This window comes from Chiloscyllium plagiosum, unplaced genomic scaffold (assembly GCF_037043375.1).
Source record: "Chiloscyllium plagiosum isolate Xiang-an unplaced genomic scaffold, Cpla_swu_hap1 HiC_scaffold_24, whole genome shotgun sequence".
NCBI lineage: Eukaryota > Metazoa > Chordata > Chondrichthyes > Orectolobiformes > Hemiscylliidae > Chiloscyllium > Chiloscyllium plagiosum.
In genome coordinates, this window is record NW_028270162.1 from 59,196,758 (window position 1) to 59,256,820 (window position 60,063).

General features: G+C 53.9%; 1 pseudogene across 1 annotated transcript; it reads right to left on the reverse strand.

Annotated features, from left to right (window-relative positions):
- Positions 1 to 14,817: 14,817 nt before the first annotated feature.
- Positions 14,818 to 31,698, reverse strand: LOC148145763 (glutathione S-transferase theta-1-like; annotated as a pseudogene). Its single transcript, XR_015761288.1, has 5 exons — positions 31,490 to 31,698; positions 30,149 to 30,236; positions 23,094 to 23,244; positions 20,418 to 20,590; positions 14,818 to 15,167 (listed from the first exon to the last, which is right to left on the reverse strand). The product of XR_015761288.1 is annotated as a glutathione S-transferase theta-1-like (transcript).
- Between the last annotated feature and the right edge of the window lie 28,365 nt (positions 31,699 to 60,063).

Genomic DNA, 60,063 nt, shown 5'->3' on the forward strand with positions numbered 1-60,063 from the left:
AACACAGCCCTGAAACACTCCCTTCAGAATCTAACACAGCACCGAAACACTCCCTTCAGAATCTAACACAACACTGAAACACTCCCTTCAGAATCTAACAGCACTGAATCACTCCCTTCTGAATCTAATACAGCAGAGAAACACTCCCTTCAGAATCTAACACAGCCCAGAAACACTCCCTTCAGAATCTAACACAGCCCTGAAACACTCCCTTCAGAATCTAACACAGCACTGAAACACTCCCTTCAGAATCTAACACAGCACTGAAACACTCCCTTCAGAATCTAACAGCACTGAATCACTCCCTTCAGAATCTAATACAGCAGAGAAACACTCCCTTCAGAATCTAACACAGCCCAGAAACACTCCCTTCAGAATCTAACACAGCACTGAAACACTCCCTTCAGAATCTAACACAGCACTGAAACACTCCCTTCACAATCTAACACAGCCCTGAAACACTCCCTTCAGAATCTAACACAGCACTGAAACAATCACTTCAGAATCTAATACAGCAGAGAAACACTCCCTTCAGAATCTAACACAACACTGAAACACTCCCTTCAGAATCTAACACAGCCCTGAAACACTCCCTTCAGAATCTAACACAGCACTGAAACACTCCCTTCAGAATCTAACACAGCACTGAAACACTCCCTTCAGAATCTAACAGCACTGAATCACTCCCTTCAAAATCTAATACAGCAGAGAAACACTCCCTTCAGAATCTAACACAGCCCAGAAACACTCCCTTCAGAATCCAACACAGCACTGAAACACTCCCTTCACAATCTAACACAGCCCTGAAACACTCCCTTCAGAATCTAACACAGCACTGAAACACTCCCTTCAGAATCTAACACAGCACTGAAACACTCCCTTCAGAATCTAACACAGCACTGAAACAATCACTTCAGAATCTAACACAGCACAGACACACTCCCTTCAGAATCTAACACACTCCCTTCAGAATCTAACACATCACTAAAACACTCCCTTCAGAATCTAACACAGCACTGAAACACTCCCTTCAGAATCTAACACAGCACTGAAACACTCCCTTCAGAATCTAACACAGCCCTGAAACACTCCCTTCAGAATCTAACACAGCACTGAAACACTCCCTTCAGAATCTAACACTGCACTGAAACACTCCCTTCAGAATCTAACACAGCCCTGAAACACTCCCTTCAGAATCTAACACAGCACTGAAACAATCACTTCAGAATCTAACACAGCACTGAAACAATCACTTCAAAATCTAACACAGCACTGAAACAATCACTTCAGAATCTAACACAGCACTGAAACAATCACTTCAGAATCTAACACAGCACTGAAACAATCACTTCAGAATCTAACACAGCACTGAAACAATCACTTCAGAATCTAACACAGCACTGAAACAATCACTTCAGAATCTAACACAGCACTGAAACACTCCCTTCAGAATCTAACACAGCACTGAAACAATCACTTCAGAATCTAACACAGCACTGAAACACTCCCTTCACAATATAACACAGCACTGAAACACTCCCTTCAGAATCTAACACAGTCCTGAAACACTCCCTTCAGAATCTAACACAGCACTGAAACACTCCCTTCAGAATCTAACACACTGCCTTCAGAATCTAACGCAGCACTGAAACACTCCCTTCAGAATCTAACACACTCCCTTCAGAATCTAACACAGCACTGAAACACTCCCTTCACAATCTAACACAGCACTGAAACACTCCCTTCAGAATCTAACACAGCACTGAAACAATCACTTCAGAATCTAACACAGCACTGAAACACTCCCTTCACAATCTAACACAGCACTGAAACACTCCCTTCAGAATCTAACACAGTCCTGAAACACTCCCTTCAGAATCTAACACAGCACTGAAACACTCCCTTCAGAATCTAACACACTGCCTTCAGAATCTAACGCAGCACTGAAACACTCCCTTCAGAATCTAACACACTCCCTTCAGAATCTAACACAGCACTGAAACACTCCCTTCACAATCTAACGCAGCACTGAAACACTCCCTTCAGAATCTAACACACTCCCTTCAGAATCTAACACAGCACTGAAACACTCCCTTCACAATCTAACACAGCACTGAAACACTCCCTTCAGAATCTAACACAGTACTGAAACACTCCCTTCAGAATCTAACACAGCACTGAAACACTCCCTTCAGAATCTAACACAGCACTGAAACACTCCCTTCAGAATCTAACACAGCACTGAAACACTCCCTTCAGAATCTAAAACAGCACTGAAACACTCCCTTCAGAATCTAACACAGCACTGAAACACTCCCTTCAGAATCTAACACAGCACTGAAACACTCCCTTCAGAATCTAACACAGCACTGAAACACTCCCTTCAGAATCTAACACAGCCTTGAAACACTCCCTTCAGAATCTAACACAGCACTGAAACACTCCCTTCATAATCTAACACAGCACTGAAACAATCACTTCAGAATCTAACACAGCACTGAAACACTCCCTTCAGAATCTAACACAGCACTGAAACACTCCCTTCAGAATCTAACACAGCCCAGAAACAATCCCTTTAAAATCTAACACAGCACTGAAACACTCCCTTCAGAATCTAAGAGGCCAGAAACATTCCCTTCAGAATCTAACACAGCACTGAAACAATCACTTCAGAATCTAACACAGCACTGAAACACTCCCTTCAGAATCTAACACAGCACTGAAACAATCACTTCAGAATCTAACACAGCACTGAAACACTCCCTTCAGAATCTAACACAGCACTGAAACAATCACTTCAGAATCTAACACAGCCCTGAAACACTCCCTTCAGAATCTAACACAGCCCAGAAACACTCCCTTCAGAATCTAACAGCACTGAAACACTCCCTTCAGAATCTAACACAGCACTGAAACACTCCCTTCAGAATCTAAAACAGCACTGAAACACTCCCTTCAGAATCTAACAGCACTGAAACACTCCCTTCAGAATCTAACACAGCCCAGAAACACTCCCTTCAGAATCTAACAGCACTGAAACACTCCCTTCAGAATCTAACACAGCACTGAAACACTCCCTTCACAATCTAACACAGCACTGAAACACTCCCTTCAGAATCTAACACAGCCCAGAAACACTCCCTTCAGAATCTAACACAGCCCAGAAACACTCCCTTCAGAATCTAACACAGCACTGAAACAATCACTTCAGAATCTAACACAGCACTGAAACACTCCCTTCAGAATCTAACACAGCACTGAAACAATCACTTCAGAATCTAACACAGCACTGAAACACTCCCTTCAGAATCTAACACAGCTCTGAAACACTCCCTTCAGAATCTAACACAGCACTGACACACTCCCTTCAGAATCTAACACAGCACTGAAACACTCCCTTCAGAATCTAACACAGCACTGAAACAATCACTTCAGAATCTAACACAGCACTGAAACACTCCCTTCAGAATCTAACACAGCACTGAAACACTCCCTTCACAATCTAACACAGCCCTGAAACACTCCCTTCAGAATCTAACACAGCACTGAAACAATCACTTCAGAATCTAACAGCACTGAATCACTCCCTTCTGAATCTAATACAGCAGAGAAACACTCCCTTCAGAATCTAACACAGCCCAGAAACACTCCCTTCAGAATCTAACACAGCCCTGAAACACTCCCTTCAGAATCTAACACAGCACTGAAACACTCCCTTCAGAATCTAACACAGCCCAGAAACACTCCCTTCAGAATCTAACACAGCCCAGAAACACTCCCTTCAGAATCTAACACAGCCCTGAAACACTCCCTTCAGAATCTAACATAGCACTGAAACACTCCCTTCACAATCTAACACAGCAATGAAACACTCCCTTCAGAATCTAACACAGCCCTGAAACACTCCCTTCAGAATCTAACAGAGCACAGACACACTCCCTTCAGAATCTAACAAAGCACTGAAACACTCCCTTCAGAACCTAACACAGCACTGAAACACTCCCTTCAGAATCTAACACAGCACTGAAACACTCCCTTCACAATCTAACACAGCACTGAAACAATCACTTCAGAATCTAACAGAGCACAGACACACTCCCTTCAGAATCTAACAAAGCACTGAAACACTCCCTTCAGAACCTAACACAGCACTGAAACACTCCCTTCAGAATCTAACACAGCACTGAAACACTCCCTTCACAATCTAACACAGCACTGAAACAATCACTTCAGAATCTAACAGAGCACAGACACACTCCCTTCAGAATCTAACACAGCACTGAAACACTCCCTTCAGAATCTAACACAGCCCTGAAACACTCCCTTCAGAATCTAACACAGCACCGAAACACTCCCTTCAGAATCTAACACAGCACTGAAACACTCCCTTCAGAATCTAACAGCACTGAATCACTCCCTTCTGAATCTAATACAGCAGAGAAACACTCCCTCCAGAATCTAACACAGCGCAGAAACACTCCCTTCAGAATCTAACACAGCACTGAAACACTCCCTTCAGAATCTAACAGAGCACTGAAACACTCCCTTCAGAATCTAACACAGCACTGAAACACTCCCTTCACAATCTAACACAGCACTGAAACACTCCCTTCAGAATCTAACACAGCACTGAAACAATCACTTCCGAATCTAACACAGCACTGAAACACTCCCTTCAGAATCTAACACACTACCTTCAGAATCTAACACAGCCCTGAAACACTCCCTTCACAATCTAACACAGCACTGACACACTCCCTTCAGAATCTTACACAGCACTGAAACACTTCCTTCAGAATCTAACACAGCCCTGAAACACTTCCTTTAGAATCTAACACAGCACTGAAACACTCCCTTCAGAATCTAACACAGCACTGAAACACTCCCTTCACAATCTAACACAGCACTGAAACACTCCCTTCAGAATCTAACACAGCACTGAAACACTCCCTTCAGAATCTAACACAGCACTGAAACACTCCCTTCAGAATCTAACACAGCACTGAAACAATCACTTCAGAATCTAACACAGTACTGAAACACTCCCTTCAGAATCTAACACAGCACTGAAACAATCCCTTCAGAATCTAACACAGCACTGAAACACTCCCTTCAGAATCTAACACAGCACGGAAACAATCCCTTCAGAATCTAACACAGCACTGAAACACTCCCTTCAGAATCTAACACAGCACTGACACAATCACTTCAGAATCTAACACAGCACTGAAACACTCCCTTCACAATCTAACACAGCACTGAAACAATCACTTCAGAATCTAACACAGCACTGAAACACTCCCTTCAGAATCTACCACAGCACTGAAACAATCACTTCAGAATCTAACACAGCACTGAAACGCTCCCTTCAGAATCTAACACAGCTCTGAAACACTCCCTTCAGAATCTAACACAGCACTGAAACACTCCCTTCAGAATCTAACACAGCACTGAAACAATCACTTCAGAATCTAACACAGCACTGAAACACTCTCTTCAGAATCTAACACAGCACTGAAACAATCACTTCAGAATCTAACACAGCACTGAAACACTCCCTTCAGAATCTAACACAGCACTGAAACACTCCCTTCAGAATCTAACACAGCACTGAAACACTCCCTTCAGAATCTAACACAGCACTGAAACAATCACTTCAGAATCTGACACAGGCCTGAAACACTCCCTTCAGAATCTAACACAGCACTGAAACCCTCCCTCCAGAATCTAACACAGCACTGAAACACTCCCTTCAGAATCTAACACAGCACTGAAACTCATCCCTTCACAATCTAACACAGCACTGAAACACTCCCTTCAGAATCTAACACAGCACTGAAACAATCACTTCAGAATCTAACACAGCACTGAAAAATCACTTCAGAATCTAACACAGCACTGAAACACTCCCTTCAGAATCTAACACAGCACTGAAACACTCCCTTCAGAATCTAACACAGCACTGAAACACTCCCTTCAGAATCTAACATAGCACTGAAACAATCACTTCAGAATCTAACACAGTACTGAAACACTCCCTTCAGAATCTAACACAGCACTGAAACAATCCCTTCAGAATCTAACACAGCACTGAAACACTCCCTTCAGAATCTAACACAGCACGGAAACACTCCCTTCAGAATCTAACACAGCACTGACACAATCACTTCAGAATCTAACACAGCACTGAAACACTCCCTTCACAATCTAACACAGCAGTGAAACACTCCCTTCAGAATCTAACACAGCACTGACACAATCACTTCAGAATCTAACACAGCACTGACACAATCACTTCAGAATCTAACACAGCACTGAAACACTCCCTTCAGAATCTAACACAGCACTGAAACACTCCCTTCAGAATCTAACACAGCACTGAAACACTCCCTTCACAATCTAACACAGCAGTGAAACACTCCCTTCAGAATCTAACACAGCACTGAAACAATCACTTCAGAATCTAACACAGCACTGAAACACTCCCTTCAGAATCTAACACAGCACTGAAACACTCCCTTCAGAATCTAACACAGCACAGAAACACTCCCTTCAGAATCTAACACAGCACTGAAACAATCACTTCACAATCTAACACAGCACTGAAACACTTTTTCAGAATCTAACACACTCCCTTCAGAATCTAACACTGCCCAGAAACACTCCCTTCAGAAACTAACACAGCACTGAAACACTCCCTTCAGAATCTAACACAGCACTGAAACACTCTCTTCAGAATCTAACACAGCACTGAAACACTCCCTTCAGAATCTAACACAGCACTGAAACACTCCCTTCAGAATCTAACACAGCCCGGAAACACTCCCTTCAGAATCTAACACAGCACTGAAACACTCCCTTCAGAATCTAACACAGCACTGAAACACTCCCTTCACAATCTAACACAGCAGTGAAACACTCCCTTCAGAATCTAACACAGCACTGACACAATCACTTCAGAATCTAACACAGCACTGACACAATCACTTCAGAATCTAACACAGCACTGAAACACTCCCTTCAGAATCTAACACAGCACTGAAACACTCCCTTCAGAATCTAACACAGCACTGAAACAATCACTTCAGAATCTAACACAGCACTGAAACAATCACTTCAGAATCTAACACAGCACTGAAACACTCCCTTCAGAATCTAACACAGCACTGAAACACTCCCTTCAGAATCTAACACAGCACAGAAACACTCCCTTCAGAATCTAACACAGCACTGAAACAATCACTTCAGAATCTAACACAGCACTGAAACACTCCCTTCAGAATCTAACACACTCCCTTCAGAATCTAACACAGCACTGAAACACTCCCTTCAGAAACTAACACAGCACTGAAACACTCCCTTCAGAATCTAACACAGCACTGAAACACTCTCTTCAGAATCTAACACAGCACTGAAACACTCCCTTCAGAATCTAACACAGCACTGAAACACTCCCTTCAGAATCTAACACAGCCCGGAAACACTCCCTTCAGAATCTAACACAGCCCTGAAACACTCCCTTCAGAATCTAACACAGCACTGAAACACTCCCTTCACAATCTAACACAGCACTGAAACACTCCCTTCAGAATCTAACACAGCACTGAAACAATCACTTCAGAATCTAACACAGCACTGAAACAATCACTTCAGAATCTAACACAGCACTGAAACACTCCCTTCAGAATCTAACACAGCACTGAAACACTCCCTTCAGAATCTAACACAGCACAGAAACACTCCCTTCAGAATCTAACACAGCACTGAAACAATCACTTCAGAATCTAACACAGCACTGAAACACTCCCTTCAGAATCTAACACACTCCCTTCAGAATCTAACACAGCACTGAAACACTCCCTTCAGAATCTAACAGAGCACTGAAACACTCCCTTCAGAATCTAACACAGCACTGAAACACTCCCTTCACAATCTAACAGCACTGAATCACTCCCTTCTGAATTTAATTCAGCAGAGAAACACTCCCTTCAGAATCTAACACAGCACTGAAACACTCCCTTCAGAATCTAACACAGCACTGAAACACTCCCTTTACAATCTAACACAGCCCTGAAACACTCCATTCAGAATCTAACACAGCACTGAAACACTCCCTTCAGAATCTAACACAGCACTGAAACAATCACTTCAGAATCTAACACAGCACTGAAACACTCCCTTCAGAATCTAACACACTCCCTTCAGAATCTAACACAGCACTGAAACACTCCCTTCAGAAACTAACACAGCACTGAAACACTCCCTTCAGAATCTAACACAGCACTGAAACACTCTCTTCAGAATCTAACACAGCACTGAAACACTCCCTTCAGAATCTAACACAGCACTGAAACACTCCCTTCAGAATCTAACACAGCCCGGAAACACTCCCTTCAGAATCTAACACAGCCCTGAAACACTCCCTTCAGAATCTAACACAGCACTGAAACACTCCCTTCACAATCTAACACAGCACTGAAACACTCCCTTCAGAATCTAACACAGCACTGAAACAATCACTTCAGAATCTAACACAGCACTGAAACAATCACTTCAGAATCTAACACAGCACTGAAACACTCCCTTCAGAATCTAACACAGCACTGAAACACTCCCTTCAGAATCTAACACAGCACAGAAACACTCCCTTCAGAATCTAACACAGCACTGAAACAATCACTTCAGAATCTAACACAGCACTGAAACACTCCCTTCAGAATCTAACACACTCCCTTCAGAATCTAACACAGCACTGAAACACTCCCTTCAGAATCTAACAGAGCACTGAAACACTCCCTTCAGAATCTAACACAGCACTGAAACACTCCCTTCACAATCTAACAGCACTGAATCACTCCCTTCTGAATTTAATTCAGCAGAGAAACACTCCCTTCAGAATCTAACACAGCACTGAAACACTCCCTTCAGAATCTAACACAGCACTGAAACACTCCCTTTACAATCTAACACAGCCCTGAAACACTCCATTCAGAATCTAACACAGCACTGAAACACTCCCTTCAGAATCTAACACAGCACTGAAACACTCCCTTCAGAACCTAACACAGCACTGAAACACTCCCTTCAGAATCTAACAGCACTGAAACACTCCCTTCACAATCTAACACAGCACTGAAACAATCACTTCAGAATCTAACAGAGCACAGACACACTCCCTTCAGAATCTAACACAGCACTGAAACACTCCCTTCAGAATCTAACACAGCCCTGAAACACTCCCTTCAGAATCTAACACAGCACCGAAACACACCCTTCAGAATCTAACACAGCACTGAAACACTCCCTTCAGAATCTAACAGCACTGAATCACTCCCTTCTGAATCTAATACAGCAGAGAAACACTCCCTTCAGAATCTAACACAGCGCAGAAACACTCCCTTCAGAATCTAACACAGCACTGAAACACTCCCTTCAGAATCTAACAGAGCACTGAAACACTCCCTTCAGAATCTAACACAGCACTGAAACACTCCCTTCACAATCTAACACAGCACTGAAACAATCACTTCCGAATCTAACACAGCACTGAAACACTCCCTTCACAATCTAACACAGCACTGAAACACTCCCTTCACAATCTAACACAGCCCTGAAACACTCCCTTCACAATCTAACACAGCACTGAAACAATCACTTCAGAATCTAACACAGCACTGAAACAATCACTTCAGAATCTAACACAGCACTGAAACACTCCCTTCAGAATCTAACACAGCCCTGAAACACTCCCTTCAGAATCTAACACACTCCCTGCAGAATCTAACACAGCACTGAAACACTCCCTTCAGAATCTAACACACTCCCTTCAGAATCTAAAACAGCCCTGAAACACTCCCTTCACAATCTAACACAGCACTGAAACACTCCCTTCAGAATCTTACACAGCACTGAAACACTCCCTTGAGAATCTAACACAGCCCTGAAACACTCCCTTTAGAATCTAACACAGCACTGAAACACTCCCTTCAGAATCTAACACAGCACTGAAACACTCCCTTCACAATCTAACACAGCACTGAAACACTCCCTTCACAATCTAACACAGCACTGAAACACTCCCTTCAGAATCTAACACAGCACTGAAACACTCCCTTCAGAATCTAACACAGCACTGAAACAATCACTTCAGAATCTAACACAGCACTGAAACACTCCCTTCTGAATCTAACACAGCACTGAAACACTCCCTTCAGAATCTAACACAGCACTGAAACAATCACTTCAGAATCTAACACAGTACTGAAACACTCCCTTCAGAATCTAACACAGCACTGAAACAATCCCTTCAGAATCTAACACAGCACTGAAACACTCCCTTCAGAATCTAACACAGCACGGAAACAATCCCTTCAGAATCTAACACAGCACTGAAACACTCCCTTCAGAATCTAACACAGCACTGACACAATCACTTCAGAATCTAACACAGCACTGAAACACTCCCTTCACAATCTAACACAGCACTGAAACAATCACTTCAGAATCTAACACAGCACTGAAACACTCCCTTCAGAATCTAACACAGCACTGAAACACTCCCTTCAGAATCTAACACAGCACTGAAACACTCCCTTCAGAATCTAACACAGCACTGAAACAATCACTTCAGAATCTAACACAGCACTGAAACACTCCCTTCAGAATCTAACACAGCACTGAAACACTCCCTTCAGAATCTAACACAGCACTGAAACAATCACTTCAGAATCTAACACAGCACTGAAACACTCCCTTCAGAATCTAACACAGCACTGAAACACTCCCTTCAGAATCTAACACAGCACTGAAACACTCCCTTCAGAATCTAACACAGCACTGAAACACTCCCTTCAGAATCTAACACAGCACTGAAACAATCACTTCAGAATCTGACACAGGCCTGAAACACTCCCTTCAGAATCTAACACAGCACTGAAACACTCCCTCCAGAATCTAACACAGCTCTGAAACACTCCCTTCAGAATCTAACACAGCACTGAAACACATCCCTTCACAATCTAACACAGCACTGAAACACTCCCTTCAGAATCTAACACAGCACTGACACAATCACTTCAGAATCTAACACAGCACTGAAAAATCACTTCAGAATCTAACACAGCACTGAAACACTCCCTTCAGAATCTAACACAGCACTGAAACACTCCCTTCAGAATCTAACACAGCACTGAAACACTCCCTTCAGAATCTAACACAGCACTGAAACACTCCCTTCAGAATCTAACACAGTCCTGAAACACTCCCGTCAGAATCTAACACAGCACTGAAACAATCCCTTCAGAATCTAACACAGCACTGAAACACTCCCTTCAGAATCTAACACAGCACGGAAACACTCCCTTCAGAATCTAACACAGCACTGAAACACTCCCTTCAGAATCTAACACAGCACTGACACAATCACTTCAGAATCTAACACAGCACTGAAACACTCCCTTCACAATCTAACACAGCACTGACACAATCACTTCAGAATCTAACACAGCACTGACACAATCACTTCAGAATCTAACACAGCACTGACACAATCACTTCAGAATCTAACACAGCACTGAAACACTCCCTTCAGAATCTAACACAGCACTGAAACACTCCCTTCAGAATCTAACACAGCACTGAAACACTCCCTTCACAATCTAACACAGCAGTGAAACACTCCCTTCAGAATCTAACACAGCACTGAAACACTCCCTTCAGAATCTAACACAGCACTGAAACACTCCCTTCAGAATCTAACACAGCACTGAAACAATCACTTCAGAATCTAACATAGCCCTGAAACACTCCCTTCAGAATCTAACACAGCACTGAAACAATCACTTCAGAATCTGACACAGGCCTGAAACACTCCCTTCAGAATCTAACACAGCACTGAAACAATCACTTCAGAATCTGACACAGGCCTGAAACACTCCCTTCAGAATCTAACACAGCACTGAAACACTCCCTCCAGAATCTAACACAGCTCTGAAACACTCCCTTCAGAATCTAACACAGCACTGAAACAATCACTTCAGAATCTAACACAGTACTGAAGCACTCCCTTCAGAATCTAACACAGCACTGAAACAATCCCTTCAGAATCTAACACAGCACTGAAACACTCCCTTCAGAATCTAACACAGCACGGAAACACTCCCTTCAGAATCTAACACAGCACTGAAACACTCCCTTCAGAATCTAACACAGCACTGACACAATCACTTCAGAATCTAACACAGCACTGAAACACTCCCTTCGGAATCTAACACAGCACTGAAACAATCACTTCAGAATCTAACACAGCACTGAAACACTCCCTTCAGAATCTAACACAGCACTGAAACAATCACTTCAGAATCTAACACAGCACTGAAACACTCCCTTCAGAATCTAACACAGCACTGAAACACTCCCTTCAGAATCTAACACAGCACTGAAACAATCACTTCAGAATCTAACACAGCACTGAAACACTCCCTTCAGAATCTAACACAGCTCTGAAACACTCCCTTCAGAATCTAACACAGCACTGAAACACTCCCTTCAGAATCTAACACAGCACTGAAACACTCCCTTCAGAATCTAACACAGCACTGAAACAATCACTTCAGAATCTAACACAGCACTGAAACACTCCCTTCAGAATCTAACACAGCTCTGAAACACTCCCTTCAGAATCTAACACAGCACTGAAACACTCCCTTCAGAATCTAACACAGCACTGAAACACTCCCTTCAGAATCTAACACAGCACTGAAACACTCCCTTCAGAATCTAACACAGCACTGAAACACTCCCTTCAGAATCTAACACAGCACTGAAACAATCACTTCAGAATCTAACACAGCACTGAAACACTCCCTTCAGAATCTAACACAGCACTGAAACAATCACTTCAGAATCTAACACAGCACTGAAACACTCCCTTCAGAATCTAACACAGCACTGAAACACTCCCTTCAGAATCTAACACAGCACTGAAACACTCCCTTCAGAATCTAACACAGCACTGAAACACTCCCTTCAGAATCTAACACAGCACAGAGACATTCCCTTCAGAATCTAACACAGCACAGAGACATTCCCTTCAGAATCTAATGGACCTCTAGAACCACCTCCACAATCACAAAATGTGATGAAAGCAAAATTGAGTTCAGGTCTGCAAAGTCCGGTGTCTGGTACTTTGCCTGATGCCAGAGTGGAGACCTTTGTGGTACTCTGCTCGTTACAGCAGAATAATGCACAAGGGCAAATATTGGCATCGAAGCAGCCTGTGAGACTGGTCAATAGCACTGCCCAGTGTGAAAGCTCCTGCAACACACTCACACTGGTACCCCCGTGGCTCACCATTCGCAATCCAGTCCCTGTTTTATTGTCAGCAGCTTGGTTTCCACAGCATCATCCTGAAGCTGTAATTCTGAGCCAGTATTTCAGTCTCGCCCAGCAACCTCTAACTTCAAATTGCGATCTTCTTCCCTCATGGGAATGTGCACTTTGCATGGAAATGCTCTTAGTTTTGGAAAGTATCTCACTGCTAGTGTCCAACTTCATTTCCTGATCTGAGATTCCAAAGCTCGCTGAGCTGGAAGGTTCATTTCCAGATGTTTCATCACCCTACGAGGTAACATCTTCAGTGGGCCTCAGGTGAAGCAATGCTTTCTGTTCATATGTTTGGGTTTCTTTGGGTTGATGATGTCATATCCAAACATATAAATAGAAAGCAGGAATTTTCAGCATTGCTTCGCCTGAGGCCCATTGAAGATGTTACCTAGTATGGTGACGAAACGTCTGGAAATGAACCTTCCAGCTCAGCGAGCAAACCTACATCCAAAACCTCAACCTGAGTTACAAATCTTCTCAAACCCAGCTAATTTCAAAGCTCCCTGAAACCATCCCTCCCCCCATTGCGTTATTTCACTCCTGACTGCACTCCTGACCATTGGGCAGGGTCTGGTGGGTAACACATTTTCTGCACCAGTCACATTTGATGGAAGCTGTAATTGGATGGAGACAGGGGGATTCTGTCCCTTGATCAGATGGAAGATCCACCTCAATCCAGCCAATCACAGCTCTGTCGTCCCAGCAATGAACAACGATCTGGGGACTACACACAGTCCCCAGATTCTAGATCCTGGCGTCCAAGATAAAGTCGGTGCAGGGTACGTGATAGAGAGGCGGTGCTGAGGAAATTGGGGTTTTGACAGAGAGCCTGGTGGCATCAGACTAATCTACAGGGGGAGGGTTTTCGTGGGAAGGGGCTGCCTAATTTGGCAGGAGGGTCCTTCAGGGCAGTATCCCCTCACCCACCTGAAGCTTTGAACAGGGTGACCATCCCCAACTCCACCCAGCCACCTCAAAATTACCGCCAACTGAGAGATGGACACTTAGGGGTGTCAACCAGAGGGAAGGATGGGCAGTCTGTCCTCAACCCTGCCTGTACAATCAGGGCCGGACAGGAAGGTGGCCTTGGGAACTTTACAGGAAGCCCACCTGGAAACGTGGCACTGGGTTTGGTAAAGGCTTGTCCCATGACGACTGGAACATTAATATTCTGATCGCTCTTCCCCAAACGCTCCCATCACACACCTCCCCCTTTCCGAAACGGGACACTACTTCCCTTGGTCTGTTTAATTCCCAAGAGCCTGATTCGATACTGCTTCCTGGGTCATGACCTGGGAACCCAATGTTCCATTGACACACTGGAGGAAACCTTTCCCTTCAACCTTTTCCCTGCTGTTCCCCTCGTTTATATCGCGGGGCATAACATTCTCCGTGACTGAAGTCGGAAGAAGTCAGTGAGGAACCATGTGATGACCAGGTTTAGTTGGATCTTTATTCTCTATTATCCATAGGATGAGAGCAGATTGATGTGGCTGTTCAGGATGTAGGTGGAAGCAGTCGTTTTACTGCACTGTGAGGGGGAGAGTTGGGGTCTGTGTTGTGAACTCTTTGCCATTTTACTTGAAGTACTTCATGAAGTTGGTTTTTAAAGCTGCCAGGGTTTCAGGCTGGCTCTGGGACAGAGACTTGAGCGTATCCAGGGCTGTGAGGACTCCTTCGTGGGTCTTGTCGAATAAATCTCTGCCGACTGCCGTCTTCACCCGATCACGCCAAGCGGTGAGCGCGGGCGAACCTTCCAATGGGTCATAGCCAACACCGAGGGGCTGCAGGGACAGGAAGGGGAGTCAGTGAGCATGGGATAGACACCACCATGGGGCAGTAAGACACAGAAACAAAGCAGACCATCTTTCACCCACTTCCCACGGGGCATCGGATCACACAGAGCCCAGCATCCATGTTTATCCAGAGACAGAGACACTCACACTCACACAGAGCCCAGCATCCATGTTTATCCAGAGACAGAGACACTCCCACTCACACAGAGCCCAGCATCCATGTTTATCCAGAGACAGAGACACTCCCACTCACACAGAGCCCAGCATCCATGTTTATCCAGAGACAGAGACACTCCCACTCACACAGAGCCCAGCATCCATGTTTATCCAGAGAAAGAGACACTCACACTCACACAGAGCCCAGCATCCATGTTTATCCAGAGACAGAGACACTCACACTCATACAGAGCCCAGCATCCATGTTTATCCAGAGACAGAGACACTCACACTCACACAGAGCCCAGCATCCATGTTTATCCAGAGACAGAGACACTCACACACACACAGAGCCCAGCATCCATGTTTATCCAGAGACAGAGACACTCTCACTCACACAGAGCCCAGCATCCATGTTTATCCAGAGACAGAGACACTCACACACACACAGAGCCCAGCATCCATGTTTATCCAGAGACAGAGACACTCACACAGAGCCCAGCATCCATGTTTATCCAGAGACAGAGACACTCTCACTCACACAGAGCCCAGCATCCATGTTTATCCAGAGACAGAGACACTCCCACTCACACAGAGCCCAGCATCCATGTTTATCCAGAGACAGAGACACTCACACACACAGAGCCCAGCATCCATGTTTATCCAGAGACAGAGACACTCACACTCACACAGAGCCCAGCATCCATGTTTATCCAGAGACAGAGACACTCCCACTCACACAGAGCCCAGCATCCATGTTTATCCAGAGACAGAGACACTCACACTCACACAGAGCCCAGCATCCATGTTTATCCAGAGACAGAGACACTCCCACTCACACAGAGCCCAGCATCCATGTTTATCCAGAGACACTCACACACACACAGAGCCCAGCATCCATGTTTATCCAGAGAAAGAGACACTCACACTCACACAGAGCCCAGCATCCATGTTTATCCAGAGACAGAGACACTCACACTCACACAGAGCCCAGCATCCATGTTTATCCAGAGACAGAGACACTCACACTCACACAGAGCCCAGCATCCATGTTTATCCAGGGACAGAGACACTCACACTCACACAGAGCCCAGCATCCATGTTTATCCAGAGAAAGAGACACTCACACTCACACAGAGCCCAGCATCCATGTTTATCCAGAGACAGAGACACTCACACACACACAGAGCCCAGCATCCATGTTTATCCAGAGACAGTGACACTCACACTCACACAGAGCCCAGCATCCATGTTTATCCAGAGACAGAGACACTCACACAGAGCCCAGCATCCATGTTTATCCAGAGACAGAGACTCTCCCACTCACACAGAGCCCAGCATCCATGTTTATCCAGAGACAGTGACACTCCCACTCACACAGAGCCCAGCATCCATGTTTATCCAGAGACAGAGACACTCACACACACACAGAGCCCAGCATCCATGTTTATCCAGGGACAGAGACACTCACACACACAGAGCCCAGCATCCATGTTTATCCAGAGACAGAGACACTCACACTCACACAGAGCCCAGCATCCATGTTTATCCAGAGACAGAGACACTCACACTCACACAGAGCCCAGCATCCATGTTTATCCAGAGACAGAGACACTCACACTCACACAGAGCCCAGCATCCATGTTTATCCAGAGACACTCACACACACACAGAGCCCAGCATCCATGTTTATCCAGAGACAGAGACACTCTCACTCACACAGAGCCCAGCATCCATGTTTATCCAGAGACAGAGACACTCACACTCACACAGAGCCCAGCATCCATGTTTATCCAGAGACAGAGACACTCACACTCACACAGAGCCCAGCATCCATGTTTATCCAGAGACAGAGACACTCACACTCACACAGAGCCCAGCATCCATGTTTATCCAGAGACAGAGACACTCACACACACACAGAGCCCAGCATCCATGTTTATCCAGAGACAGAGACACTCACACTCACACAGAGCCCAGCATCCATGTTTATCCAGAGACAGAGACACTCACACTCACACAGAGCCCAGCATCCATGTTTATCCAGAGACAGAGACACTCACACACACACAGAGCCCAGCATCCATGTTTATCCAGAGACAGAGACACTCACACTCACACAGAGCCCAGCATCCATGTTTATCCAGAGAAAGAGACACACACACTCACACAGAGCCCAGCATCCATGTTTATCCAGAGACAGAGACACTCACACTCACACAGAGCCCAGCATCCATGTTTATCCAGAGACAGAGACACTCACACACACAGAGACACTCACACACAGACACTCACACACACAGAGACACCGACACAGAGACTCACACACACGCAGACAGAGAGACTCACACACAGACACACCGACACAGACACTCACACACAGAGACAGAGACACACATGCAGACAGAGACACACACACACACAGAGACAGAGACGTTCACACACACTGACACACACACATACAGACAGAGACACTCACACACAGACAAACCGACACAGACACACACACACCGACACAGACACACACACACCGACACAGACACTCACACAGAGACACAGACACTCACACACATACAGACAGAGACACTCACACACACAGAGACACACACACAGACACACACACATACAGACAGAGACACTCACACACACAGACACACACACACACACTGACACACACAGAGACACACACACACAGAGACAGAGACACTCACACACAGACAAACCGACACAGACACACACACACCGACACAGACACTCACACAGAGACACAGACACTCACACAGAGACACACACGTAGACAGAGAGACACACACACAGACACACACACATAGAGACACTCACACAGTGACACACACACCTATACACACAGAGACACTCACACTCACACAGACATTCACTCACACAGATACACACACACAGACATTCACACACTCACACAGACACACACAATCTCACAGCCAGACACACACACTCAGTCTCTCAGACAGACACACTCACACACATAATCTCACAGACACAGACAGACACACACACACAGACACACATATAATCTCACAGACAGACACACACACACACAATCTCTCAACAGACAGACACACACAGACACACTCACATAGACACACATAATCTCACAGACAGACAGACACACACACTCTCTCACAGACAGACACACTCACACAGACACACACAATCTCACAGACAGACAGACACACACACAATCTCTCAACAGACAGACACACACAGACACACTCACACAGACAGAGGCACACTCACACATACTCACACAGACACACTCACAGACACACTCACAGACACACTCACAGACACACTCACAGACACACTCACAGACACACTCACAGACAGACACAATCTTGCAGACAGACACACTCACACAGACACACACATCATCTCGCAGACAGACATACACACACACTCACAGACAGACACACACTCACAGACAGACACACTCACACAGACACACAGACACACAGACCCCACACACACAGACCCCACACACACAGACACAGAGACAGGCACACACACACAGACAGACACACATACACAGACACACACTCACAGACACACACTCACAGACACACACACTCACACAGAGACACAGACACAGAGACACACAGAGACACAGACCCCACACACACAGACCCCACACACACAGACCCCACACACACAGACCCCACACACACAGACCCCACACACACAGACCCCACACACACAGACACACTCACACAGACCCACTCACACAGACCCACTCACACTCACACAGAGTTTGAACCAAAACTGAAAGAATTGTGGATGCTGTAAATCAGAAACTAAACCAGAAACTGCAGGGAAAGCTCAGCAGGTCTGGCAGCATCTGGGGAGAAAAGTCCGAGTGAATGTTTCAGGTCCGAAGTCGGTTTGAATGTGTGCGCAGTGCTCCACCTCATGGTCACGTGGCCCACTAACTCAGCGTGGAACTGGGACAGTACTGAACATTTATCTGGTATTGTCCTGTACAGGAGAAAGTGAGGCCAAGGAGGAGAATCAACGTTTTGGGCATAAGCCCTTCTTCAGGAATCAGGAAGCCTTCCTGATGAAGGGTTTTTGCCTGAAACGTCGATTCTCCTGCTCCTCGGATGCTGCCTGACCTGCTGCGCTTTTCCAGCACCACACTCTCGACTCGGATCGCCAACATCTGCAGGCCTCAGTTTCTCCTCAGAATTTGGGGTTGTCCATTTAAGACCGAGATGACGAGGAATTTCTTCACTCAGAGGGGAGTGAATCAGTGAAGGTCTTTCCTGTAGAGTGCTGTTGAGACTGGGCCGTGGAGTATGTTCAGGGATGGGAGAGACAGATTTTAATCAATATGGGAGTCGGTGGTGATGGGGCAAGTCAGGAAAGTTGGCAATGGTAGGATTATCCGATTACCCATGATCCCACTGAATGGTGGAGCAGATTCGATGGGCTGAATGGCCCATTCCTGCTCCGATATCTAATCATCCCAAGGAAGCCCTTCAATGGGAGCGGTTTGATCTCTGGATCCTTCTCGGATCTCCAGCGATCCAGTCGTTCTGAAATGGTTACAATCTCGAGCTCAGTGACCCCCCCCTCCCCCCGCTTTGTGGTGGTGCGTTATACAGGTATCGCCCACTTTTCAAACGGTCACTCTGTGTCACTTTGCTTTAATCACAGACCCACATGCCGACCTGGGTTTGCTCACCGGAAGAAATCCAAAGAGGAATTTTGCTTTTCCAACAAAAGGCGAGAGATTTCCCTGATAAAATAATGCTGCTTCACTTTACTCCATTTCATAGGAACGCTGTAGTTTGGGATAGCAGGAGATACCTGGATAACATGGACACTTCACCACAAAGTGGGAGTGAGGGGGGGGGGGAGGGGGTCACTGAGCTCGAGACTGTAACCATTTCCGAACGACTGGATCACTGGAGATCTGAGAAGGATCCAGAGATCAAACAGCTCCCATTGAAGGGCTCGCACAAATGGGTGAAAAGGCCTCCTCCTCCTCATGCCAGAATATTTGTCACTACCTCCCCCCACCCCCCTGACTCTGTCAGGGACACTCACCTGCATGAGTTCAACAATGGCGACCAGGTCAGCTAGGGAGATCTCCGAGCCAGCAATGTACGGCCTCTCCTGAAGGAACTTCTCTTGGAAACTCTTCAGGGCTTGGGCCAGTTCATCCCCTCCGCCATCTTGTCTTCAGGACATGGTGTCCCCATCATGACTGGGAATAAACCCTGCAGACCCAAGAACCAGACAGAAAACCAGAAATCACGGCCCAGAATCAGAGACTGGCACTTCAGACCAGGCCTGAAGAGTAGGCCCAGGGCGTAGTCAGCCCTACAGCCTGCCAATGACTGACCGTTCAGACACACAGGCTGCGTTTGTGTGTGTGTGTCGGTGTGTGGATGTTTTGCTGTTAATGAACGGTAGCACTATTCCTGCAACTGAGTTCTCCTGTTGCTGACACCCCCTCGGCCAGCACCCAGTCCTGCTCCATACAGGCAGCATGGGAGGCCTCATACACAGGGCCCCGGGCTGTGGAGAGAGAGTGTGTGTGCGTGTGTGTGTGTGTGTGTGTGTGTGAGCGAGTGTGTGTGTGTGTGTGTGTGTGTGTGTGTGTGTGTGTGTGTGTGTGTGTGTGTGTGTGTGTGTGTGTGTGAGCGAGTGTGTGTGTGTGTGTGTGTCTTTGTGTGTGAGCGAGTGTGAGCGCGAGTGTGTGTGTGTGAGCGCGAGTGTGTGTGTGTGTGAGCGAGTGCGTGTGTGTGTGTGAGCGAGTGAGTGTGTGTGAGCGAGTGTGTGTGTGTGTGTGCGTGTGTGTGTGTGTGTGAGAGCGAGTGTGTGTGTGTGTGTGCGAGCGAGAGTGTGTGTGTGTGTGCGAGCGAGAGTGTGTGTGTGTGCGAGCGAGAGTGTGTGTGTGTGTGCGAGCGAGTGTGTGAGCGTGCGAGTGTGTGTGCGAGTGTGCGAGTGAGTGAGTGTGTGTGTGTGTGAGAGAGCATCTGCGTGTGTGTGTGTGTGAGCATCTGCGTGTGTGTGTGTGTGTGTGAGCATCTGCGTGTGTGTGTGAGCATCTGCGTGTGTGTTTGCGTGTGTGAGCGAGTGCGTGTGTGTGTGAGTTTGCGTGTGGATGTTTTGCTGTTAGTGAACGGTCGCACTATTCCTGTAACTGGAGATCTTTGTAACAGAAACGACTCCCAGGAGGTTTTCTCATTTCTCCTGAGCAACAAGAAACAGGCACGTTTTCTCCAGGGAGACCGCCCCGGGCTCTGGGAGCAATGAGAGATTCGAACCGCTCTGGGGGCAGAGAGTGAGAGAGTGGGAATGTGACCAAGAGATAACGAGAGAGTGAGAGAGACCTGTGGAACCAGTTATTGTGATGCTTCAGTCAAAGGTGTGTGAGCAATCTCTTATTCACCTCAGTCATCACTCACCACTCACCAAGCATTATCCCAGGACTGAGGAGGGATACTAACCCTCAGTCACACACACAACCCACTGAAGGTACACTGTCCCAGCACTCAGAGATGGTCCCAAGCTGTCTCCATCTCTCTCCTCCCCCTCCCTCTCTCCCACCCTCCCTCCCCCCACCCACTCTCTCTCTCTCTCTCTCTGTCTATCTCTCTCCAACCACCCCCCTCTCTCTCGGTCTCCCTCTCTCTCTCCAACCATCCCCCCCCCCCACCCCCCCCCCCCCGCCTCTCCCCACCCCTCTCTCTCTTTTCTCTCTCTCTCTCCCCCTCCCTCTCCCTCTCTCCCACTCCCCCTCTCCCTCCCACCCCACCCCCCTCTCCCCCTCTCTCTTTTCTCTCCCTCTCTCCCCCTCCCTCCCTCCCCCTCCCCCTCTCTCCCTCTCCCTCCCCCTTCTCCTCCCTCCCCCTCCCTCCCCTCCCTCCCCTCCCTCTCCCTCTCCCTCCCCTCCCCCTCCCTCTCCCTCTCTCCCACTCCCCCTCTCCCTCCCACCCCACCCCCCTCTCCCCCTCTCTCTTTTCTCTCCCTCTCTCCCCCTCCCTCCCTCCCCCTCCCCCTCTCTCCCTCTCCCTCCCCCTTCTCCTCCCTCCCCTCCCTCCCCCTCCCTCCCCCTCCCTCTCCCTCTCCCTCCCCCTCCCTCTCCCTCCCTCTCCCTCCCCCTTCTCCTCCCTCCCCCTCCCTCCCCCTCCCTCCCCCTCCCTCCCCCTCTCCCTCCCCCTCCCTCCCCCTCCCTCCCTCCCCCTCCCTTCCCCCTCCCTCTCTTTCTCCTCCCCCTCCCTCCCTCGGGCTGAGCCTGTACCTTGCTGAAAGGATGATCCGGAATGGTTTCCTCTTGCCCTGCCTGTTGTCAGGACTAACACAAGAATGCCACATTGGAAACAGGCAAACATTTCATACTCCACGGAGGTGGGCAAGTCAACTCTGATTGGCTAAGGTTTTCCATGGAGGGAGTTATTAACACAAAGGTTAATTATTCAAAGAAAAAGCCTCAGCGATATTCTAAAGATGATAAAGAGACCAAATACCCGAGTGGCTTGCAGAGTATGGGAGTTTGTGTTGAAATACATGTGGGTTCCTATGAAGTATATAACCCCAGTCCATTAGAAGCTGGGCTCATTCTCTCTGTTTGGTCGTGAGTTATTAACCCCCTCCACATTGAACAGCAAGTCCTGCCCTAAGGTGGCATCACACCTAACAGGGGATATTTCATCTCAGCTTTCACAAGCAGCACTCGTTGCTTGATACAAAAACAGAATATTGGGAATCTCTCACCTTCAGCATGAAGATTTTCCCAGCTAATGGTCTCAGAGCTGTGTGCTGCCAGGCCAGATACTCATCCACTCGGGCACGCCTCTGGAGCCCCGCTGGGTACCAGTGGTCAGGGGTCTTGTATTTACACGCCAGGTATTTGAGAATCGCCACACTGTGAGAGACAGAAGGAAGGGAGACAGTCATCCTTCCCCAACATCTCCCTCTGGTCCCTCACACAAACTCCCTGGGGCTGAAATCCCCAATGTATTTCCCAGTATCTGGGAGTCCCTGTGTTCAGCTTCTCTCAGGTCACACACACACACACAGTTTGTACCCTGTCCCTCCCTCCCATTCACATCCTGACGGCATTGTTCCCTAATCTGTCTTCCACCACACTCAGGAAGTTTGGAAAGCTCCAATCTGGGACTTTGGGACATATGATGCCAAAGGAATCTTTGTCAAATCAGTCAACCACCGAAACGAGTTTGAGGAAGGTCCGACTTGTCCTTTTGGGGGAAGCACTTTGTTAATGGAATTGTCCTGATGACAGTGAAGCAGCTCCAGGGGCTGTGAGAATACACCTTCCAGTCTGGGGGCTTTAATGGGAAGAGTTTACTCATCGGGGCAGATTTAACAACACGCACCAACTTCACCTCATACCCCTCGCCTTCTCAATCACATTTCTCTCTCTAACCCCCCCCCCCCTCCCCCGGTCTCTCTCTCCCTCCCCTCTTCCCCCCCACCCCCCCCGCCCCGGTCTCTCTCTCTCCCCCCCCGGTCTCTCTCTCCCCCCCCGGTCTCTCTCCCCCCCCCGGTCTCTCTCTCCCCCCCCGGTCTCTCTCTCCCCCCCCGGTCTCTCTCTCCCCCCCCCCGGTCTCACTCCCAATACACTCTCTCCCCTCGCCACATCACTCTCTGTGTGAAGCAGCACCAATCACTCCTCCACAGCACAAATCATAGATCTGGGATAATCATACAGTCGGTCAGTGCTGAGGGAGTGCCACACTGTCAGAGGGTCAGTGCTGAGGGAGTGCCACACTGTCAGAGGGTCAGTGCTGAGGGAGTGCCACACTGTCAGAGGGTCAGTGCTGAGGGAGTGCCACACTGTCAGAGGGTCAGTGCTGAGGGAGTGCCACACTGTCAGAGGGTCAGCGCTGAGGGAGCCCTGCACTGTCAGAGGGTCAGCGCTGAGGGAGCCCCGCACTGTCAGAGGGTCAGCGCTGAGGGAGCCCCGCACTGTCAGAGGGTCAGTGCTGAGGGAGTGCCACACTGTCAGAGGGTCAGTGCTGAGGGAGTGCCACACTGTCAGAGGGTCAGTGCTGAGGGAGTGCCGCACTGTCAGAGGGTCAGTGCTGAGGGAGTGCCGCACTGTCAGAGGGTCAGTGCTGAGGGAGTGCCACACTGTCAGAGGGTCAGTGCTGAGGGAGTGCCACACTGTCAGAGGGTCAGTGCTGAGGGAGTGCCGCACTGTCAGAGGGTCAGTGCTGAGGGAGTGCCGCACTGTCAGATGGTCAGTGCTGAGGGAGCCCGGCACTGTCAGAGGGTCAGTGCTGAGGGAGTGCCACACTGTCAGATGGTCAGTGCTGAGGGAGTGCCACACTGTCAGATGGTCAGTGCTGAGGGAGTGCCGCACTGTCAGAGGGTCAGTGCTGAGGGAGTGCCACACTGTCAGAGGGTCAGTGCTGAGGGAGTGCCGCACTGTCAGAGGGTCAGTGCTGAGGGAGTGCCGCACTGTCAGATGGTCAGTGCTGAGGGAGCCCGGCACTGTCAGAGGGTCAGTGCTGAGGGAGTGCCACACTGTCAGATGGTCAGTGCTGAGGGAGTGCCACACTGTCAGATGGTCAGTGCTGAGGGAGTGCCGCACTGTCAGAGGGTCAGTGCTGAGGGAGTGCCGCACTGTCAGAGGGTCAGTGCTGAGGGAGTGCCACACTGTCAGAGGGTCAGTGCTGAGGGAGTGCCACACTGTCAGAGGGTCAGTGCTGAGGGAGACCCGCACTGTCAGAGGGTCAGTGTTGAGGGAGCCCTGCACTGTCAGAGGGTCAGTGCTGAGGGAGCGCCGCACTGTCAGAGGGTCAGTGCTGAGGGAGCCCCGCACTGTCAGAGGGTCAGTGCTGAGGGAGCGCCACACTGTCAGAGGGTCAGTGCTGAGGGAGCCCCGCACTGTCAGAGGGTCAGTGCTGAGGGAGCCCCGCACTGTCAGAGGGTCAGTGCTGAGGGAGCCCCGCACTGTCAGAGGGTCAGTGCTGAGGGAGCCCCGCACTGTCAGAGGGTCAGTGCTGAGGGAGCCCCGCACTGTCAGAGGGTCAGTGCTGAGGGTGCCCCGCACTGTCAGAGGGTCAGTGCTGAGGGAGCCCCGCACTGTCAGAGGGTCAGTGCTGAGGGAGCCCCGCACTGTCAGAGGGTCAGTGCTGAGGGAGCCCCGCACTGTCAGAGGGTCAGTGCTGAGGGAGCCCCGCACTGTCAGAGGGTCAGTGCTGAGGGAGCCCCGCACTGTCAGAGGGTCAGTGCTGAGGGAGCCCCGCACTGTCAGAGGGTCAGTGCTGAGGGAGCCCCGCACTGTCAGAGGGTCAGTGCTGAGGGAGCCCCGCACTGTCAGAGGGTCAGTGCTGAGGGAGCCCCGCACTGTCAGAGGGTCAGTGCTGAGGGAGCCCCGCACTGTCAGAGGGTCAGTGCTGAGGGAGCCCCGCACTGTCAGAGGGTCAGTGCTGAGGGAGCCCCGCACTGTCAGAGGGTCAGTGCTGAGGGAGCCCCGCACTGTCAGAGGGTCAGTGCTGAGGGAGCCCCGCACTGTCAGAGGGTCAGGGCTGAGGGAGCCCCGCACTGTCAGAGGGTCAGTGCTGAGGGAGCCCCGCACTGTCAGAGGGTCAGTGCTGAGGGAGCCCCGCACTGTCAGAGAGTCAGTGCTGAGGGAGCCCCGCACTGTCAGAGGGTCAGTGCTGAGGGAGCCCCGCACTGTCAGAGGGTCAGTGCTGAGGGAGCCCGGCACTGTCAGAGGGTCAGTGCTGAGGGAGTGCCACACTGTCAGATGGTCAGTGCTGAGGGAGTGCCACACTGTCAGATGGTCAGTGCTGAGGGAGTGCCGCACTGTCAGAGGGTCAGTGCTGAGGGAGTGCCACACTGTCAGAGGGTCAGTGCTGAGGGAGTGCCGCACTGTCAGAGGGTCAGTGCTGAGGGAGTGCCGCACTGTCAGATGGTCAGTGCTGAGGGAGCCCGGCACTGTCAGAGGGTCAGTGCTGAGGGAGTGCCACACTGTCAGATGGTCAGTGCTGAGGGAGTGCCACACTGTCAGATGGTCAGTGCTGAGGGAGTGCCGCACTGTCAGAGGGTCAGTGCTGAGGGAGTGCCGCACTGTCAGAGGGTCAGTGCTGAGGGAGTGCCACACTGTCAGAGGGTCAGTGCTGAGGGAGACCCGCACTGTCAGAGGGTCAGTGTTGAGGGAGCCCTGCACTGTCAGAGGGTCAGTGCTGAGGGAGCGCCGCACTGTCAGAGGGTCAGTGCTGAGGGAGCCCCGCACTGTCAGAGGGTCAGTGCTGAGGGAGTGCCACACTGTCAGAGGGTCAGTGCTGAGGGAGCCCCGCACTGTCAGAGGGTCAGTGCTGAGGGAGCCCCGCACTGTCAGAGGGTCAGTGCTGAGGGAGCCCCGCACTGTCAGAGGGTCAGTGCTGAGGGAGCCCCGCACTGTCAGAGGGTCAGTGCTGAGGGAGCCCCGCACTGTCAGAGGGTCAGTGCTGAGGGAGCCCCGCACTGTCAGAGGGTCAGTGCTGAGGGAGCCCCGCACTGTCAGAGGGTCAGTGCTGAGGGAGCCCCGCACTGTCAGAGGGTCAGTGCTGAGGGAGCCCCGCACTGTCAGAGGGTCAGTGCTGAGGGAGCCCCGCACTGTCAGAGGGTCAGTGCTGAGGGAGCCCCGCACTGTCAGAGGGTCAGTGCTGAGGGAGCCCCGCACTGTCAGAGGGTCAGTGCTGAGGGAGCCCCGCACTGTCAGAGGGTCAGTGCTGAGGGAGCCCCGCACTGTCAGAGGGTCAGTGCTGAGGGAGCCCCGCACTGTCAGAGGGTCAGTGCTGAGGGAGCCCCGCACTGTCAGAGGGTCAGTGCTGAGGGAGCCCCGCACTGTCAGAGGGTCAGTGCTGAGGGAGCCCCGCACTGTCAGAGAGTCAGTGCTGAGGGAGTCCCGCACTGTCAGAGGGTCAGTGCTGAGGGAGCCCCGCACTGTCAGAGGGTCAGTGCTGAGGGAGCCCCGCACTGTCAGAGGGTCAGTGCTGAGGGAGTGCCACACTGTCAGAGGGTCAGTGCTGCGGGAGCCCCGCACTGTCAGAGGGTCAGTGCTAAGGGAGCCCCGCACTGTCAGAGGGTCAGTGCTGAGGGAGACCCGCACTGTCAGAGGGTCAGTGTTGAAGAAGCCCCGCACTGTCAGAGGGTCAGTGCTGAGGGAGCCCCGCACTGTCAGATGGTCAGTGCTGAGGGAGTGCCACACTGTCAGAGGGTCAGTGCTGAGGGAGGCCCGCACTGTCAGAGGGTCAGTGCTGAGGGAGCGCCGCACTGTCAGAGGGTCAGCGCTGAGGGAGTGCCGCACTGTCGGAGGGTCAGAGCTGAGGGAGTGCCGCACTGTCGGAGGGTCAGTGCTGAGGGAGCCCCGCACTGTCAGAGAGTGAGTGCTGAGGGAGCCCCGCACTGTCGGAGGGTCAGTGCTGAGGAGGCCCGCACTGTCAGAGGGTCAGTGCTGAGGGAGCCCCGCACTGTCAGAGGGTCAGTGCTGAGGGAGCGCCGCACTGTCAGAGGGTCAGCGCTGAGGGAGTGCCGCACTGTCGGAGGGTCAGAGCTGAGGGAGTGCCGCACTGTCGGAGGGTCAGTTCTGAGGGAGCCCCGCACTGTCGGAGGGTCAGTGCTGAGGAGGCCCGCACTGTCAGAGGGTCAGTGCTGAGGGAGCCCCGCACTGTCAGAGGGTCAGTGCTGAGGGAGCCCCGCACTGTCAGAGGGTCAGTGCTGAGGGAGCCCCGCACTGTCAGAGGGTCAGTGCTGAGGGAGCCCCGCACTGTCAGAGGGTCAGTGCTGAGGGAGCCCCGCACTGTCAGAGGGTCAGTGCTGAGGGAGCCCCGCACTGTCAGAGGGTCAGTGCTGAGGGAGCCCCGCACTGTCAGAGGGTCAGTGCTGAGGGAGCCCCGCACTGTCAGAGGGTCAGTGCTGAGGGAGCCCCGCACTGTCAGAGGGTCAGTGCTGAGGGAGCCCCGCACTGTCAGAGGGTCAGTGCTGAGGGAGCCCCGCACTGTCAGAGGGTCAGTGCTGAGGGAGCCCCGCACTGTCAGAGGGTCAGTGCTGAGGGAGCCCCGCACTGTCAGAGGGTCAGTGCTGAGGGAGCCCCGCACTGTCAGAGGGTCAGTGCTGAGGGAGCCCCGCACTGTCAGAGGGTCAGTGCTGAGGGAGCCCCGCACTGTCAGAGGGTCAGTGCTGAGGGAGCCCCGCACTGTCAGAGGGTCAGTGCTGAGGGAGCCCCGCACTGTCAGAGGGTCAGTGCTGAGGGAGCCCCGCACTGTCAGAGAGTCAGTGCTGAGGGAGCCCCGCACTGTCAGAGGGTCAGTGCTGAGGGAGCCCCGCACTGTCAGAGGGTCAGTGCTGAGGGAGCCCCGCACTGTCAGAGGGTCAGTGCTGAGGGAGTGCCACACTGTCAGAGGGTCAGTGCTGAGGGAGCCCCGCACTGTCAGAGGGTCAGTGCTGAGGGAGCCCCGCACTGTCAGAGGGTCAGTGCTGAGGGAGCCCCGCACTGTCAGAGGGTCAGTGTTGAAGAAGCCCCGCACTGTCAGAGGGTCAGTGCTGAGGGAGCCCCGCACTGTCAGATGGTCAGTGCTGAGGGAGTGCCACACTGTCAGAGGGTCAGTGCTGAGGGAGGCCCGCACTGTCAGAGGGTCAGTGCTGAGGGAGCGCCGCACTGTCAGAGGGTCAGCGCTGAGGGAGTGCCGCACTGTCGGAGGGTCAGAGCTGAGGGAGTGCCGCACTGTCGGAGGGTCAGTGCTGAGGGAGCCCCGCACTGTCAGAGAGTGAGTGCTGAGGGAGCCCCGCACTGTCGGAGGGTCAGTGCTGAGGAGGCCCGCACTGTCAGAGGGTCAGTGCTGAGGGAGCCCCGCACTGTCAGAGGGTCAGTGCTGAGGGAGCCCTGCACTGTCAGAGGGTCAGTGCTGAGGGAGCCCCGCACTGTCAGAGGGTCAGTGCTGAGGGAGCCCCGCACTGTCAGAGGGTCAGTGCTGAGGGAGCCCCGCACTGTCAGAGGGTCAGTGCTGAGGGAGCCCCGCACTGTCAGAGGGTCAGTGCTGAGGGAGCCCTGCACTGTCAGAGGGTCAGTGCTGAGGGAGCCCCGCACTGTCAGAGGGTCAGTGCTGAGGGAGCCCCGCACTGTCAGAGGGTCAGTGCTGAGGGAGCCCCGCACTGTCAGAGGGTCAGTGCTGAGGGAGCCCTGCACTGTCAGAGGGTCAGTGCTGAGGGAGCCCCGCACTGTCAGAGGGTCAGTGCTGAGGGAGCCCCGCACTGTCAGAGGGTCAGTGCTGAGGGAGCCCCGCACTGTCAGAGGGTCAGTGCTGAGGGAGCCCTGCACTGTCAGAGGGTCAGTGCTGAGGGAGTCCCGCACTGTCAGATGGTCAGTGCTGAGGGAGCCCCGCACTGTCAGAGGGTCAGTGCTGAGGGAGCCCCGCACTGTTGGAGCTGCTGTGTCTGAGACCGTACCTGTGTACCCAGCTCAGTGGAAGGAACAGAGAAGTATTTGATGTGCAGTATTTCCTAATACATGGCTGTGTACGATGATGATGCTTCAGGAAGTGAGATGTGGGTGTGTAGGACTGTGGGAAATGATAGGTGCTACAGAAATGCAAGTCCTGCTGCCCGACATTGCACAGGGACCATCCAGGGAATGTTGTTGCTGTGGAGTCTGTTTGTTTCAGGAAACTTGGGAGATGTGAAAGTGTTTGGGAACAGCTTTCACTGTCCCCGGGGAAGTCAGTGTGTTTGTAACCAGAGACAGCAGCAAGTACACACATCACTCCCCATCCCCAGGCATCCTGACCTCAGGGTCGAGACAATACCAACTACCTCACCTCTCGCACAGGGTGAAGTCGCCATCCTTTATCACCGGCACCTTTCCCAGGGGATTCACTTTCCGAAACTCCTCCGAATGTTGTTCTCCTGCACACAGAGAGACCCATGAGACAGCTCCCCGCTGGAATCCCCAGCTCCCACTGCCTGCCCAGCCCAAACCCCCTTCCTGTGGTGCCCTCCCTCCTGCTGTCACTCTCTCTCTGCATTTACTGTCTGCATCATCTCTCTCCGATTTCTCACTCGGGGTTTTCACTGTGTTTTCCATCACTCTGGTTTCCCACACACTGCCTCGCAGGGTCATCTCCCCACCCCTCTCTCCCTCCCTCCCTCTCTCTCTCTCTCTCTCTCTCTCTCTCTGTCTCTCTCCGTCTCCTCTCGCTGCCTGGTTTCACTCTCTCTCTGTTAAAAATCACACTTCACCAGGTTAGAGCCCAACAGGTTTAGCTGGAAGCACGAGCTTCCTGTTGGACTCTAACCTGGTGTTGTGTGATTTTTCACTTTGTCCACCCCAGTCCCACACCGTCTCCTGCACATCATCTCTCTCTCTCTCTCTCTCTGTGGATCAGCCCTCCCTCTCGGCTCTCTCTCTCTGTTTGTCAGTCCCTCTCTCTGCTCCCTCCCTCCCCCCCACTGTCCCTGTGTGTGAGTGTGAGTGTGAGTGTGTGCTCTCTCCCTCCCCCACTGTCCCTGTGTGTGAGTGTGAGTGTGAGTGTGTGCTCTCTCCCTCCCCCATTGTCCCTGTGTGAGTGTGTGTGTGAGTGTGTGCTCTCTCCCTCCCCCACTGTCCCTGTGTGTGAGTGTGAGTGTGTGCTCTCTCTCCCCCCCCCACTGTCCCTGTGTGTGAGTGTGAGTGTGTGCTCTCTCCCTCCCCCACTGTCCCTGTGTGTGAGTGTGAGTGTGTGCTCTCTCCCTCCCCCACTGTCCCTGTGTGTGAGTGTGAGTGTGTGCTCTCTCCCTCCCCCACTGTCCCTGTGTGTGTGTGTGAGTGTGAGTGTGTGCTCTCTCCCTCCCCCACTGTCCCTGTGTGTGAGTGTGTGAGTGTGTGCTCTCTCCCTCCCCCACTGTCCCTGTGTGTGAGTGTGAGTGTGTGCTCTCTCCCTCCCCCACTGTCCCTGTGTGTGAGTGTGAGTGTGTGCTCTCTCCCTCCCCCACTGTCCCTGTGTGAGTGTGTGAGTGTGTGCTCTCTCCCTCCCCCACTGTCCCTGTGTGTGAGTGTGAGTGTGTGCTCTCTCCCTCCCCCACTGTCCCTGTGTGTGTGTGTGAGTGTGTGCTCTCTCCCTCCCCCACTGTCCCTGTGTGTGAGTGTGAGTGTGAGTGTGAGCTCTCTCCCAGCTCCTCACCTGCAATCAGCCGCACCTCCTTCAGTTCAAAGGGAATGTTGTTGTTCCTCATGAACAGATAGACGGAGCGACAGGGCTGAGAGGCCAGGTCAGCGTAAAGTAGGAGGGCCATGCTAGTGGGGAATGTGGAACACAGCCTGCTCCCACTCTGACCAAGGGAGCCCAGTCCGTTCACCCTGTCCACCCGGGACTAACCCACCCAGCACCAGCTGAGCACCGCCCACACACACCGAGACCCGCCCACACCCAGGTTAGTCACACCCACACACACAGAGACCCGCCCACACCCAGGTTAGTCACACCCACACACACCGAGACCCACCCACCCCCAGGTTAGCCACACCCACACACACCGAGACCCGCCCACCCCCAGGTTAGCCACGCCCACACACACCGAGACCCACCCACCCCCAGGTTAGCCACACCCACACACACCGAGACCCGCCCACCCCCAGGTTAGTCACACCCCACACACACCGAGACCCGCCCACACCCAGGTTAGTCACACCCACACACACCGAGACCCGCCCACCCCCAGGTTAGTCACACCCCACACACACCGAGACCTGCCCACACCCAGGTTAGCCACGCCCACACACACCGAGACCCGCCCACACCCAGGTTAGCCACACCCACACACACCGAGACCTGCCCACACCCAGGTTAGCCACGCCCACACACACCGAGACCCGCCCACACCCAGGTTAGCCACACCCACACACCGAGAACCGCCCACACCCAGGTTAGCCACACCCCCACACTCACCGAGACCCGCCCACACCCAGGTGAGCCACACCCACACACCGAGACCCGCCCACACCCAGGTTAGCCACACCCACACACCGAGACCCGCCCACACCCAGGTTAGCCACACCCCCACACTCACCGAGACCCGCCCACACCCAGGTTAGCCACACCCACACACCGAGACCCGCCCACACCCAGGTTAGCCACACCCACACACCGAGACCCGCCCACACCCAGGTTAGCCACACCCACACTCACCGAGACCCGCCCACACCCAGGTTAGCCACACCCACACACCGAGACCCGCCCACACCCAGGTTAGCCACACCCACACACCGAGACCCGCCCACACCCAGGTTAGCCACACCCACACACACCGAGTACCGCGCACACACAGGTTAGCCACACTCACACACACACCGAGACCCCCCAGGTTAGCCACGACCCCTCACACTGAGACCCGCCCACCCCCAGGTTAACCACGCCCACACACACTGAGACCTGCCCACCTCCAGGTTAACCACGCCCACACACACTGAGACCCGCCCACCCCCAGGTTAGCCCCGCCCACCCCCTGGTTAACCCCACCCACCCCCAGGTTAGCCCCACCCCCCCAGGTGGACCCCAAGCCTGTGGAAGCCCCAGCCAGCCCCCGGCCTGCTCTGGGCCCATATCCCCACAAACCTTTCCTTTCCCTATATCTGCTGTCCCTGTCCTAACCCCGTCTCTGTAACAGCCACAACATCATCGCCCCCATGTACTGATCCAGGCTCGAAGCTGCCCTGCCTCCCCTCGAACCCTCCTTCCATTGAAATAAACCCACCTCAGCCCATGAGAACCTATCTCTGCCTGGCCTTCAGGTCTGAGTTACTGGTCCGAACGTCTACCTTCCCCTCAGTCCCTCCACTTGCTGATCTGCTGCTTTGGTTCCCAGCCCCCTCCCACTCTCGGTGAAACCCTCCCGAGTCCCACCAGCAAACCTCCCGGTGAGGATACTGGTTCCCCTCCAGTTTAGGGACAGCTATCCCTCTAGTACAGGTCACCGTTGCCCCAGACCAGGTCCTAGTGATCCACGACCCTGAAACCCTGACCACTGCACCACCTCCTTAGCCACATCTGCCCTATCTTTCGTTTCCTTGCCTCACTAGCACATGGCACTGGGAGCAACCCAGAGATCCCTACCCTCCAGGTACTGGTTTCCAGCCTCTTCCCTAACTCCCTGCATTCACTCTGCAGGACCTCTCCCCTCTTTCTGTTCATGGCGTTGGTACCAATGTGCACAATGACCTCTGACCTTGAAGAATTTGGTGTAACCGCTCCGAGCCTGGCAGCAGGAAAGGAAGGCAGCACACCACCGTGGACCCCTGAACCCAGCCAGAGAGATGCCTGTCTGGGCCCTGAAACAGTGAGTCTCCTATCACTGCCACTCTCTTGGGTCTTACCCGACCCTGCTCTACAGCAGAGCCAGTTGTGATGCCACAGGCCTGGGCTGGTGCTGTGATACCCCCCGAGAGGTTCTCCCCCTGACAATCCCCAAACCGGTGTACCTGTTAGAGAGAGGAACAGCCACAGGGGACTGCAGCACTGCCTTCCTGGTGGTCTCCAATCTACCTGAGAGAGCACCTCCCTGGAACTAGTGTCCATCACACTCTCTGGCCCCTGTAAGCTCCTCAGTGTGTCCAACTGCTGCTCCAACCAAGCAACATGGGCTATGAGGAACTGCAACTGGTCACACTTCCTGTAGACATAGTCATCAGGGACACGAGCCTGCTCCCTGATCTCCCACAGTTGGCAGGAGCAGACAGCACTGCCCTCAAAGCCACCGCTGCCCATTTACAAACAGGAATAGAAGGCCATCTTACCTGGGCATCAGCTTGCTGGCCTCTATCCCCAAAGCCCATGGCGTGACATTGTGTACTTCAGCGATCCACTGCTCGCTCAGGGTGACTGAGCCGAATTCTCCCAGAATGCTCCTGGGAGATGTCAACCTGCCGCCCACCTGCCTTCACTGGCCTTGGATTCAGGCGGATTATCCCAGTCACACAGGTGGGAATCACAGGAACATCCTCATAACACACTGGAGATTGAAGGGCACATTCCCAGTCACACACCGGGAATGCCGGGGATATTCCACTGACACACTAGGGAATGAAGCAGACACTTGCTGTTCCACACTGGGAATTGAGGGCCACATTCCCAGCCAAACACTGGGAATGGGGGGGTTATTCCCAGTCACACAGTGGGGATTCAGACGGACATTTTACAGTCACAGGCCGGGAAACGAGGGAACATTCCCAGACACAAATGCGAAAATGGGGGCATTTCCAGTTACCCGCGGGAGAAAGGAGGGGACATACTCACAGACTGGGAATTCAGGATGACATTCCCAATCACATGGCTGGAATGAAGGGGCCATTTCAAGGCGCACACTGGAGAATGAGAGGACAGACCCAAAACCAGGCTGGGAAGGAAGGGGTTCATCCCAGTCACACGCTGGGGAATAACGGGGAATGCGACCTTCCCAGTTCCCTGCTGGGAAGGAAGGGGTCATCCCAGTCACACGCTGGGGAATAACGGGGAATGCGACCTTCCCAGTTGCACGCTGGGAAGGTATGAGTTCATCCCAGTCACACACTGGGGAATAACGGGAAGCGAAATTTCCAGTTGCACGCTGGGAAGGAAGGGGTTCATCCCAGTCACACGCTGGGGAATAACGGGGGATGCGACCTTCCCATTTGCACGCTGGGAAGGAAGGGGTTCATCCCAGTCACAGGCTGGGGAATAACGGGGGATGCGACCTTCCCAGTTGCACGCTGGGAAGGAAGGGGTTCATCCCAGTCACACGCTGGGGAATAACGGGGGATGTGACCTTCCCAGTTGCACGCTGGGAATGAAGGGGTTCATCCCAGTCTCACGCTGGGGAATAACGGGGGATGCAACCGTCCAGTTGCACGCTGGGAAGGAAGGGGTTCATCCCAGTCTCACGCTGGGGAATAAAGGGGTATCCCAGTCACACGCTGGGGAATAACGAGGCATGTGACTTTCCCAGTCACACGCTGGGAAGGAAAGGGTTCATCCCAGTCACACGCTGGGGAATAACGGGGAATGCGTCCTTCCCAGTTGCACGGTGGGAAGGAAGGGGTTCATCCCAGTCACACGCTGGGGAATAACGGGGAATGCGACCTTCCCAGTTGCACGTTGGGAAGGAAGGGGTTCATCCCAGTCACACGCTGCGGAATAACGGGGGATGCGACCTTCCCAGTTGAACGCTGGGAAGGAAGGGGTTCATCCCAGTCACACGCTGGGGAATAATGGGGAATGGGACCTTCCCAGTTGCATGCTGGGAAGGAAGGGGTTCATCCCAGTCACACGCTGTGGAATAACGGGGAATGCGACCTTTCCATTTGCACGCTGGGAAGGAAGGGGTTCATCCCAGTCACACCATCGGGAATAACGGGGGATGCGACATTCCCAATTGCATGCTGGGAAGGAAGGGGTTCATCCCAGTCTCACGCTGGGGAATAACGGGGGATACGAACTTCCAGTTGCACGCTGGGAAGGAAGGGGTGCATCCCAGTCACACGCTGGGGAATAACGTTGGATGCGACCTTCGCAGTTGCACGCTGGGAAGGAAGGGGTTCATCCCAGTCACACGCTGGGGAATAACGGGGGATCCCAGTCACACGCTGGGGAATAATGGGGGATGGGACCTTCCCAGTTCAAAATTGGGAAGGAGGGGGTTCATCCCAGTCACACGCTGGGGAATAACGGGGCATGTGACTTTCCCATTCACACGCTGGGAAGGAAGGGGTTCATCCCAGTCCCACGCTGGGGAATAACGGGGGATGCGTCCTTCCCAGTTGCACGCTGGGAAGGAAGGGGTTCTTCCCAGTCACACGCTGGGGAATAACGTTGGATGCGACCTTCGCAGTTGCACGCTGGGAAGGAAGGGGTTCATCCCAGTCACACGCTGGGGAATAACGGGGGATGCGACCTTCCCAGTTGCACGCTGGGAATGAAGGGGTTCATCCCAGTCTCACGCTGGGGAATAACGGGGGATGCGACCTTCCCAGTTGCACGCTGGGAAGGAAGGGGTTCATCCCAGTCACACGCTGGGGAATAACGTTGGATGCGACCTTCGCAGTTGCACGCTGGGAAGGAAGGGGTTCATCCCAGTCACACGCTGGGGAATAACGGGTGATGCGACCTTCCCAGTTGCACGCTGGGAAGGAAGGGGTTCATCCCAGTCACACGCTGGGGAATAACGGGGGATGCGACCTTCCCAGTTGCACTCTGGGAACGAAGGGGTTCATCCCAGTCACACGCTGGGGAATAACGTTGGATGCGACCTTCGCAGTTGCACGCTGGGAAGGAAGGGGTTCATCCCAGTCACACGCTGTGGAATAACGGGGGATGCGACCTTCCCAGTTGCACGCTGGGAAGGAAGGGGTTCATCCCAGTCACACGCTGGGGAATAACGGGGGATGCGACCTTCCCAGTTGCACGCTGGGAAGGAAGGGGTTCATCCCAGTCTCACGCTGGGGAATAATGAGGGATGCGATGTTCCCAGTTCAATACTGGGAAGGAAGGGGTTCATCCCAGTCACACACTGGGGAATAACGGAGGATGCGTCCTGCCCAGTTGCACGCTGGGAAAGAAGGGGTTCATCCCAGTCTCACACTGGGGAATAACGGGGGATGCGACCTGCCCAGTTGCACGCTGGGAAAGAAGGGGTTCATCCCAGTCACACGCTGGGGAATAACGGGGGATGCGAACTTCCCAGTTGCACGCTGGGAAGGAAGGGGTTCATCCCAGTCACACGCTGGGGAATAACGGGGGATGCGACATTCCCAGTTGCCCGCTGGGAAGGAAGGGGTCATCCCAGTCACACGCTGGGGAATAACGGGGGATGCGACCTTCCCAGTTGCACGCTGGGAAGGAAGGGATTCATCCCAGTCTCACGCTGGGGAATAACGGGGGATGTGACCTTCCCGGTTGCACGCTAGGAAGGAAGGGGTTCATCCCAGTCACACGCTGGGGAATAACGGGAGATGCGACCTTCCCAGATGCACGCTGGGAAGGAAGGGGTTCATCCCAGTCACGCGCTGGGGAATAACGGGGGTTGCGACTTTCCCAGTTGCACGCTGGGAAGGAAGGGGTTCATCCCAGTCACACGCTGGGGAATAACGGGGGATGCGACCTTCCCAATGCACGCTGGGAAGGAAGGGGTTCATCCCAGTCACACGCTTGGGAATAACGGGGGATGCGACCTTCCCAGTTGCACTCTGGGAACGGAGGGGTTCATCCCAGTCACACGCTGGGGTATAACGGGGGATGCGACCTTCCCAGTTGCACGTTGGGAAGGAAGGGGTTCATCCCAGTCACACGCTGGGGAATAATGAGGGATGCGACGTTCCCAGTTCAATACTGGGAAGGAAGGGGTTCATCCCAGTCAAACGTTAGGGAATAACGGGGGATGCGACTTTTCCAGTTTCACGCTGGGAAGGAAGGGGTTCATCCCAGTCACACGCTGGGGTATAACGGGGGATGCGACCTTCCCAGTTGCACGTTGAGAAGGAAGAGGTTCATCCCAGTCACACGCTGGGGAATAACGGGGGATGCGACCTTCCCAGATGCACGCTGGGAAGGAAGGGGTTCATCCCAGTCTCACGCTGGGGAATAACGGGGGATGCGACATTCCCAGTTGCCCGCTGGGAAGGAAGGGGTCATCCCAGTCACACGCTGGGGAATAACGGGGTATGCGACCTTCCCAGTTGCCCGCTGGGAAGGAAGGGGTTCATCCCAGTCTCACGCTGGGGAATAACGGGGGATGTGACCTTCCCGGTTGCACGCGAGGAAGGAAGGGGTTCATCCCAGTCACACGCTGGGGAATAATGGGGGATCCCAGGCACACGCTGGGGAATAACGGGGGATGGGACCTTCCCAGTTGCATGCTGGGAAGGATGGGGTTCATCCCAGTCACACGCTGGGGCATAACGGGGGATGCGACTTTCCCAGTTGAACGCTGGGAAGGAAGGGGTTCATCCCAGTCACACGCTGGGGAATAACGGGGGATGCGACCTTCCCAGTTGCACGCTGGGAAGGACGGTGTTCATCCCAGTCACACGCTGGGGAATAACGTGGGATGCGACCTTCACAGTTGCACGCTGGGAAGGAAGGGGTTCATCCCAGTCACACGCTGGGGAAAAACGGGGGTTGCGACTTTCCCAGTTGCACGCTGGGAAGGAAGGGGTTCGTCCCAGTCACGCGCTGGGGAATAATGGGGGTTGCGACTTTCCCAGTTGCACGCTGGGAAGGAAGGGGTTCATCCCAGTCACACGCTTGGGAATAACGGGGGATGCGACCTTCCCAGTTGCACGCTGGGAAGGAAGGGGTTCATCCCAGTCACACGCTGGGGAATAAGGGGGATGCGACCTTCCCAGTTGCACGCTGGGAAGGAAGTGGTTCATCCCAGTCACACGCTGCCTTATAACGGGGGATGCGACCTTCCCAGTTGCACGTTGGGAAGGAAGGGGTTCATCCCAGTCACACGCTGGGGAATAACGAGGGATGCGACCTTCCCAGTTGCCCGCTGGGAAGGAAGGGGTTCATCCCAGTCACACGCTGGGGATCAACGAGGGATGCGACGTTCCCAGTTGCACTTTGGAAGGAAGGGGTTCATCCCAGTCACACGCTGGGGAATAACGAGGGATGTGACCTTCCCAGTTGCACGTTGGGAAGGAAGGGGTTCATCCCAGTCACACGCTGGGGAATAACGGGGGATGTGACCTTCCCAGTTGCACGCTGGGAAGGAAGGGGTTCGTCCCAGTCACACGCTGGGGAATAACGGGGGTTGCGACTTTACCAGTTGCACGCTGGGAAGGAAGGGGTTCATCCCAGTCACGCGCTGGGGAATAACGGGGGTTGCGACTTTCCCAGTTGCAGGCTGGGAAGGAAGGGGTTCATCCCAGTCACACGCTGGGGAATAACGGGGGATGCGACCTTCCCAGTTGCACGCTGGGATGGAAGGGGTTCATCCCAGTCACACACTGGGGAATAACGGGGGATGCGACCTTCCCAGTTGCAATCTGGGAAGGAAGGTGTTCATCCCAGTCACACGCTGGGGAATAACGTGGGATGCGACCTTCGCAGTTGCACGCTGGGAAGGAAGGGGTTCATCCCAGTCACACACTGGGGAATAACGGGGGATGCGACTTTCCCAGTTGCACGCTGGGAAGGAAGGGGTTCATCCCAGTCACACGCTGGGGAATAACGGGGGATGCGACCTTCCCAGTTGCACGCTGGGAAGGAAGGGGTTCATCCCAGTCACGCGCTGGGGAATAACGGGGGTTGCGACTTTCCCAGTTGCAGGCTGGGAAGGAAGGGGTTCATCCCAGTCACACGCTGGGGAATAACGGGGGATGCGACCTTCCCAGTTGCACGCTGGGATGGAAGGGGTTCATCCCAGTCACACACTGGGGAATAACGGGGGATGCGACCTTCCCAGTTGCAATCTGGGAAGGAAGGTGTTCATCCCAGTCACACGCTGGGGAATAACGTGGGATGCGACCTTCGCAGTTGCACGCTGGGAAGGAAGGGGTTCATCCCAGTCACACACTGGGGAATAACGGGGGATGCGACTTTCCCAGTTGCACGCTGGGAAGGAAGGGGTTCATTCCAGTCACACGCTGGGGAATAACGGGGGATGCGACCTTCCGAGTTGCACGCTGGGAAGGAAGGGGTTCATCCCAGTCACACGCTGGGGAATAACAGGGGTTGCGACCTTCCCAGTTGCACGCTGGGAAGGAAGGGGTTCATCCCAGTCACACGCTGGGGAATAACGTGGGATGCGACTTTCCCAGTTGCACGCTGGGAAGGAAGGGGTTCATCCCAGTCACACGCTGGGGAATAACGGGGGATGCGACCTTCCCAGTTGCACGTTGGGAAGGAAGGGGTTCATCCCAGTCACACGCTGGGGAATAACAGGGGATGCGACCTTCCCAGTTGCACGCTGGGAAGGAAGGGGTTCATCCCAAACACACGCTGGGGAATAACGGGGGTTGCGACTTTCCCAGTTGCGCGCTGGGAAGGAAGGGGTTCATCCCAGTCACACGCTGGGGAATAACGGGGTTGCGACTTTCCCAGTTGCACGCTGGGAAGGAAGAGGTTCATCCCAGTCACACGCTGGGGAATAACGGGGGATGCGACCTTCCCAGTTGCACGCTGGGAAGGAAGGGGTTCATCCCAGTCACACGCTGGGGAATAACGGGGGATGCGACCTTCCCAGTTGCACTCTGGGAAGGAAGGAGTTCATCCCAGTCACACGCTGGGGAATAACGTGGGATGCGACCTTTGCAGTTGCACGCTGGGAAGGAATGGGTTCATCCCAGTCACACGCTGTGGAATAACGGGGGATGCGACCTTCCCAGTTGCACGCTGGGAAGGAAGGGGTTCATCCCAGTCACACGCTGGGGAATAACGGGGGTTGCGACCTTCGCAGTTGCACGCTGGGAAGGAAGGGGTTCATCCCAGTCACACGCTGTGGAATAACGGGGGATGCGACCTTCCCAGTTGCACGCTGGGAAGGAAGGGGTTCATCCCAGTCACACGCTGGGGAATAACGTGGGATGCGACCTTCGCAGTTGCACGCTGGGAAGGAATGGGTTCATCCCAGTCACACGCTGTGGAATAACGGGGGATGCGACCTTCCCAGTTGCACGCTGGGAAGGAAGGGGTTCATCCCAGTCACACGCTGGGGAATAACGTGGGATGCGACCTTCGCAGTTGCACGCTGGGAAGGAATGGGTTCATCCCAGTCACACGCTGTGGAATAACGGGGGATGCGACCTTCGCAGTTGCACGCTGGGAAGGAAGGGGTTCATCCCAGTCACACGCTGGGGAATAACGGGGGTTGCGACTTTCCCAGTTGCACGCTGGGAAGGAAGGGGTTCATCCCAGTCTCACGCTGGGGAATAATGAGGGATGCGACGTTCCCAGTTCAATACTGGGAAGGAAGGGGTTCATCCCAGTCACACGCTGGGGAATAACGGGGGATGCGACCTTCCCAGTTGCACGCTGGGAAGGAAGGGGTTCATCCCAGTCACACGCTGGGGAATAACGGGGGATGCGACCTGCCCAGTTGCACGCTGGGAAATAAGGGGTTCATCCCAGTCACAGGCTGGGGAATAACGGGGGATGCGAACTTCCCAGTTGCACGCTGGGAAGGAAGGGGTTCATCCCAGTCACACGCTGGGGAATAAGGGGGGATGCGACCTGCCCAGTTGCACGCTGGGAAAGAAGGGGTTCATCCCAGTCACACGCTGGGGAATAACGGGGGTTGCGAACTTCCCAGTTGCACGCTGGGAAGGAAGGGGTTCATCCCAGTCACACGCTGGGGAATAACGGGGGATGCGACCTTCCCAGTTGCACGCTGGGAAGGAAGGGGTTCATCCCAGTCTCACGCTGGGGAATAACGGGGGATGCGACCTTCCCAGATGCACGCTGGGAAGGAAGGGGTTCATCCCAGTCACACGCTGGGGAATAACGGGGGATGCGACATTCCCAGTTGCCCGCTGGGAAGGAAGGGGTCATCCCAGTCACAGGCTGGGGAATAACGGGGTATGCGACCTTCCCAGTTGCCCGCTGGGAAGGAAGGGGTTCATCCCAGTCTCACGCTGGGGAATAACGGGGGATGTGACCTTCCCGGTTGCACGCGAGGAAGGAAGGGGTTCATCCCAGTCACACGCTGGGGAATAACGGGGGATGCGACCTTCCCAGTTGCACGCTGGGAAGGAAGGGGTTCATCCCAGTCACACGCTGGGGAATAACGGGGGATGCGACCTTCCCAGTTGCACGCTGGGAAGGAAGGGGTTCATCCCAGTCACACGCTGGGGAATAACGGGGGATGCGACCTTCCCAGTTGCACTCTGGGAAGGAAGGAGTTCATCCCAGTCACACGCTGGGGAATAACGTGGGATGCGACCTTCGCAGTTGCACGCTGGGAAGGAATGGGTTCATCCCAGTCACACGCTGTGGAATAACGGGGGATGCGACCTTCCCAGTTGCACGCTGGGAAGGAAGGGGTTCATCCCAGTCACACGCTGGGGAATAACGGGGGTTGCGACCTTCGCAGTTGCACGCTGGGAAGGAAGGGGTTCATCCCAGTCACACGCTGTGGAATAACGGGGGATGCGACCTTCCCAGTTGCACGCTGGGAAGGAAGGGGTTCATCCCAGTCACACGCTGGGGAATAACGTGGGATGCGACCTTCGCAGTTGCACGCTGGGAAGGAATGGGTTCATCCCAGTCACACGCTGTGGAATAACGGGGGATGCGACCTTCCCAGTTGCACGCTGGGAAGGAAGGGGTTCATCCCAGTCACACGCTGGGGAATAACGTGGGATGCGACCTTCGCAGTTGCACGCTGGGAAGGAATGGGTTCATCCCAGTCACACGCTGTGGAATAACGGGGGATGCGACCTTCCCAGTTGGACGCTGGGAAGGAAGGGGTTCATCCCAGTCACACGCTGTGGAATAACGGGGGATGCGACCTTCCCAGTTGGACGCTGGGAAGGAAGGGGTTCATCCCAGTCTCACGCTGGGGAATAATGAGGGATGCGACGTTCCCAGTTCAATACTGGGAAGGAAGGGGTTCATCCCAGTCACACGCTGGGGAATAACGGGGGATGCGACCTTCCCAGTTGCACGCTGGGAAGGAAGGGGTTCATCCCAGTCACACGCTGGGGAATAACGGGGGATGCGACCTGCCCAGTTGCACGCTGGGAAAGAAGGGGTTCATCCCAGTCACAGGCTGGGGAATAACGGGGGATGCGAACTTCCCAGTTGCACGCTGGGAAGGAAGGGGTTCATCCCAGTCACACGCTGGGGAATAAGGGGGGATGCGACCTGCCCAGTTGCACAGTGGGAAAGAAGGGGTTCATCCCAGTCACACGCTGGGGAATAACGGGGGATGCGAACTTCCCAGTTGCACGCTGGGAAGGAAGGGGTTCATCCCAGTCACACACTGGGGAATAACGGGGGATGCGACCTGCCCAGTTGCACGCTGGGAAAGAAGGGGTTCATCCCAGTCACACGCTGGGGAATAACGGGGGATGCGAACTTCCCAGTTGCACGCTGGGAAGGAAGGGGTTCATCCCAGTCACACGCTGGGGAATAACGGGGGATGCGACCTTCCCAGTTGCACGCTGGGAAGGAAGGGGTTCATCCCAGTCTCACGCTTGGGAATAACGGGGGATGCGACCTTCCCAGATGCACGCTGGGAAGGAAGGGGTTCATCCCAGTCACACGCTGGGGAATAACGGGGGATGCGACATTCCCAGTTGCCCGCTGGGAAGGAAGGGGTCATCCCAGTCACACGCTGGGGAATAACGGGGTATGCGACCTTCCCAGTTGCCCGCTGGGAAGGAAGGGGTTCATCCCAGTCTCACACTGGGGAATAACGGGGGATGTGACCTTCCCGGTTGCACGCGAGGAAGGAAGGGGTTCATCCCAGTCACACGCTGGGGAATAATGGGGGATCCCAGGCACACGCTGGGGAATAACGAGGGATGGGACCTTCCCAGTTGCATGCTGGGAAGGATGGGGTTCATCCCAGTCACACGCTGGGGCATAACGGGGGATGCGACTTTCCCAGTTGAACGCTGGGAAGGAAGGGGTTCATCCCAGTCACACGCTGGGGAATAACGGGGGATGCGACCTTCCCAGTTGCACGCTGGGAAGGAAGGTGTTCATCCCAGTCACACGCTGGGGAATAACGTGGGATGCGACCTTCACAGTTGCACGCTGGGAAGGAAGGGGTTCATCCCAGTCACACGCTGGGGAATAACGAGGGTTGCGACCTTCCCAGTTGCACGCTGGGAAGGAAGGGGTTCATCCCAGTCACACGCTGGGGAATAACGGGGGATGCGACCTTCCCAGTTGCACGTTGGGAAGGAAGGGGTTCATCCCAGTCACACGCTGGGGAATAACAGGGGATGCGACCTTCCCAGTTGCACGCTGGGAAGGAAGGGATTCATCCCAAACACACGCTGGGTAATAACGGGGGTTGTGACTTTCCCAGTTGCACGCTGGGAAGGAAGGGGTTCATCCCAGTCACACGCTGGGGAATAACGGGGTTGCGACTTTCCCAGTTGCACGCTGGGAAGGAAGGCGTTCATCCCAGTCACACGCTGGGGAATAACGGGGGATGCGACCTTCCCAGTTGCACGCTGGGAAGGAAGGGGTTCATCCCAGTCACACGCTGGGGAATAACGGGGGATGCGACCTTCCCAGTTGCACTCTGGGAAGGAAGGAGTTCATCCCAGTCACACGCTGGGGAATAACGTGGGATGCGACCTTCGCAGTTGCACGCTGGGAAGGAATGGGTTCATCCCAGTCACACGCTGTGGAATAACGGGGGATGCGACCTTCCCAGTTGCACGCTGGGAAGGAAGGGGTTCATCCCAGTCACACGCTGGGGAATAACGGGGGTTGCGACCTTCGCAGTTGCACGCTGGGAAGGAAGGGGTTCATCCCAGTCACACGCTGTGGAATAACGGGGGATGCGACCTTCCCAGTTGCACGCTGGGAAGGAAGGGGTTCATCCCAGTCACACGCTGGGGAATAACGTGGGATGCGACCTTCGCAGTTGCACGCTGGGAAGGAATGGGTTCATCCCAGTCACACGCTGTGGAATAACGGGGGATGCGACCTTCCCAGTTGCACGCTGGGAAGGAAGGGGTTCATCCCAGTCACACGCTGGGGAATAACGTGGGATGCGACATTCGCAGTTGCACGCTGGGAAGGAATGGGTTCATCCCAGTCACACGCTGTGGAATAACGGGGGATGCGACCTTCCCAGTTGCACGCTGGGAAGGAAGGGGTTCATCCCAGTCACACGCTGGGGAATAACGGGGGTTGCGACTTTCCCAGTTGCACGCTGGGAAGGAAGGGGTTCATCCCAGTCTCACGCTGGGGAATAATGAGGGATGCGACGTTCCCAGTTCAATACTGGGAAGGAAGGGGTTCATCCCAGTCACACGCTGGGGAATAACGGGGGATGCGAACTTCCCAGTTGCACGCTGGGAAGGAAGGGGTTCATCCCAGTCACACGCTGGGGAATAACGGGGGATGCGACCTGCCCAGTTGCACGCTGGGAAAGAAGGGGTTCATCCCAGTCACAGGCTGGGGAATAACGGGGGATGCGAACTTCCCAGTTGCACGCTGGGAAGGAAGGGGTTCATCCCAGTCACACGCTGGGGAATAACGGGGGATGCGACCTTCGCAGTTGCACGCTGGGAAGGAAGGGGTTCATCCCAGTCTCACGCTGGGGAATAACGGGGGATGCGACCTTCCCAGATGCACGCTGGGAAGGAAGGGGTTCATGCCAGTCACACGCTGGGGAATAACGGGGGATGCGACATTCCCAGTTGCCCGCTGGGAAGGAAGGGGTCATCCCAGTCACACGCTGGGGAATAACGGGGTATGCGACCTTCCCAGTTGCCCGCTGGGAAGGAAGGGGTTCATCCCTGTCTCACGCTGGGGAATAACGGGGGATGTGACCTTCCCGGTTGCACGCGAGGAAGGAAGGGGTTCATCCCAGTCACACGCTGGGGAATAATGGGGGATCCCAGGCACACGCTGGGGAATAACGAGGGATGGGACCTTCCCAGTTGCATGCTGGGAAGGATGGGGTTCATCCCAGTCACACGCTGGGGCATAACGGGGGATGCGACTTTCCCAGTTGAACGCTGGGAAGGAAGGGGTTCATCCCAGTCACACGCTGGGGAATAACGGGGGATGCGACCTTCCCAGTTGCACGCTGGGAAGGAAGGTGTTCATCCCAGTCACACGCTGGGGAATAACGTGGGATGCGACCTTCACAGTTGCACGCTGGGAAGGAAGGGGTTCATCCCAGTCACACGCTGGGGAATAACGGGGGTTGCGACTTTCCCAGTTGCACGCTGGGAAGGAAGGGGTTCGTCCCAGTCACGCGCTGGGGAATAACGGGGATTGCGACTTTCCCAGTTGCACGCTGGGAAGGAAGGGGTTCATCCTAGTCACACGCTGGGGAATAACGGGGGATGCGACCTTCCCAGTTGCACTCTGGGAAGGAAGGGGTTCATCCCAGTCACACGCTGGGGAATAACGGGGGATGCGACCTTCCCAATGCACGCTGGGAAGGAAGGGGTTCATCCCAGTCACACGCTTGGGAATAACGGGGGATGCGACCTTCCCAGTTGCACTCTGGGAACGAAGGGGTTCATCCCAGTCACACGCTGGGGTATAACGGGGGATGCGACCTTCCCAGTTGCACGTTGGGAAGGAAGGGGTTCATCCCAGTCACACGCTGGGGAATAAGGGGGATGCGACCTTCCCAGTTGCACTCTGGGAACGAAGGGGTTCATCCCAGTCACACACTGGGGAATAATGAGGGATGCGACGTTCCCAGTTCAATACTGGGAAGGAAGGGGTTCATCCCAGTCAAACGTTAGGGAATAACGGGGGATGCGACCTTTCCAGTTGCACGCTGGGAAGGAAGGGGTTCATCCCAGTCACACGCTGGGGTATAACGGGGGATGCGACCTTCCCAGTTGCACGTTGAGAAGGAAGGGGTTCATCCCAGTCACACGCTGGGGTATAACGGGGGATGCGACCTTCCCAGTTGCAAGTTGAGAAGGAAGGGGTTCTTCCCAGTCACACGCTGGGGTATAACGGGGGATGCGACCTTCCCAGTTGCACGTTGGGAAGGAAGGGGTTCATCCCAGTCACACGCTGGGGAATAACGAGGGATGCGACCTTCCCAGTTCAATACTGGGAAGGAAGGGGTTCATCCCAGTCAAACGTTAGGGAATAACGGGGGATGCGACCTTTCCAGTTGCACGCTGGGAAGGAAGGGGTTCATCCCAGTCACACGCTGCCTTATAACGGGGGATGCGACCTTCCCAGTTGCACGTTGGGAAGGAAGGGGTTCGTCCCAGTCACGCGCTGGGGAATAACGGGGGTTGCGACTTTCCCAGTTGCACGCTGGGAAGGAAGGGGTTCATCCCAGTCACACGCTGGGGAATAACGTGGGATGGGACCTTCCCAGTTGCACTCTGGGAAGGAAGGGGTTCATCCCAGTCACACGCTGGGGAATAACGGGGGATGCGACCTTCCCAATGCACGCTGGGAAGGAAGGGGTTCATCCCAGTCACACGCTTGGGAATAACGGGGGATGCGACCTTTCCAGTTGCACTCTGGGAACGAAGGGGTTCATCCCAGTCACGCGCTGGGGAATAACGGGGGTTGCGACTTTCCCAGTTGCAGGCTGGGAAGGAAGGGGTTCATCCCAGTCACACGCTGGGGAATAACGGGGGATGCGACCTTCCCAGTTGCACGCTGGGATGGAAGGGGTTCATCCCAGTCACACGCTGGGGAATAACGGGGGATGCGACCTTCCAAGTTGCACTCAGGGAAGGAAGGGGTTCATCCCAGTCACACGCTGGGGAATAACGTGGGATGGGACCTTCGCAGTTGCACGCTGGGAAGGAAGGGGTTCATCCCAGTCACACGCTGAGGAATAACGGGGGATGCGACCTTCCCAGTTGCACGCTGGGAAGGAAGGGGTTCATCCCAGTCACACGCTGGGGAATAACGGGGGATGCGACCTGCCCAGTTGCACGCTGGGAAAGAAGGGGTTCATCCCAGTCACAGGCTGGGGAATAACGGGGGATGCGAACTTCCCAGTTGCACGCTGGGAAGGAAGGGGTTCATCCCAGTCACACGCTGGGGAATAACGGGGGATGCGACCTTCGCAGTTGCACGCTGGGAAGGAAGGGGTTCATCCCAGTCTCACGCTGGGGAATAACGGGGGATGCGACCTTCCCAGATGCACGCTGGGAAGGAAGGGGTTCATCCCAGTCACACGCTGGGGAATAACGGGGGATGCGACATTCCCAGTTGCCCGCTGGGAAGGAAGGGGTCATCCCAGTCACACGCTGGGGAATAACGGGGTATGCGACCTTCCCAGTTGCCCGCTGGGAAGGAAGGGGTTCATCCCAGTCTCACGCTGGGGAATAACGGGGGATGTGACCTTCCCGGTTGCACGCGAGGAAGGAAGGGGTTCATCCCAGTCACACGCTGGGGAATAATGGGGGATCCCAGGCACACGCTGGGGAATAACGAGGGATGGGACCTTCCCAGTTGCATGCTGGGAAGGATGGGGTTCATCCCAGTCACACGCTGGGGCATAACGGGGGATGCGACTTTCCCAGTTGAACGCTGGGAAGGAAGGGGTTCATCCCAGTCACACGCTGGGGAATAACGGGGGATGCGACCTTCCCAGTTGCACGCTGGGAAGGAAGGTGTTCATCCCAGTCACACGCTGGGGAATAACGTGGGATGCGACCTTCACAGTTGCACGCTGGGAAGGAAGGGGTTCATCCCAGTCACACGCTGGGGAATAACGGGGGTTGCGACTTTCCCAGTTGCACGCTGGGAAGGAAGGGGTTCGTCCCAGTCACGCGCTGGGGAATAACGGGGATTGCGACTTTCCCAGTTGCACGCTGGGAAGGAAGGGGTTCATCCCAGTCACACGCTGGGGAATAACGGGGGATGCGACCTTCCCAGTTGCACTCTGGGAAGGAAGGGGTTCATCCCAGTCACACGCTGGGGAATAACGGGGGATGCGACCTTCCCAATGCACGCTGGGAAGGAAGGGGTTCATCCCAGTCACACGCTTGGGAATAACGGGGGATGCGACCTTCCCAGTTGCACTCTGGGAACGAAGGGGTTCATCCCAGTCACACGCTGGGGTATAACGGGGGATGCGACCTTCCCAGTTGCACGTTGGGAAGGAAGGGGTTCATCCCAGTCACACGCTGGGGAATAAGGGGGATGCGACCTTCCCAGTTGCACTCTGGGAACGAAGGGGTTCATCCCAGTCACACACTGGGGAATAATGAGGGATGCGACGTTCCCAGTTCAATACTGGGAAGGAAGGGGTTCATCCCAGTCAAACGTTAGGGAATAACGGGGGATGCGACCTTTCCAGTTGCACGCTGGGAAGGAAGGGGTTCATCCCAGTCACACGCTGGGGTATAACGGGGGATGCGACCTTCCCAGTTGCACGTTGAGAAGGAAGGGGTTCATCCCAGTCACACGCTGGGGTATAACGGGGGATGCGACCTTCCCAGTTGCAAGTTGAGAAGGAAGGGGTTCTTCCCAGTCACACGCTGGGGTATAACGGGGGATGCGACCTTCCCAGTTGCACGTTGGGAAGGAAGGGGTTCATCCCAGTCACACGCTGGGGAATAACGAGGGATGCGACCTTCCCAGTTCAATACTGGGAAGGAAGGGGTTCATCCCAGTCAAACGTTAGGGAATAACGGGGGATGCGACCTTTCCAGTTGCACGCTGGGAAGGAAGGGGTTCATCCCAGTCACACGCTGCCTTATAACGGGGGATGCGACCTTCCCAGTTGCACGTTGGGAAGGAAGGGGTTCATCCCAGTCACGCGCTGGGGAATAACGGGGGTTGCGACTTTCCCAGTTGCACGCTGGGAAGGAAGGGGTTCATCCCAGTCACACGCTGGGGAATAACGTGGGATGGGACCTTCCCAGTTGCACTCTGGGAAGGAAGGGGTTCATCCCAGTCACACGCTGGGGAATAACGGGGGATGCGACCTTCCCAATGCACGCTGGGAAGGAAGGGGTTCATCCCAGTCACACGCTTGGGAATAACGGGGGATGCGACCTTTCCAGTTGCACTCTGGGAACGAAGGGGTTCATCCCAGTCACGCGCTGGGGAATAACGGGGGTTGCGACTTTCCCAGTTGCAGGCTGGGAAGGAAGGGGTTCATCCCAGTCACACGCTGGGGAATAACGGGGGATGCGACCTTCCCAGTTGCACGCTGGGATGGAAGGGGTTCATCCCAGTCACACGCTGGGGAATAACGGGGGATGCGACCTTCCAAGTTGCACTCAGGGAAGGAAGGGGTTCATCCCAGTCACACGCTGGGGAATAACGTGGGATGGGACCTTCGCAGTTGCACGCTGGGAAGGAAGGGGTTCATCCCAGTCACACGCTGAGGAATAACGGGGGATGCGACCTTCCCAGTTGCACGCTGGGAAGGAAGGGGTTCATCCCAGTCACACGCTGGGGAATAACGGGGGATGCGACCTGCCCAGTTGCACGCTGGGAAAGAAGGGGTTCATCCCAGTCACAGGCTGGGGAATAACGGGGGATGCGAACTTCCCAGTTGCACGCTGGGAAGGAAGGGGTTCATCCCAGTCACACGCTGGGGAATAACGGGGGATGCGACCTTCGCAGTTGCACGCTGGGAAGGAAGGGGTTCATCCCAGTCTCACGCTGGGGAATAACGGGGGATGCGACCTTCCCAGATGCACGCTGGGAAGGAAGGGGTTCATCCCAGTCACACGCTGGGGAATAACGGGGGATGCGACATTCCCAGTTGCCCGCTGGGAAGGAAGGGGTCATCCCAGTCACACGCTGGGGAATAACGGGGTATGCGACCTTCCCAGTTGCCCGCTGGGAAGGAAGGGGTTCATCCCAGTCTCACGCTGGGGAATAACGGGGGATGTGACCTTCCCGGTTGCACGCGAGGAAGGAAGGGGTTCATCCCAGTCACACGCTGGGGAATAATGGGGGATCCCAGGCACACGCTGGGGAATAACGAGGGATGGGACCTTCCCAGTTGCATGCTGGGAAGGATGGGGTTCATCCCAGTCACACGCTGGGGCATAACGGGGGATGCGACTTTCCCAGTTGAACGCTGGGAAGGAAGGGGTTCATCCCAGTCACACGCTGGGGAATAACGGGGGATGCGACCTTCCCAGTTGCACGCTGGGAAGGAAGGTGTTCATCCCAGTCACACGCTGGGGAATAACGTGGGATGCGACCTTCACAGTTGCACGCTGGGAAGGAAGGGGTTCATCCCAGTCACACGCTGGGGAATAACGGGGGTTGCGACTTTCCCAGTTGCACGCTGGGAAGGAAGGGGTTCGTCCCAGTCACGCGCTGGGGAATAACGGGGATTGCGACTTTCCCAGTTGCACGCTGGGAAGGAAGGGGTTCATCCCAGTCACACGCTGGGGAATAACGGGGGATGCGACCTTCCCAGTTGCACTCTGGGAAGGAAGGGGTTCATCCCAGTCACACGCTGGGGAATAACGGGGGATGCGACCTTCCCAATGCACGCTGGGAAGGAAGGGGTTCATCCCAGTCACACGCTTGGGAATAACGGGGGATGCGACCTTCCCAGTTGCACTCTGGGAACGAAGGGGTTCATCCCAGTCACACGCTGGGGTATAACGGGGGATGCGACCTTCCCAGTTGCACGTTGGGAAGGAAGGGGTTCATCCCAGTCACACGCTGGGGAATAAGGGGGATGCGACCTTCCCAGTTGCACTCTGGGAACGAAGGGGTTCATCCCAGTCACACACTGGGGAATAATGAGGGATGCGACGTTCCCAGTTCAATACTGGGAAGGAAGGGGTTCATCCCAGTCAAACGTTAGGGAATAACGGGGGATGCGACCTTTCCAGTTGCACGCTGGGAAGGAAGGGGTTCATCCCAGTCACACGCTGGGGTATAACGGGGGATGCGACCTTCCCAGTTGCAAGTTGAGAAGGAAGGGGTTCTTCCCAGTCACACGCTGGGGTATAACGGGGGATGCGACCTTCCCAGTTGCACGTTGGGAAGGAAGGGGTTCATCCCAGTCACACGCTGGGGAATAACGAGGGATGCGACCTTCCCAGTTCAATACTGGGAAGGAAGGGGTTCATCCCAGTCAAACGTTAGGGAATAACGGGGGATGCGACCTTTCCAGTTGCACGCTGGGAAGGAAGGGGTTCATCCCAGTCACACGCTGCCTTATAACGGGGGATGCGACCTTCCCAGTTGCACGTTGGGAAGGAAGGGGTTCATCCCAGTCACGCGCTGGGGAATAACGGGGGTTGCGACTTTCCCAGTTGCACGCTGGGAAGGAAGGGGTTCATCCCAGTCACACGCTGGGGAATAACGTGGGATGGGACCTTCCCAGTTGCACTCTGGGAAGGAAGGGGTTCATCCCAGTCACACGCTGGGGAATAACGGGGGATGCGACCTTCCCAATGCACGCTGGGAAGGAAGGGGTTCTTCCCAGTCACACGCTTGGGAATAACGGGGGATGCGACCTTTCCAGTTGCACTCTGGGAACGAAGGGGTTCATCCCAGTCACGCGCTGGGGAATAACGGGGGTTGCGACTTTCCCAGTTGCAGGCTGGGAAGGAAGGGGTTCATCCCAGTCACACGCTGGGGAATAACGGGGGATGCGACCTTCCCAGTTGCACGCTGGGATGGAAGGGGTTCATCCCAGTCACACGCTGGGGAATAACGGGGGATGCGACCTTCCCAGTTGCACTCTGGGAAGGAAGGGGTTCATCCCAGTCACACGCTGGGGAATAAATTGGGATGGGACCTTCGCAGTTGCACGCTGGGAAGGAAGGGGTTCATCCCAGTCACACACTGGGGTATAACGGGGGTTGCGACTTTCCCAGTTGCACGCTGGGAAGGAAGGGGTTCATCCCAGTCACACGCTGGGGAATAACGGGGGATGCGACCTTCCCAGTTGCACGCTGGGAAGGAAGGGGTTCATTCCAGTCACACGCTGGGGAATAACGGGGGATGCGACCTTCCGAGTTGCACGCTGGGAAGGAAGGGGTTCATCCCAGTCACACGCTGGGACATAACGGGGGATGCGACTTTCCCAGTTGAACGCTGGGAAGGAAGGGGTTCATCCCAGTCACACGCTGGGGAATAACGGGGGATGCGACCTTCCCAGTTGCACGTTGGGAAGGAAGGGGTTCATCCCAGTCACACGCTGGGGAATAACGGGGGATGCGACCTTCCCAGTTGCACGCTGGGAAGGAAGGGGTTCATCCCAATCACACGCTGGGGAATAACGGGGGTTGCGACTTTCCCAGTTGCACGCTGGGAAGGAAGGGGTTCATCCCAGTCACACGCTGGGGAATAACGGGGGTTGCGACTTTCCCAGTTGCACGCTGGGAAGGAAGGGGTTCATCCCAGTCACACGCTGGGGAATAACGGGGGATGCGACCTTCCCAGTTGCACGCTGGTAAGGAAGGGGTTCATCCCAGTCACACGCTGGGGAATAACGGGGGATGCGACCTTCCCAGTTGCACTCTGGGAAGGAAGGAGTTCATCCCAGTCACACGCTGGGGAATAACGTGGGATGCGACCTTCGCAGTTGCACGCTGGGAAGGAATGGGTTCATCCCAGTCACACGCTGTGGAATAACGGGGGATGCGACCTTCCCAGTTGCACGCTGGGAAGGAAGGGGTTCATCCCAGTCACACGCTGGGGAATAACGGGGGTTGCGACATTCCCAGTTGCACGCTGGGAAGGAAGGGGTTCATCCCAGTCTCACGCTGGGGAATAATGAGGGATGCGACGTTCCCAGTTCAATACTGGGAAGGAAGGGGTTCATCCCAGTCACACGCTGGGGAATAACGGGGGATGCGACCTTCCCAGTTGCACGCTGGGAAGGAAGGGGTTCATCCCAGTCACACGCTGGGGAATAACGGGGGATGCGACCTGCCCAGTTGCACACTGGGAAAGAAGGGGTTCATCCCAGTCACACGCTGGGGAATAAGGGGGGATGCGACCTTCCCAGTTGCACACTGGGAAAGAAGGTGTTCATCCCAGTCACACGCTGGGGAATAACGGGGTATGCGAACTTCCCAGTTGCACGCTGGGAAGGAAGGGGTTCATCCCAGTCACACACTGGGGAATAACGGGGGATGCGACCTGCCCAGTTGCACGCTGGGAAAGAAGGGGTTCATCCCAGTCACACGCTGGGGAATAACGGGGGATGCGAACTTCCCAGTTGCACGCTGGGAAGGAAGGGGTTCATCCCAGTCACACGCTGGGGAATAACGGGGGATGCGACCTTCCCAGTTGCACGCTGGGAAGGAAGGGGTTCATCCCAGTCTCACGCTGGGGAATAACGGGGGATGCGACCTTCCCAGATGCACGCTGGGAAGGAAGGGGTTCATCCCAGTCACACGCTGGGGAATAACGGGGGATGCGACATTCCCAGTTGCCCGCTGGGAAGGAAGCGGTCATCCCAGTCACACGCTGGGGAATAACGGGGTATGCGACCTTCCCAGTTGCCCGCTGGGAAGGAAGGGGTTCATCCCAGTCTCACGCTGGGGAATAATGGGGGATCCCAGGCACACGCTGGGGAATAACGGGGGATGGGACCTTCCCAGTTGCATGCTGGAAAGGATGGGGTTCATCCCAGTCACACGCTGGGGCATAACGGGGGATGCGACCTTCACAGTTGCACGCTGGGAAGGAAGGGGTTCATCCCAGTCACACGCTGGGGAATAACGGGGGATGCGACCTTCCGAGTTGCATGCTGGAAAGGAAGGGGTTCATCCCAGTCACATGCTGGGGAATAACGGGGGTTGCGACTTTCCCAGTTGCACGCTGGGAAGGAAGGGGTTCATCCCAGTCACACGCTGGGGAATAACGGGGGATGCGACCTTCCCAATGCACGCTGGGAAGGAAGGGGTTCATCCCAGTCACACGCTTGGGAATAACGGGGGATGCGACCTTCCCAGTTGCACTCTGGGAACGAAGGGGTTCATCCCAGTCACACGCTGGGGTATAACGGGGGATGCGACCTTCCCAGTTGCACGTTGGGAAGGAAGGGGTTCATCCCAGTCACACGCTGGGGAATAAGGGGGATGCGACCTTCCCAGTTGCACTCTGGGAACGAAGGGGTTCATCCCAGTCACACACTGGGGAATAATGAGGGATGCGACGTTCCCAGTTCAATACTGGGAAGGAAGGGGTTCATCCCAGTCAAACGTTAGGGAATAACGGGGGATGCGACCTTTCCAGTTGCACGCTGGGAAGGAAGGGGTTCATCCCAGTCACACGCTGGGGTATAACGGGGGATGCGACCTTCCCAGTTGCACGTTGAGAAGGAAGGGGTTCATCCCAGTCACACGCTGGGGTATAACGGGGGATGCGACCTTCCCAGTTGCACGTTGGGAAGGAAGGGGTTCATCCCAGTCACACGCTGGGGAATAACGAGGGATGCGACCTTCCCAGTTCAATACTGGGAAGGAAGGGGTTCATCCCAGTCAAACGTTAGGGAATAACGGGGGATGCGACCTTTCCAGTTGCACGCTGGGAAGGAAGGGGTTCATCCCAGTCACACGCTGCCTTATAACGGGGGATGCGACCTTCCCAGTTGCACGTTGGGAAGGAAGGGGTTCATCCCAGTCACACGCTGGGGAATAACGAGGGATGCGACCTTCCCAGTTGCACGCTGGGAAGGAAGGGGTTCATCCCAGTCACACGCTGGGGATCAACGAGGGATGCGACGTTCCCAGTTGCACGTTGGGAAGGAAGGGGTTCATCCCAGTCACACGCTGGGGAATAACGAGGGATGTGACCTTCCCAGTTGCACGTTGGGAAGGAAGGGGTTCATCCCAGTCACACGCTGGGGAATAATGGGGGATGTGATATTCCCAGTTGCATGCTGGGAAGGAAGGTGTTCATCCCAGTCACACGCTAGGGAATATGGGGGGGATGCGACATTCCCAGTTCAATACTGGAAAGGAAGGGTTTCATCCCAGTCACACGCTGGGGATTAACGGGGCATGCGACATTCCCTGTTCCACGCTGGGAAGGAAGGGGTTCATCCCAGTCACACGCTGGGGATTAACGGGGGATGCGACCTTCCCAGTTGCACGCTGGGAAGGAAGGGGTTCATCCCAGTCACACGCTGGGGATTAACGGGGGATGCGACCTTCCCAGTTGCACTCTGGGAAGGAAGGGGTTCATCCCAGTCACACGCTGGGGATTAACGGGGGATGCGACCTTCCCACTTGCACGCTGGGAAGGAAGTGGTTCATCCCAGGCACACATTGGGGAATGAAAGGACATATCCCAAAGGGGTCCATCCCAGTTGTGGGAATATTGGACTCCATTCGGTAACAGTGGACCGATGGGTTGGAAGTCCCATGATCAGTCAGTACGGAGCCAGCGGTTTCTCTTCTCGGAATTACGGACTAACCTTGGCTGTCCCTCTCTCTTGTTGCCCATTCCGTAAATTCCATAGTTGGTCATCCTAGAGGGCAGTTTGGAATCAGGGTGGGCTGGCGGGTGAGTGTGGGCTGGGGAATGGGCTCAGTGCCTTGATGTTGGCCTGTTCATGGGCCCTGGTGTCCGTCCGTCTGTCTGTCTGTCTTCCCAGTGGATTTGCAGGATCTAGCACAGCCAGTTTCAGTGGGAATGCTCCAGTGGATTCTCCCCGTGGATCGTGACGATTGGGGTTGGGGTTGCTGCACAATGCCAGGCCGGGTTGGTAAAGGCTCTGCTCCTTGCTGGTCTTCGGGGGGTGAGACCCATGCCCTCATCTCCCTCCATCAATGAGCTGACCATGGTCTGGAGGCCATGCTCTCATCCATCATCCACGTCCTACAGCGCCATGACACTGGGTGGGGCTGACATTGATGATTGAGGGTTAAGGGGAGGTGAAGCATTGCATCAACAATCAGTCCCCCCGGCAACCAATCCCCTCACACTCAGCCCCCAGGCAACCAATCCCCTCACATTAACCCCCCGGCAACCAATCCCCTCACACTCAGCCCCCAGGTAACCAATCACCTCACAATCAGCCCCCGGCAACCAATCCCCTCACACTCAGCCCCCAGGCAACCAATCCCCTCACAATCAGCCCCCAGGCAACCAATCCCCTCACACTGAGCTCCCAGGCAACCAATCCCCTCACACTTAGCCCCCAGGCAACCAATCCCCTCACAATCAGCCCCAGGCAACCAATCCCCTCACACATTCATCCTCTCACAGACTTAGACACTCCACACTCACACGCAAGTATTCACTCTCTCTCACAGACACCCACATCCCCCAGACAGACAGAACACACACACATCAACAATCAGTTCCCCCGGCAACCAATCCCCTCACACTCAGCCCCCAGGCAACACACACACACACACACGTACACGTACACATACACATACACACACACACACACACACGTACACACACACACACACGTATACATACACATATACATGTGTGGGGTGAATTTGTACTTGCAGAGTTACATTGTACTTTGCTCAAGAACTGCATGAATCCATGTGAGAGTCTGTTAGCTCACTTTTTAGATTAGAATCAGTCCAAACCTTATGGCACAGACAACAGAACACAGGGGCTAACACCTTCAACCTATTATCCAGCTCACACCAATTGTTACAGTTAACCTGAGAATGTAACTTTTGAAAAAATGTTTTGTGATTTACACATGAAAGAAGTGAAACTATCATGGTATTCCGACAGCTGAAAGTAACAGACAATCAAGGTATTTTTCGGTGTATAGTTTCAGTTACACCACACTGTAAACGTTTGCTATAAATTCTGTGTCTTACAATTATGTCCTCCACAACCACCTGGTGAAGGAGCAGCGCTCCGAAAGCTAGTGCTTCCAATTAAACCTGTTGGACTATAACCTGGTCATAGAGTCATAGAGATGTACAGCATGGGTTCGGTCCAACCCGTCCATGCCGACCAGATATCCCAACCCAATCTATTCCCACCTGCCAGCACCCGGCCCATATCCCTCCAAACCCTTCCTATTCATATACCCATCCAAATGCCTTTTAAATGTTGCAATTGTACCAGCCTCCACCACATCCTCTGGCAGCTCATTCCATACGCACACCACCCTCTGTGTGAAAAAGTTGCCCCTTAGGTCTCTTTTATATCTTTCCCCTCTCACCCTAAACCTATGCCCTCTAGTTCTGGACTCCCCGACCCCAGGGAAAAGACTTTGCCGATTTACCCTATCCATGCCCCTCATAATTTTGTAAACCTCTATAAGGTCACCCCTCAGCCTCCGACGCTCCAGGGAAAACAAACCCAGCCTGTTCAGCCTCTCCCTATAGCTCAAATCCTCCAACCCTGGCAACATCCTTGTAAATCTTTTCTGAACCCTTTCAAGTTTCACAACATCTTTCCGATAGGAAGGAGACCAGAATTGCATGCAATATTCCAACAGCGGCCTAACCAATGTCCTGTGCAGCTGCAACATGACCTCCCAACTCCTGTACTCAATACTCTGACCAATAAAGGAAAGCATACCAAACGCCGCCTTCACTATCCTATCTACCTGCGACTCCACTTTCAAGGAGCTATGAACCTGCACTCCAAGGTCTCTTTGTTCAGCAACACTCCCTCGGACCTTACCATTAAATGTAAAAGTCCTGCTAAGATTTGCTTTCCCAAAATGCAGCACCTCACATTTATCTGAATTAAACTCCATCTGCTACTTCTCAGCCCATTGGCCCATCTGGTCCAGATCCTGTTGTAATCTGAGGTAACACTCTTCGCTGTCCACTACACCTCCAATTTTGGTGTCATCCGCAAACTTACTAACTGTACCTCTTATGCTCACATCCAAATCATTTATGTAAATGACAAAAAGTAGAGGACCCAGCACCGATCCTTGTGCACTCCACTGGTCACAGGCCTCCAGTCTGAAAATTAACCCTCCACCACCACCCTCTGTCTTCTACCTTTGAGCCAGTTCTGTATCCAAATGGCTAGTTCTCCCTGTATTCCGTGAGATCTAACCTTGCTAATCAGTCTCCCGTGGGGAACCTTGTCGAACGCCATACTGAAGTCCATATAGATCACATCTACCGCTCTGCCCTCATCAATCCTCTTTGTTACTTCTTCAAAAAACTCAATCAAGTTTGTGAGACATGATTTCCCACGCACAAAGCCATGTTGACTATCCCGAATCAGTCCTTGCCTTTCCAAATACATGTACATCCTGTCCCTCAGGATTCCCTCCGACAACTTGCCCACCACCGACGTCAGGCTCACTGGTCTATAGTTCCCTGGCTTGTTTTTACCACCCTTCTTAAACAGTGCCACCGTGTTTGCCGACCTCCAGTCTTCCGGCACCTCACCTGTGACTATCGATGATACAAATATCTCAGCAAGAGGCACAGCAATCACTTCTCTAGCTTCCCACAGAGTTCTAGGGTACACCTGATCAGGTCCTGGGGATTTATCCACCTTTACCCATTTCAAGACATCCAGCACTTGCTTCTCTGTCATCTGGACATTTTGCAAGATGTCACCATCTATTTCCCCACAGTCTATACCTTCCATATCCTTCTCCACAATAAACACTGATGCAAAATACTCATTTAGTACCTCCCCCATTTTCTGTGGCTCCACACAAAGGCCGCCTTGCTGATCTTTGAGGGGCCCTATTCTCTCCCTAGTTTCCCTTTTGTCCTTCATGTAGATTTCTCCTTAACTCTATTTGCCAGCGCTATCTCAGGTCCCCTTTTGCCCTCCTGATTTCCCCCTTAAGTATACTCCTACTTCCTTTATACTCTTCTAAGGGTCCCCTCGATCTGGTGTTGTGTGATTTTTCACTTCCCCCTCGTTGATATAAATGACAAACATCAGTGGAGCCTACACCGATCCCCACAGAGCACTGCCAGTGTCAGGCCTCCAGTCCAAACACCAGTCCACTCCCCACACCCCCTGTGTGCTCCCATCCAGTCAATCTTGTACCCATCTGGCTCACTCTCCCAGGATCCTTTGTGATCACACTTTACCACCCAGTCTGCCGTGTGGAGCTTGCTGAAGGCCTTGTTAAAGTCCATGTCTACAACATTTACTGCTCTCCCCACTTGGTTACATCCTTAAAGAACTCCAGCAAGTCTCTGGGACATGGTTTCCCACGCACAAAGTCCTTGCCTCTCGAA